The following is a 72089-nucleotide window of genomic DNA, read 5'->3' as shown; positions in this document are numbered from 1 at the left end:
ACATAGTAATAAAGTTAGTCTTAAGGGAAAAAAACCCTATATCCTAATTTCCAATGTAAGATGATGTTTTCCAAGCTAACCATTACCACTCAAGCAAAATTTTGAGATGATGATAAATAGTTACATAAATACAATTCAGTGCTCAGTAGAAGTCAAAAGAGCAAACTGAATAATAAGAATTCTTGGAAAAGGAACAGAGACCGAAAACAAGACCATTATGTCCCTGTATAAATCTAGGCTTTATCCATAAATTGAATACTGTGTGCAATTCCATTATTCTCATCTTCAGCAGCCCATTATAAAATTGGGGAGGGTTCAGAGAAGGGACGCAAAGATGCTCAAAGGTGTGGATTATTTCCAATAAGAAGCAAAAGTTTGGGGTTTTATTGTTTCAGAGTCCTGAGTCTGAAAAAGAAACAACTGAGGAAGAAAATGATAGAGGTCCACACAAAGATGACACCCCACAGGGACAGAGGCACTGCATCTGGCAGGCAACTCAGAGAAAGCATTTGGGGCTGGCTGCCCGGGAAGGGCATTGTGGCATTAATCTTAAAGGAAGCAATTTGGCTAACCAAAGTCTGCAGGGAGACATAATGCCTCATTAAATCAAACACTATACTTGGGGAAGAGATGACAAATTTCTGGCTATGCCCATCCTTCAGGTGATTTGGCATCTACCACACTATACATCTGGCAAGAAAATGTCTCTTTCAAGGCCAGTATTGAAATGTCTTACACCTGTCCCTTTTTCTAATGACTTGATTGCTGTTTTGTTCGCAGAGCACAGCACACATCAGTTGTTTTACTGTCCTTACAGTGTCCATGTACTGGCTGAAGCCCACATGATTTAGCTGAGGTGGGAATGCAAGCTCACAGAAAGGATCCCCCCCACACCCTTCTCCTGCTCATTGCATGGGGAGCTGGAGCCTGTGGCTCAACATTATATAGTTCTGCAGCACCTACATTAACATGAGCACTAGCCAGTGCAGGAAAACCTCAGTCACTTCTGAGTCTTGGTTCCTTACTTGGAGACTTTTTCTTTAAAGAAAAATAAAATAAACCAAACAGGGAGAGTGCTTCCCACTGTAACAGGAGTGTTTAACAGGGTGAAGATAGCAGGGCAGCTGTACATTCTCTTTTTTCCTTGCTGGCAAGACAAACATGTAAGTGATATTATTCAGCAGTGTCAATACATCTGCTCATGCCACTGTGTTACAGGCTGATAAGAAAGAAATGCAGGAATCTAGGAAACTGCTGTAGCTGAGCTCTCATCTGGGCTGCATGCTATGGTGGTATCTTCTCTGATTTACAGTCCAGAGTATTCAATTTTTATTATACACAATCAGGAAGCAGGCTGCATTTTCTCTCCTCTGTAGTAATCCAGGGGAACAAGAGCTTTTTATCTTACAATGTCTCCTCCGGCACTCACGGAAGAGAAATCTTTAACGTAACAGAATGATAGAATATCTGTTAAATGCAAGGCTACTGAGTACAAGTTATTTGTCCTCGTGGTTATTATTCCATTATTGGAAGTTAAATACGTTTGCCATGCACTGTTACCTCAGTGACCTAAAGAGCACGTCAGTAGAGCTCTGACCTATGCTGCTGCCACCTGTGATCTCCCTGGCAGTCTCTTTCAGAAGCAGCAGCAGCAAGACAAGGAAACAAGAACAACCCAATAGAATCAGTGGAACTGCCACAATGCACACTGGGGGCAGAGTCATTAAAATGCTGGAGAATTAGTTTCAGTCTGGAAATTATCCGTGACCTAAATGCCTTTTATAGATTACCAATCCTAATGACGTTTTGCCTAATGGCACATTAAAAGCAGTTTTCCATCATTTGTAATTAATTGTTGAAAGCAAACAAACACCCATATGTCTGATAGCCTCAATTCTGTAAACCAAGGTGTTTAATTTTATTCACACAAATAGCTCTTTAACTTCATACATACAAAATTCCAGGAAAACAACTACATTCAGCTGCACTTGCAAAATCAGAGCCAAGGATCATTGCCAACCTTCTCTCCTCAAAAAGCAAAACACATACTTTCTTTTTGTTCCAGAGCACTTGTGGTAGAGACTGGTTAATCTCTTTGTTGTGAGGTCACAGTGTGGGAGTGGGAGTTGGGAGGGAATGTGTGGAAAGAAGAAGAAAAACAATAAAGTAAACATTTCACAACAATCTCCAATAAAAGCCACCACAAGACATGCCAGCACTGCCAGATGGATTGGGTAAATATGAATTTCAACAGATTTTCCTCAGAGATGCTCTTCTAGCTTGAAAAGCTACACTGTGAGTTGATTGTTTATGGTTTGGATTCATTGCATCTCAACAGCTTCAGCCTAGATATGTTCCATTTAACAGAAAGAACACAAAGCTAACAAAATCCCTTTCTTAAGAAAAAATTACTTCCCAGAGGAATAGAATGACTGGACTATTTGATACAAATTTGTCATACTCTGCCTTAGAACTGTTCCTGAAGTTTTATTAGTTTTCTTCCTTTCACATGGTCATTTGAAATTTAGTATTGCTCTACAGGTTAATCAGCTGCTGTACACAAGGGTGAATACATATCAGCAAGGTGCAGCAGTTTCTGTGCATGCTATGCACAAGCAGCTATACAGCATTGGCCCAAGAGATATGAAACTGTAGGCGAGTAAAGAATGCATCACAGTTAAGCATCACATATATATTTGGAGATTCAGCAGCTGCATGCCTCGTCAGGGCTATCTGGAACCACAGCCCAGCAGATGAAAGCACACACACACTGAAGTATTACCTGAACCAAAACCAACCACAGTAAGTTTCTGAGAGCAGATATTTCGTAGCTGCTTGTGATGAGCTGAAGTATCCTTCAGACCTGCAAGCTTTTATTCTGGGTTCTTACCACTAATTAAATTAAAACTAGGTCCTTTCAGTAGAACAAATATAAACATAGGCTTATAAAAGAAGCCACAGGCCTATTGCTTTATATGTTATTAGTGAAGGGGCATAGTTTGGCAGCCTGGGAAAACATTTCATTAAAATACCCAGGGCAAGTTGAATGCTGGGCTGCGTAAAGTTATTGGCCTCTGCTCAGTTGAAACTGCTTTGCTACCAATTATTATGGCAAAGCAACTTTGGCAACAACCAAGTCTTCACACATCTCTGAAAGTAGTCTCCTGCCTGTTCAGCTCCAGCTGCAAGTGCACCATGGGATTCTCATGGGTCCTGCTACCCTTTTCAGAACAGGCCATTAGCCAAGCATCACGACCAAGTCTTTATCACCTGCCATCTGCCCTGGTCCAGAGGCTCCTACACAGTGTTTTCCACCTCCACTCTGTATTTCCATTCTGTTCCTGTCTTTCACAGACAAAAGAGATAAGCAGACCTTTACTGTGAAAAGCTGAAGGCAACCAAGACCCACAATTTCAGCATAACAGAATTTACATAACATAATTTCAGAATTACAGCCCCCGGACCTCCACCTGCACAGTGTCCTTCCAGATCACACTGAACTGCAGCAGAAGACTATTATGAAGAGTGAAAAGTCATCATGGCAAAGGTAAAGAACACCAGAATTAGAGCTGCATTAAAAATATTGTTGGGACACAAATGTTTTTACCTAGCCAAGACAAGTCTGTTGCTTTGGAGTTGGTTCTCAGCTTGATTTCAGGGTAAAAACTGGTGTTCTGAAAATTACTATTGCTTTATTATTCGTTTTGTTTTAATATTTTCAGAACATTTTGTTCTAACTTTGCCCTTTTCATTCATTAATCCTTTCATAAAAAGTAAATGTTTAGAGTAACATTGATTTGCACTTTAAAAAAAGAAAACAAATTTAAAAATCCGAATATAAGTTTTGTCTCTAAATGAAAAGAAAAAAGAAAAGGGAAAATTGTAGGCAATTTATGATTGGAAGAAGCTGTAAACCAGCCCTTTCCCTACAAATGTTTTTGCTCAATCAGTATTTCTGGTTCTCCCTGTGGATGATATTATTTACTGACAATGATTCAAACCATACTCAGACAATATAATTATGTTGTTACTCTGACACTGAACTTTGTTGTGGTGTTCTTCATCCCCACTGCCCCTTCCCAGGCTCCACAGGAGTATCCTGGACCTTTCTGCATGACCTTGTCCAGCTGTGACCTCCCCTTTTCCTACCACAGACAAAATATTCTTGTCCCAGTTATATATTTTCCTTTAACACCATTTCACAGCCACTGCTTCTCTTCTTCCTGCTCATCATAAAGGTATTTTTATTTCCCAAGCCAAGCTAACCACCACTCACTGGAAATCGGCAGAAACAGAGGCTGGGACGGAAAAACAGAAACCTGGAAAGGTAGAGCTGTCCCCAGCCACTCGTACCTCTTCCCATCCAACACTGCCTGCCTGTAAAATTCAGGTAGCCATGGGCAAAGCCTTCTACACACTCCATCAATACCCTGCAAAACACATCCACTAGTCAACCTGAGACAGACTCACAACACCCATTATTTCAGCCCATGCAGTCAAAGTCTACTGAAGTAATAACAAACTTAGTTAAAAAGAAATAAAAAGTTTTCTAACGGAAACCACTAAACAACCTTAATAAATAATCTTTTGCTGCTGAAGGAAGAGACAGCCTTTCTACAACACGAGCCTGACTCCCCTCTTGGAGGGTATTTTCCCATATTTTGACTCTCTCCCTAAGTGTGTTTATTGTGCTTCCTCCCACTCCTTTAATTTTTCATATTCCCTCCCTTGTTTTCAGCAAACCTCATCGAAACAGACCAAGGCCCAACTCACTCTCTTCTTCTGTGGATGAGAACTCATTGTGCCATCTCAAGAGCAAGCTTGGGTATCCAGGAAGTCACGGCAACTGATGTCAGCTCTTTTATTTATAATTAGTTCATGGCTTTTAGAAATATAAACTAACTTATATTTTACCTGAGCAAGACAAAAATTTCCTTCTCATTTAAAGTGAGGATTAGAAGGAAACTCTGCCGTTTCTGGAACACAGCAGCACACAGAGCACAGCAAGACTGGTGACCTGATGCTAGCTAGGAGACAAGGCGGCTCCCGCATCTTCAAATCTTGCTTTTATGTTCATTAAAAAGTGTCCTTAGGGGTGATAGATTAGAAAAATACCTACTCTGGGCAATTAGTTGTTATCTGATTTAATTAAAGGGCTGTGTGCTGATAACTACACAGACAGTGGTAAACATCCACAGAAGTTGCTCATTCATCCACCTTTTTTCCCACCTTGGAAAGGTGTGTTTAGAAAGCACATGTGACCCAAAGAACTCATCATCTCCAAAACAGAAAAGACACCCTTTGCTCCATGAACTCAATTAACAATTGCAAAATAAAAGTGGGCAAAGAAATTCTGAGACCCTGATATATCTACCAAGAATTTGAAACTCAGAAATTAGGCTTGAAAATAATTTCCAGTATACAGGTGTGAACTAAAGGACATCTAATAGTGAGAGAAGTTATCACGAATTTAAGGGCTCAGATACAGTACATTAAGATGAAAAAGCTAAATCAGCATAAATAGTGCATTACAAGAAAAAACCTTAAAGCATAGAGACCCAGGGGGTGCAAGCTTTAAAGAAAGATTTACACTCCACCTTGAGCCCAGTATGTACTAGAACGAGCGCAAAACAAGAGGAGAGTGCTAGTAGCATTTGCAAAACAAGTTAACCTCGGAAACAACATTTGCCATGCTTCAATTTCACCAAGAAGCCTGAGGGCTGGGGTTCAGTGTTCTGCTCTGTGGAGGGCCAGCCTCCAGGAGAGCAGGACTTCAATCCTGTGTTCAGAAAAGAGGATGTCACTAGCACTGACCCCTGCATGTCCTCCACCATCTGCTCCCTGTCCTGCTGAGTTCAGCACAAGGATCAGTCTCAGGCACTGAGAGGCTTGAGCAGGGTCACATCATCACCTGGAACCCCTTAACAATAGACTACATTAGGCAACTGACAGGGAAGTTATGGAAAACCAAAGGAAGAATATCAAGTAGTCCTGATCCTTTCCCCTGTCTGAGAGCAAGCTCTTACTGACCTCTTTACAAACAATTATTACATAAAAAAAAATACTATCTGCTGTCCTTTTGTCCTCTGCCTTCCTACCACACACTTTTCCTAATAACCCCGATTGCACAAATTGCAAAGAGCTTTGGAAAAGTGAAGCATATAAAAAAAATAGTTGAACTATCTTCGCTTTGTTTGATTTTAACTGCTTCATTGCATAATATTAAAAAGCCTGACCTTGAGTCCATTAGATTAAAACAGCAGAAAACAAACAAGTGATGAGCTTTGTCAGGATAAGATGCCCAAGAAAGACCATTTTATTTCCATCAACCATACCATTTCCAAACAGCACGCTATTTGTGTGCACTTATTATGCTTCCTTCTGGCTCAGTTGGTTTCAGATCCATTGGTGATTTATGAGATGCTACACTGACTGTTCATGCTAACGTGAAAGCATTTGGAACAGCTGCAGAGCCGTAGCAACAACCTCTTTTCTGAAAAAAAAAAAAAGTTCAGCAGGAACTGCATGCAAATAGATTGTCTGATTTTAAAAGATGGGTCAAGCAAACATCTCACACTCACCAGAAGACAACATTTCACTTTTCTCAGAAAGAATCACATAGACTTAGGGGTTTTTTTCTCCCAGTTCAATGTGCTGAATCAGCTTACCAAGGATACCTGAGCCAATTCATGGGGCACTGGGGTGTGGAGGACCATATAGCCAGCAGGCAAATACTCCAGAACCAAAACCCTTCCCTGATAACAGTGATCTGGTAGATGTGCTCTGCCAGTGCTGTGAAATTACACCCCTATTTGTATCATAACCTCAGAGTAGCAGAGATAATTTTGGCCAGTGAATGGATGAAAGATAAGGGGCTGTCTTCCAAACAGCAATGTCTAACTGATCCAGGAGGATGGTTAATCATGCAGCAGCAGAAGTTCCCAGGCAGAAGGATAATCACAAAGCCAGCATTTTCCTGGGCAGTGTTTTATATAGGTAACTTCAGAACCACCACAAAGCAGAGGCATACAGCAATAGGTAAAGTATTTGCTGCCTCTCAGCAAAATGACATTTTTGTGAAAAAATTATGAAAAGGCAAAACTAATTAGAAAATATATTTTTGAAGGTGTCTGTGATGTGCATGATTAGCAGCACTAGATTGCAAAACCTTATGGTCCTTTGAACCCACTACTTAAATCAGTGCTATTTTCCTGTTTTCTGGTATAGAAGACCCAGACCACAGACAACAGGAATCACAGAGCACACATAAGCATTGATATGCACAACAGGACCTATCTGGAAAAAATTACACTGTGAATTCTCAAATTAACACAACAGAAATAAGGTCCTTTCCAAACCTCAGTGGAATTGTCTTTGAAGTTGCAGAAGGTCTCATTTCCCTTCCCTAGGTCCATTTTTGCAGAAATTAGGGCTCACTGATCAGTCCTTGAGAAGCATCCCATAACAAATCATTAAACTTTTCAAATCCAAAATTATCCTTTGATAGGTGTATGAGACTTGACCCTAGCTCTTCATAGTCCAAGTCTTATTGCAACTGAACATTTTAAGTCACAAAAAGTCTTTCTGGAACATTATTTTCCTTCTCACAGATGGTAAGAGCTTCTTTTTCTAGCTGGAGTCTGTGGCATACACCTGTTCCCTTGATAACTAAACTTTGAAAAAAAAGGTAGAAAAAAATCTAATTTGAGTACAAACTCTTCAGATTCATTCCTGTAATCCTGCAGACAATCTTAGCATAGCTCATATTTTACAAAGAATTTATTGTGGTTTATAGAATTAACTTACATTAATAAGAAAACCCAAATATACAGAATTCTCCTGCTCCCACCATCCCAGGAAGGATGACTGAGTTAAAAAAAAAATAACCTGAAGTTTCCTGTGGAGATTTGATCATTTTTATAAATGCAGTGGAGAAAAGATCCATTTCTGTGCCTCTATTCCCAAGTTTTCCATTGACTAAGCAAGTGACAACTCTACAAGCAGGATTTTCAGCTGTTTACACCCACTCTGTGATATCTTTAGAGACCAGAGAGCTCTCAGTGTGCCTGCTGTGACAACCAAACTGAAGTCCATAACTAAACAAATAGACACACAGCCAGGCAGGACTAGGGGAGGACTCATCAGCACATGTCCTTATCTCACATGAGCTGGCCTAATGCTGTGCTTCAGACTTACTTACTTCAGACTAATCCTGTGTCCAATTCCTGCTATCCCTTTCAATTCTGTGCTTAATTTGGAAATTAGAGTAGCTGTCTTTTGTAGCTAAATTTACTTCAAGAAGGAATGTAGTAGGGCAAGAAACAAACTCAGCTGTGAACTCAGTTGTAGATACACTGACATATACTGGCACATCCTTGCACCCTTTTACTCTTTACCCCCTAAAGCATCTCCAAATAATTTTCTTCCATGGACTTTGCTGGTCTCTCTCCTCTTTACTTCCTTTCATACTGTGCTACCATTTTGCTATGCAGTCATGCTGGCTTTCATACCAAGCAAACTATTTTAAGAACCTCAGACCATGATATAGTTGCAGGATGTCCAGAGGATAAAAATCAGTGCCCCCTTCTAAATCCCAGTAATGCTAGACAAAACATGATCGATTTCAAAAATACCATAAAGTCAACTAAGTTCAAAAACTCTAGTCATTTTTATGAATTTAAAACTCACCAAATCTACCCATATGAAAAAATTTTTGTTTGGACTAGGTCCAGCAGGGCACCCTGCCTCCCCAGCAGCCAGGAACTGAAGCATGAGTGCAAGAAGAATGGCACCATTGTGATAATTTCTGTGGACATTGTACCTACAGGCTTCCCTGAATCAGAGTTTGTGTATTCAATCTACTTCCATTAATTTTACCAAGGACTTCTTAAACCATCTAAGCTCAGCAGTTACTTGTTTTGCTGCAATCTAGCATCAGGTTGCTTTCCTAGTGCTGTTACAGAAAACAGAGGGCAAATCTAGATTTCCATGGCTTCACCTACATAAAGCAGAAAAAAAAAAAAAAGCAGCATAGGGAACAAAATAGGAATACACAGCCAACCTCACTGTGAACCAAGCCAGCAGGATTATTGCAGCTACTCTGTTTCATGTTCTGATTTTGGCATCTTGCTGCTTCACTTTCATGTGGGCAAGAAACCTGGCAAGAGAAAAGAGAGTCAATGACTCTCACTTCACTCTGAGATTTGGTTGAGTTTTGTCGCTCCAGGTGGAACCTGCATGAAGGGAAGGGAGTCCCAAATCAAGCTCTCCATGCACTTCAGACATCACCAGTAACTTTTAACCTAACCAGTCTCAAAACAGGACTGTTCAGACCTGGTAGTAGGGGATGAGATCTGCACTGCTTCAGTCCATGCTTGCAGTTAGGGGGTCGGTAGGGGGGCTAATACCCACTCCCACAGCTCTGACCCTTGATTCTGTGTTGCTACAAACTGCTGTTATCACCTAATTTGATACCATTGCAGTTTGATGAGCACATGTTGGTAAACAAAGCGGCAATGGAAGGACAGCATCCTGTTTATATTTCACTGCAGGATGATTCATTTACAGTTCTTCAGCAGGGCCGAGTCTGTAATCATGCAAAAGGTCAGCAGTTTCTGCTAGGGCTTTTGCATTTAGTCAGATACTGTTTAGGTTAAAAAAAAATCTGGTGTTGATACAATCCTGCTGAACAATCTTCATCTTTCCTGGAAATCAAGAGTTTGACGTAGATGGAGCTTCTTTAATTTAAGGTATGGAAAACTACTCCCAATGTTTCAAAAGGAAGTTGATTGTCTCTGAGTACATTTAATGTAATCTGCCTGCAAACTGGAGGGCACTGGCAGTGTGCCACCTCCCACAGATCTCCAAAACCAGCACTGCCAGACTTGCAATGTGAAGGAACAAGAAATCACCCTAAGCATTAATGTCCTCTATTAAATGAGGCTGGGGAAACTCTTTAATTGGTTGGATAAATAATTACAATTGGCAAATAATCTAAAGCAGTTACACTTCTATTATAAAGCACATGGCCTTCAGCATCAGCCACTGAACTTCAGCATCAAGATATTGAACACAACATCCAGCACAGTAGCAGTTCATCCATTTCTCATGAGCTATGATTTCTTCACACTTAGCATTTGCCTGAAATCTTATCTTCCACCCCAGTCACTGAGCTGTAGCTTTCACATGCATTATGTAACATCTTTTTATGGTGAGGCCTCACTCTGAGAACAACATATGTAGGCAGTGCTTGTCCCCATCTCTGCAGGAGCACGCTTCATGAAATCCATGCACAAGCTCCCAGATAAGTTATTGATTTAGAACTTGACACCAACTCCTAAATATAGCATACCCTCCAAAGGTGTATCCTCTTCAAACACTAATCTCAGCTCCCCTTCACTAGAATACACACAAGGAACAGCCTTCCCCAGAGTCTGACCTTAAAATGCTGCATTATTTATATCACAATCAAATAAACATGGCCTCTGAGAAGATTAGAGGTACTTACTGCTTTCCAAATACACCCTCACAAAAGTACTTTCAAGCCAAAGATGTCCTTAAATCAGTAACTACTTCAACAAGCCCTCGAGGAACTAGGATGTAATTATTACAGCACTAGCTCCTGATTAAGGACTTGTTTGAAAAAGAGTTCATTAGCTTTTATGCACATCTGATTGACTGTGATGGAATGGAGTAGATAGAGAGCAAGGCACTGCTTCCCCTGCACAGTGCTTAGAGCATAAAATACATGTCTATTAGAAGAATTGTCACCTGCTCGTTTTCCACCTCTTCTGTACCTTAGCCCCTGAAACTTCAGACCTCTCCTTTTCTCGCTAACCAAATTACTATTAATAGTTCTGTGCATGTCTGTCCAGATTGTAAAGATATTCACAAAAAACAGTGTCTCAGAAAAGTCTGACCTGCTTCCAAAGAGTGCCCAACAGGAGGGAGGGACACCAGCATGGCTGTGGAAATAACCTGCTGCTTGTTTTCTCCTTCACTCCACTGCTATATAAAATGCAGCCATCTTACAGTGATATGAAAAGTAACTCTGTGCAACTGCTAATACCATATTAAGGATTGCTTAGGAAAATGTGAATATAGCTCCATTTTATGAGTACATTTTAAGAAACAGAAAGATTTAACTTCAATTTTACCTCCACCTTGAGAAAGTTTTTAACTCTTTAAAAAGAGCTGATGAGCTTTATAAGGCAGGTCTATGCAATTGAATCATTACAGACCAGTTGGCCAGATTGACTCTGGAAACCAGAAGGAAGGCAGCAAAATCTACCTCACTACTTAAGCAAGACAAAGGGCACTGAAACAGGAACTACAGGAACAATAAGTACATGGGAGTACACCGGTCAATTTACCTGGCAATGTTCCCCAGCATCAGCTGACAATACCACAAACCCACGAGAAGGAAGGAGCCCCACAGGTAGGGAGTCCAGGTGCCAGAAAAAGTCTCCCTCTCAGGTTTCCACCCCTGCACATTTGAGCAGTTACTTTGCCTCCACTTTCCCAATACCTGCCTACAACTCCACTTGGAATACCCTAGAGCTGGCTCTATTTTGATGGAGCATTCTTTGAAAAAATGGGAAGAAATGCTGTAGGAATGTCAGGCAGGATCATTTTCTTCATGCCCTGGGACAGCAGAAATGCAGAGCTAACATGTCCTTCCAGATATTTATACACTTCTTCAATTTGTATGGTATTCACTATTTAGGTCAGACACTAGTGCTGCTTTCAAGCAAGTGGCACAACTTAGAGACAAAATTCTTCATGTTTTTAATTTCAGGGAATTATGCCATGAATAAATAGTTGCAAGCTGTCTGGGAGCAAAACCTCTCCCCTGCCCTCACTGAACAGTGTTTGACATTATCAGGTATTTATCTTGTTTTAACACACAAGATTTTCACCTGCTGCTGATTCCAGCCACTCATAAGTTTTTTCCCCAAACTACACAATTTTTTTTTGTTTTGTTTTCCTAAATATCCATTTGCTTGTTTGTCTTGGCAAAAACATACCTGTGTTCACAGTTAAACTTTCAAGAATCTGTTGGAATCTATGAGATAACCACCTTTTTCTCCATGCCCTTGAAGTGATCACATTGGCAGCTGTTACCACTCTGCTGGGCATGGGATACATCTTCCCATGGCCTGCTTCTCCCTAAGGATCAATTCTCACACTCCTGACAACACAGAACTATTGGATATCTTGACTCTGGAGAGCAGCTTCATCTCTAAGAGGAGGTGGTCAAATGCCAGGTATTCAGGCCTGACAAAACTTTTCCTCCAAGTACAGTACAAAGACAAAGCCTGTACCTCTGCCTTCCTATCGACTGTGCTTCCAGTCTGCCTCTTGCTTTGTGTGTGCCTTTTTTGCCAGTGACAAACTCAGAGGATGGACTGATAACAGTGAACACAGGCAGTCTCCACTGCCAGTAGTTATTTAGCACTTAGCAATCACTAAAGTTTTGGCAGGGTGACCATGATCATACAACCCTGTACCAGAAATGAACTCTTCCCCAGCACTGCTGGGGCTCTGGGAGGGCAGCAGCCAGCACTGCAGTCCAGGGTGGCTTTGCAGGTTTCTGTGGGCAATCACATTTGAGCAACTCAAAAGCTTTCAGATTGTCCCTACAGCAGCAATAACAGGGAAAATCTCAGAGCAGCAGGGTGGGCTGGCAGCTCAGAACCTCCCCTGGGCAGCTCTGTAGAGCAGAACTCAGGGCACGCAGCATTTTGGCAGAGGTCACGCACGTTGTGCCCTAGTGTGGCACGGTGCTGCCCGTGGGGCCATGCACAGCCCCACTGCTGCCCCTGAGCCACAGTGACACACAGCCCCAGCAGCAGCACCACAGAGCCTGTAGCCCGGGGCACCACCCTGGGAGTGACCCCCAGCAGAAGGTGGGAACTGCAAGCCCAGGGTCATATTATCCCTTCTCCCAGGGCAAGAGCAATCTAGGTGAATTTTAACCCACTGACCATCTTTGGGGATATTCAAAAGCCATGTGGACATGATCCTGAGCAGCCAGCTCCAGAGGGCAAAGAGGTTAGGAAAGATGGCCTCCAGCAGTCCCTGAAAGCCTCCACTGTCCCATGATTCTGAAATCTGAAGTTCTGTTGGTTCCTACTGAAGAAAGCTGTGTAAATCCTGTTTAGCTGTATAAAATATTCATAAAAATTATGTGACCAACTCCACCCAGTAATTCTGTTGAGCATTGTAGAACCAGAATAAAATAAGATTTTAAGACTCATAAAACAAAAATCAGCATACTTACATGAACATTGCCAGCTGGCCTTAGATCCAAGAAAATCTTGATTTTCAGTAGAAAAGAATTATGGTTTAATCAAGCTGTCCCTGCACGGCTGCAAATTAAATATTATTCTGATGCATGGGAACTTCGCAGTTTATAAAACCCGTGTATAGAAATACTACAGAGATCCAGAAAGAAAAGTGAAACTTGTTTAAATCAATATGAAAGTGCTCAAAATCAATAAGACATGAAGTCAATTACTTGCATTTCTCAATAAACAGAAGAAAATGAAGATTTAAGAGATGCAGGTAACAAGTTATAGAAGTATTGGTTTTAAAAAAAATTGTTTTGACCCCTACCCTTTTATTTTATTCATGTGATGGTTTAGCAAGAATATAATAAATAATTTCAACACAAAGCTAATTGCGACAAAAGTGTACTTGCATTCCATTTAGGAAAAATCTGATACATGAAAGCCAAGAGCTGCTGATTGATGCTTTTGTTTCCCAAATGTAAACCCAAGCACGCAGTAAGCTCTATGAAATCAACAAACAAACATGATGAGTTCATTGGACTAAGTGTTCACTTTAACCCCAGAAGATATTAATCTGCGTGTACAAACACTGTGTGAGAAGAGTTCTCTGTTTCTCAATTATACACATGTTTTTTGACATACGGTAAATAACCTTTGGAAAGGTTGCCTCTGATTTCCCTGCAGAGAAAGTCAATTCACTGCTCAAACATAAATATTAATCACATACACCAGCAAAAAGAAAAATGGTTTTCTTGAAAAGTCCTGAAGAGGGGAACCATTTGCCCTGTCCTTGGTGGGTGCTCTGGCATCAGTGGGCCCCAGAAGTGACCCCAGCAACAACCTTGTGCCCTGCAGTGCTCCTCACACTGGTGTGGCAGAGGTGTGGCAGAAAGGTGTGGCAGAGGGACAGACCAGGTGTGGCAGAGGTGTGGCAGAGGGACAGACCAGCCTCTCTTCTCTGAGGGGAACTGCTTGCCTTATTTAAAAGCCAATGCGTGGTAAAGTAACACTGGAAAATGAGTGGCCAACACAAGAACTAGCCACTGAAGAGAGGCTTTCAGAGAGACGTGCAGGCATTATGCCTGCACAGGTGCCATCTGCAGGTGATGGAATAGCTAGGTCAGGAAGGAGACAGCATAGTAATACCCAATCTTCTCTTCCAGATCCTCATTTAGATTTATTTATTCCATACCTACCACACTTGAAAATAACCCATGAGTGCTCAGGCCTTAGAAGAGAATTTATAGTTTGATTCATCAAGGCAGGATTTTAATCAGTAACAAATATAGACAGTAACTTGTTATTACTCTCAAGAGGTAGTCCCAGCCTGGAGGGAGGATAAGGACATATTCTGCTTACACAAAGCAGCACAAGCTGCAGTCAGGCACTCCTCTGAACTTCCTCAGGTTGTGGAGCCAAGCACCTTCAGCAAAATGTGCAGGTCTTCCCACTACAACCACCTGTGTACCTTTGGGTACCTGGGGCTTAGAGCCTACAGCAACAGCATTAAACTTCTAAACAGTATGTCCTTTAGCAGAGAAGGCAGAAAAAAATGAAACATTCCACAAAAAATGAGATGGTTCAAAAAGGAACTAAGGATTGAAATACAATCTGTTCGCAGAGTTGTTATACAACTAAAGAATTCCACATATATGCATATACACACACACTCAGATATATTGGTTTTAAGAGTTTACTATGGGATAAGAAAAGAAATAATTTAAAAACTCACAATGTACTTTTTAATAGATTTCATATTTTTGCTACATCTCCAAGACAAGGTCATGAAAAGTTTAACAAGAAGAAAACTTCAATACTTCAGCTGAAGAAAATTTTATTTACTACTTAAAACTCTCACCTTCAGAGCCAGCTGCACATTACATCACATCATGCAGTGACATTGGTGAGATAATTAGTTACCTCTCCTGTATTTCACCTTGCTCTATTGTCCATCCAGTGTAAATCCAAGAGTCTTCCTTCCAGCACCTGCTGTCTCAGCACCCTGATCCCTCATATTTTAGTGTGCTTCATGTATTCTGCCTTTACCAGTAGAGCAAGATAGACTACAAAATATTCTATCCTATAAAAAATAATGATTTGGGCCTGTCTTAGAGGCAATGAAAATAATTTTATGGGTCTGGAACTGTTAGAATTCCCTCTGCTGTACAGCTCTGTCTCAAGCACTGCTGCACAGTGATGCCATCTGCTTAGAGCAGTGAGATGCACCCACCATGCACACCCCAGCCTCTGCACCATTGCTGCTAGCACCAACCTGTGAAAGATGTAATCTGCTCTGCCTCTGGCATGATGGGGAGGAATCCTCAGACTTGAGGATATTGGTATTGGGGTATTGCTGCTGAATGAAGGTAGAACTGAAATGTCCAATCTCTTCTTAGAGGGAAAAAAAAAAGCAATCAAAGAACTGGAAGAAGATGAGGCAGAGAATTTCTTTCAAATTACCCTTTGAAATTGTGGTTTGGGTTGGTCTATTTTCAAAGATGTGAAAATCTGGGCCCTGATTTAAATGGTGAACAAAGTGGAGACTTGCATGAGAGAGAAAGCAAAAACTCTTGTATGGTCAGATGGGGGATTAATTCCTCCAGTAGAGAAGTAACATGAGAAAGGTCTATGGATTTACTTTCCCATTGTTGGATGGACACCTGCTGTTTTCCAAGGAGATAGAGACAAGAGTGGGCACCTTTATTTCACTTGGACCTATATGAATTCCCAAAGCCCTATCAAAAAAGATATTTGTGCTATGTAATTGCTTGACCTCCATTACACATATAGCCTATGGCTTTTATTTATAAAAATGCTTAAGCAGCTCTCTAGCCCCACAGAGCAGGACAAGGTGTCCACAACTACCTATAAATGTGATTGAGGGACTGAAGGTCATTTAACTGAGGACACAAACACCTGCAGTATCTCCTTCTCCGATAGTTTGATTAAAGAAGAAACTAGAAAGAAGTGTTGACCACCTCCCTGAAGAAGTGAGGCAGTAGCGCCTCATATCCATAAGGACAGTCTGGTATATTAACACATCTTATTGCTTAACTCTCTTAGGTATGGATAGCTAAACAAAATTTTCTTCTAATTAAGAGCTGAAAATCAAGTCATGAAGTCGTGTTTTCAGTCATTGCATCTGTTACTCCCATGGGTGAACAGCAAGCGATTTGCTCTCCACCTCTGAATGAGGCAATTACATCTCCAATTAAAGGTGCCTCAAAATTGCTAGCCCCTCAAAATTGAAGATTTTTGTCCAAAAGCTACAAAAACCTGTTATAAGTGCTCATGGCTCATTTCCAACAAGTATCTGCAGGGCAAGACAGAGACTAAAACTCCTAAAAAAATCCACTGGAAAAGAATACTCCTACAAGTGAGCTGCATGTTGCAGACTATAGAAAGCCATATCATCCCAGCTCTGAAGAGAAGCAATGTAGCTGCAAATACAAAAATGAGAGCATGTTTCAACTACATCTTTTCCATCCTCTAGCGTCAGCTTTTAGTGATTAACAGAATCAGAATAAGCCTTTTTCTGCTGTCTATTTTAACTGTTTGGTTTTTTTTTTAAGCAAAATAGTACCTGTCCTATTGTGAATTGGCAAGCACATCTCGAAAGAGGACAAGTTTTAACGGGAAAACATCAGCTTTACCCAAACCTAACTGCAAACTTTTAAACAGCATCATTGCAGTACATAAGACAGCCTGCAAACCTCAAACAGGGGATTTACTTCAGGGGAGAATCACAGCAGAACAGAGAACGCAACTGATTTTATTTCCATAAACTTTTCTTTAAACTAATGTTCTTGTATGCAGAGAGTGTGTGTAGCTAAAAATATGTTAGAAAGGTCTTTCCCTCCTTGACTTACAACGGACTTATCCATGCAGACTGTTCTGCTTAAGAACATGATTAGCCAAATTCCAACTTTCAACAGACTGCCATTTCATGCATTTTATGAGTACAGGCATGTATTGCATCAAAGTGGAGTAGTTCCATGAATATGGTAATTTCTCTGCATTTAGGTGCTGCCACAGTGAAGTATTAAAAAATTCCTAGTCTACTTAGGTACACTAGTGGAGAAAAACAAAACCGTATTAATAGTAGTTCCACGAAAGCTGTAAGCAGAGTAGGAGCCGAACAAGCAGAAGATCTGCAGCACCCTCTTCTGGCTTCTGGAGCCGGCAGGCACCACTGCGAAAACCTCCCTTCTGCTCGAATTACATCGATAGGCCTAGGTAACTAACACACAAGCAGAGGGGAGTGACGTGGTGCTAGTGCCCTCTGCAGCACTGACTTATATATGTTATCCTACTGTTTGGAAAATTTCATTAAGAAATTTCAACAATAGTGGGATCTTTCTCACACCCACCATGCACTGACCCATGATGACAACAGCAGCCAGAATATTGGTTCTGCAGGGCACCCCTAACCTTAGAACTGCCATGAAATACCTTTCCCGGGTCCACAGTGCTCCCTGCATCATCTGTGGAGAAGGGGCTCGAACCATTCAGCACTCACCTCCCCTACCATCAGGTCTGTCAGCTCACCTCCCAGGAAAGCCAACCCCACCATGCTCCCCTGTCCCACCACAGCCCTGCCAAGATTGCCACCGTTTCAGAGGTTCAAAAGGTTTCAGCTTTGCTGAGGCTTGAAACATATTGGTTAATGAAATCTGTCCCTCCTGGTTTGGTAAATCCTCATAGCTACCTCATATAGCAGAGAGGGGTCCTATCATCTTTTTTTTTTTTTTAATTAACAGTGAAATTGTGGCAGTACCAGGCTCCTTTGCTCAGCTTCCCTGCCTCCCCCATCCACACACCACTGAGCAAAATTCACTGCTCAGCCAGTGAATTTCACAGACATATCCTCCACGTGCTTCCATGATTACTCATCCACAGAGCTTAAACACCCTGTAAAGTACTCAGACATCCACTCATCCCCTTGCAGGTATTTGATGCCTGCACCAGATATAGTCTGCCCTATGCAACAGTAAGCATTCACCTTCCATCAGTCACAGAACCACAGAAAAAAACTGAGTTTAAAAGGACCCACAAGGACAATTGAGTCCAACTCCTGGCCCTGCACAGCCCCATCCCCAAGAGTCACAGCATGTGCCTGACAGAATTGTACAAATACCTCCTGAAATCTGTCAGGTTTACTGCTGTGGCCACCTCCCTGAGAAGCTGTTTCAGTGCCCAAACACCCTCTGGCTGAAGAATCTTTTCCTAATATCTAACCTAAGCCCTCCCTGACACAACTTGAGACCATTCCCTCAGTCCAGTCACTGCTCACCACACATCAGAGATAAGTGTTTGCCCCTCCTCTTCCCCTCATGAGGAAGTTGTGTCTGCAGTGAGGTGTCCCCTCAGTCTCCTCCAGGCTGAACAGACCAAGTGACCTCAGCTGTTCCTCATATGGCTTCCCCTCAAGGTCCCTCTCCATCTTTGTTGCTGTCCTTCAGACTCTAATATTTTAGTATCTTTCTGTCGGAACCCAGGACTCTCCTCTGGGTGTCCTGGATGGCCAGAGCTGCTGGCAGGGGGCTCTGAGACCCTGTCATGCAGCCAAAGACACACGTGGGGTTTTGATCTTAGCCCGTGGAGCAAATTACTAACTCTGTATGAAGAATTACAAGCCACAAACACACAAGTTTAGATAGCATAGTAGAGATAATCATGAGGTGAAAGGAAGGATTTTTGAGTGCTGTACAGGGGGGTTTTAAGCCTTGTACGCAGGGGTCCAAGTTTTGTACATGGCGGTCAGGAGATCCAAGATGGAGGGACTTGGGTGTGTCCTGTCCTCTTTCTTTCTCCTTCCTAGCCTCCATGTCTTTGGTGATGTTGGCACTCACAGATTGGTCTAGAGTAGAAAGTCACCATTCAATATAGATAGTAGGTATTGGGGAAAAAGTATAAACATGTAGTCGTAATATATGATGTAAAAGATAGCACCAGCCCCCTGAGAGGGCAGAGTGCCTTTGTCTGAGCTGCTGAACGGGCCACAGCAGTTCAGGGAGAAGAATCTTTTAGATAACCAACAATAAACAACCTTGAGAACAGACAACAGAAGACTACTGAGTCTTTCTTTGAAGGCACGGGTTGGAGGAGGGACTTTTCCATCTTTCGGGGTCATCCCAATCCGGGGGTGAAACCCCACATCTTTCTTATACTCTGGCACCCAGAAGTTCCCCCAGCACTCGAGGTGAGGCTGCCCCAGTGCAGAGCAGAGCGGGACAATCCCCTCCCTTGCCCGGCTGGTGATGCTGTCCCTGATGCCCCCAGGACACGCTTGGCCCTCCTGGCTGCCAGGGCACTGCTGGCTCATGTTCAACTTGCCATGGACCAGAGCCCCAGGGCCCTTTCCATGGCACTGCTCTACAGCCTCTCATTCCCCAGTCTGTCTGTACATCCAGGGCTGCCCCATCCCAGGTGCAGAATCTGGCATCCACCTTTGTTGAATTTCATATGGTTGGTCCTTCTCCTAGCAGCTCCTTCTTCCCAAGCATGTTTCTGAGCTGGGGTGTCAGTGTCTCTCCTCACAGCTCTACCCCTGCGTGCCCCCACAGCCCCACCAGGCAGATCAGATCCAGCTCCTGATCCACAGCTGCAGCCAAGCTGCTGAATCCACTGCTGAAGCCCCTCTACTCAACAAAGCCAGGCTGACCATCCTTCATTTTGCCCAGCTGTTTCCACCACCCAGACATGAGAGCTATGCCTCTGCAGAGTCCTCTTCACCCTTGGCTATCACTATTCAGAAACTGCTTTCCACTCATCATTAGAGCAGATTCTGCTCCAGCCTTATCTCTCGACCCTCACTCTATGAAGCGAGCTCTACCTGTAGCCACTACCTGCCTTTGGGCATAGGGGAAGGAAGCCAGTGAGTCCTAATGCGTGAAGGTGTCTTGTCTATGTCCTGCTCCCTCAGTCTAAACAGAGCAGCTTCTGGGCAGGTTTTTTGCTACCAGTTGGCAGTTTTCTGCATGACAAAATCTACTAAAAATTCAAAGGTGAGGCCATCTGCCTTTCAGAAATTTTAATAGCAGCCAAAAATTCAAATACAAACCAAAAAATGACATCTCAGGAAAAACCAAAACAGAAATAAACAAACAAAAACCCACAAACAAAATGCAAAAAGAAAAACATAAACTAAAAACCCAAACACAAACAAAGCTCAAAAAATACGACCTAAACCAAAAGGCGAAGAAAAAAAAAGGTTTAACATATATTGTGGCTGCCCAGTGTTGACCTAGGCCAGACTGTGCATAATTTTTTTTTACTCCATTTCAGTCAAGTACCAGCTCCCCCTCCTCAGAGAGCTCTGTCTTCTCTCCCCACTCCTACCCCACTCTTGCAGCAATGCATCTTTTAGATAGGTGCACTCCTTCACCCTGGGTTACTTAGAGGATGCCCTCTGAATCTCAGACCCTACAGAATTGTGTCTGCTCCTAAAAACACCTTAACAATTTTACAGAAGCTCCAGCTTTTTTCTCATATTCTCTTCAGTCTTAATTTTCCCACTCATAAGACAGGGAACTAACATCAGGACCACCTTTGAGAGGGCTTTAAACTAGGTTTGAAGGGGGAAGGGGATGCAGCTGGGCTCTCTGGAAGCAGGCTCAAAGGTGGTCAGCCCGAGTTAGGAGTGAAATCAGCAGCCCAGCTGAGGTGCAATGTGCACAGCACGGGCAACAAACAGGAAGAGCTGGAGGCCAAGGTGCAACAGCAGAGCTAGGATGAAATTGCCATCACAGACACACGGTGGGATGACTCACACAGCTCTGCACTGGATGGCTACAAGCTCTTCGGAAGAGACAGGAAAGAGAGAAGAGGTGGAGGGGTGGTCCTTTATACTAGGGAGGCTTTTGATGCCGTAGGTATTGAAACAAATGACGATGAGGTTGAGTGCCATTGGGTAAGAATTAGGGGAAAGACCAGTAAGACTGACATCCTACTGGGAGTCTGTTATCACCAGCCACAAAGAAGAGGTGGGCAACTTATTCTGTAAGCAGCTGAAGAATGATTCAGGATCACCAGCCCTTGTTCTTGTAGGTGACTTCAACCTACCAGACATCTGCTGGGAACTTAATACAGAGAAAACAGGCAGTCCAGGAAGTTCTTGGAGTGTGTGGAGAACAACTTTTTGTTGCAGTTGGTGAATAAGCCTATCAGGGGAGGGACTATGTTAGACCTGTTGTTTGCAAATAGAGATGGGCTGGTGGGAGATGTGGTGGTTGGAGGCCACTTGGGGCATAGTGATCATGAAATTATAGAGTTCTTGATATTTGGTGAAATCAGAAGGAACATCAATAAGACTCTTACACTGGACTTCCAGAGGGCAGACTTTGGCCTGTTTAGGTGACTTATTCAGAGAGTTCCTTGGGAAGCAGCCCTTAAAAACAAAGGAATGCAGGAAAGGTGGGTGTGCATCAAAACAGAGATCTTGAGGGCACAGGAGCAGACTGTCCCTGTGTGCTGAAAGATGAGACAATGAGGCAAATGTCTAGCCTGGCTGGGCAATGAGGTTTTGAAGGAACTTAGGAATAAAAAGAGGATGTATCAGCTTTGGAAAGAGGGTTAGGTCTCTGAGGAAGTATTCAAGGGTGTTGCTAGGGCATGTCGGAAAAAAATTAAGGAGGCCAAAGCTCAGTTCAAACTTAATTTGGAAACTTTTGTAAAGGATAATAAAAAATCTTTTTACAAATATATTAATGGCAAAAGGAAGGGTAATGTTGGGTCTCCTGCCCACCCAGGGACGCCAGATGTCAGGGTTTCCAGTCCCGGATTGGGGTGACCCCAAAAGATGGAAAAGTCCCTCCTCCAACCCATGCCTTCAAAGAAAGACTCAGTAGTCTTCTGTTGTCTGGTCTCAAGGTTGTTTATTGTAGGTTATCTAAAAGATTCTTCTCCTGAACTGCTGTGGCCCGTTCAGCAGATCAGACAAAGGCACACTGCCCTCCCAGGGGGCTGGTGCCATCTTTTATATCATACATTACGTACTACATGTTTATACCTTTTCCCCAATGACTACTATCTATATTGAATGGTGACTTTCTACTCTAGACCAATCTGTGAGTGCCAACATCACCAAAGACATGGAGGCTAGGAAGGGGAAAGAAAGAGGACAGGACACACCCAAGTCCCTCCATCTTAGAACTCCTGACCCCCATGTACAAAACTTGGACCCCTGCATACAATGCTTAAAACCCCCCTGTACAGCACTCAAAAATCCTTCCTTTCACTTCGTGACTACTTCTACTATGCTATCTAAACTTGTGTGTTTGGCTTGTAATTCTTCATACAGAGTTAGTAATTTGCTCCACGGACTAAGATCAAAACCCCACGTGCGTCTTTGGCTGCATGCCAGGGTCTCAGAGCCCCCTGCCAGTGACTCTGGCCATCCAGGACACCCAGAGGGATGTTCTGGATTCTGACAGGGTAAGACCAACCTTTGTTCTCTACAGGATGTGGGAGAGAACTCAGTAACTGCAGATGAGGAGAAGGTGGAAGTGCTTAACAACTTCTTTGTCTCAGTCTTTAGTGGGAAGATGGCTTGTCCTCAGGACAATTGTCCTCCTGGGCTGGTTGATGGTGTCAGGGAGCAGAATGGTCCCCTCATTATCCAAGAGGAGGCAGCCAGAGAACTGCTGAGCCACTTGGATGTTCATAAATCCATGGGCCCAGATGGGATCCATCCCAGGGTGACGAGGCAGACGAGCTTGCAAAGACACTCTCCATCATTTACCAGCAGTCCTGGCTCACTGGTGGGGTTCCAGAGGACTGGAAGCTGGCCAGTGTGACTGTCTTTCATAAAAAGGGTGGGAAGGAGGATCCTGGCAATTATAGGCCAGTTAGCCTGACCTCAGTACCCAATAAGGTTATGGAACAGTTTATATTGAGTGTCATCACACAGTACATAGATGACGGGATGGCCAGGGTATCAGACCCAGCCAGCATGGATTTAGGAGGAGTAGGTTGCAGTTGACCAACCTGAACTCCTTTTATTGCCAGGTCATCTGCCTAGAGGATGCAAGAAAGACTATGAATGTTGTGTACCTGGACTACAGCAAGGCCTTTGACACTGTCTCCCACTGCACACTCCTAGATAAGCTGGCAGTCCGTGGCTTGGACAGGAGCACTTTGTGCTGGGTTAGGAACTGGCTGGATGGCCAGGCCCAGAGAGTGGTGGTGAATGGTGCTGCATCCAGCTGGCGGCCAGTCACCAGTGGTGTCCCTCAGGGGTCTGTGCTGGGACCAGTTCTGTTTAATATTTTTATTGATGACATGGATGAGGGTTTAGAGTCTTTCAGTAGTAAATTTGCAGATGACACTGAGCTGGGAGCGTGTGTCGATCTGTGGAAGGTAGGAGGGCTCTGCAGAGAGACCTGGAATGGTTGGATGGATGGATGGGCAGAGTCCAATAGGATGAAGTTTAACAAGTCCAATTGTTGAGTCCTGCCTTTTGGCTGCAATAACCCCCTGTAACGTTATAGGCTGGGGATGGTGTGGCTGGACAGTGCCCAGGCAGAAAGGGACCTGGGGTACTAGTGACAGCCAGCTGAACACGAGCCAGCAGTGTGCCCAGGTGGCCAAGAAGGCCAATGGCATCCTGGCCTGTGTCAGGAACAGTGTGGCCAGCAGGAGCAGGGAGGTCACCCTTCCCCTGTACTCGGCACTGGTGAGGCAGCACCTTGAGTGCTGTGTCCAGTTCTGGGTCCCTCAGTTTGGGAAGGACGTTGAGACGCTTGAGCACGTCCAGAGGAGAGCACAAGGCTGGTGAGGGGCTTGAGGAACACAAGCGCTGTGAGGAATGACTGAGGGAGCTGGGGTTGTTTAGCCTGGAGAAAAGGAGACTCAGAGGTGACCTTATCACTTTCTACAACTTCCTGAAAGGTGGTTGGAGTCAGCTGGGGGTCAGTCTCTTTCACCAGGCAACAACTGACAGAACCAGAGGACACAGTCTTAAACTCAGACAAGGGAAATATAGGTTGGATGTTAGGAAAACGTTTTTTATGGGAAGAGTGATAAAGTACTGGAATGGTCTGCCCAGGGTGGTGGTGGAGTCACCGTCCCTGGATGTGTTTAAAAAAAGACTGGATGTGGCACTTGGTGCCATGGCTCATTTGAGGAGTTAGGGCATGGGTTGGACTCAATAGTCTTAAAGGTCTCTTCCAACCTAGTGATTCTGTGATTTGTAAAGTGGCACAAGAAAGGTGTTCAAAGAAAATTAAGGGCAATATTAAACAACCTTGCTGAAAGCCAGGAAGCACAAGCACATGCAATCTTCAAGCCCTCCCAGGCATGTGTTCCTGTTACGTTTCTAATTGCACAAGCACATACCACTCATCTGGCAAGACACCAGGACACCTGCCTAACTCAGTATTTGGTTTTGACTTACTTAGCACATCATCCACGCCATGCGCAAAACACAGAACTACTCCCTCCTCTGGTACTCCTGTGCCCAGTCCTTCAACATTAACTGACCTTTGTATCCTTGTGGTTAGCCAGCAGTATGGTCCATTTTCTTCAAGTAGGTAAATTACCAAGGTTAAGGTTAAGAATTTGCACAAACATCCACTAAAATCAGGATCTTGCTTGCTCATTGCTAAACCTGGCATATCGCAATGAGCTTGTTCTCTCAACATTAATTAAAAAAAAGGAACAATAAATAAGAGAACCACATCAAACCTCTACATGAACCAGTGAAGACATTAACCTTCTTACAATGAAACAGCATAATTTGGGTTCATCACATGCAACAAATGTTGGCTGCAAACTGACACAAAACCAGCCACTAACAGGCAGGGAGAATGCTTCACTGTCATCAGAAGACTCACTTTCCAACTACATGATCAGGACAAACTTATTGCATGTTGTAGTGTGCTCCCAATTTCATTTGTACTGTTCAGCCCCATTTTGTTATTTAGTACTCAATGGTTCAGTTCTGGTTTCCCCCTTCCTAGTTGGTTCCTTCCCTGACCGGGAGTGTTGCCAGGTACTTGTGTCCACCCCTGTTACCTTGGAGATTTTCTAAGTTGATACATTTTTCCCCTCCTCCTAGGCCCTGTCCTTCACCCAAAACCCCTCCCTTTCTTCCAGAAGATTCTCCCTTCCCCGAAGGGTGATTGGACAGGGAATCAGAGCCCCTCCCCATCATGCCTACCATTGGTTGTTTGTCATGTCTGTTAACAACAATTCCCCTCCTTGGTTTTCCCTCATTGGTTAATGTAATGTATCCATGTGTGTGTGCCACCCCCTTTATATATGCTTGTATTTCGTTTCTCTTGGTCTTCCCCTGTGGACTCCCCTGGAGACAAATAAAGCTCTGGACTGCGCCACTTGGAGAAGACCCTCTTTTCCTTATTACTTCGTCTCTTTTGCCGCTCCCAACCACTGCTCCTCCTGACGAAGGCGGTGCCTGGACGTCCCAGACGCATCTGGGTCGTGTCCCCCGCTGCAAGCTGCTGAGTGCCTACGGCTAGCCGGTGCCGCCTCCTCTCCCGCGCCTAAGGGAAGTAGAGGGATTTTGGGACAGCAGCGCGGCAATTGCAGACCTTTATTTTTCAAAATTATGAGACTGTTTGCTCCCATTTGCCCTTATCACTGAAAATTTTCCCCTCTTTTGCCATGGAGTTCTCCACAACTGTATCTGCCTTCGGCACATCTGCTGGGCTATGCCAGCCGGCAGCTGCATGCTGAGGGGCTTGGACAGCCAGGGAAAACTGGTCCCACAGTATATTCAGCAGTAAATGACTAGGAACAGATTCTTCCAGTGGAAACATAAGGTAACCATAACCACAGCCAGTATTACCAGTTTCATCTACAACAATGTGCTTGTTTTTCAGCATTTTATAAAAGGTAAGACTAAAAATCAAATAATACTAAGTTATAATTTATCTGGAACATTAAGATACTTACAAATTGCATTTTCAGAATAACTAATTCCTTTATCTCAATTACGAAAATGTATTTATTCTGTACAAAGATTATTTGTGCATGCCCACTTTGGAAGTGGACAATAAAAAAAAACTGAACAAAGAAAAATAAACATTCATGTGAGGATTTAGAAAAATATCTGTGTAATTTACATTCAGACTTCAGCTTCTTTCCGAAAGAGCTTTCCAATGCATGAAGTAGTGTTTCTCAGATTCTGGTAATGAAGCTTTGTATAAACAGTGTCTTGACTCAGCAGGCTGCTTACAGTGTATGTCAATTTCTTGTAGATCAGCTCATTTCAGACAGCTTTCATTTTCATTATTCTTACAAACAGCATGAATTGTTAAATAAAGCAATGTTGTAGGAAAATAAAAAATTAACCTAGTTGTTGACGAAGAGGCCCTTTAGCCTGACTATAATTTAAGGCAGGAAAAAAATGTGATGTTCATGACAAGAGCCACCAGTAAAACCAACCAAGCACAAACAGCAAGCATAGAAAATAAGTTACTGCTAACAATTCTACGATATCCCCTTGTATTATATTCAAATTCTAATGGAACACATCTATGCCACACAGTGTGTGTACATGTATGCTACACAACTCAAAGTTCTGTTTTTCACCTATCCATGATGCAGTCACTTAAGCCCAGACAGGAGGCTCCCTGACTTGCTAAAGATGGTTCCACTTCAGCAGTCTTCAGCAGAAAGCAATGGGAGATGGAATACACAAGAATTACAATAGCACAGAGCCCCCAGACTTGAAGCTATTCACACAAAAGGAATAAGGAAGCCACAATCCTAAAGCCACCATGCTGGAGTAAGCTGGATCAGAGCTGCACACCATCTCCTGTACTGGCTACACCGAGTAGCTGACAGGAGGAAAAGCTGCACCACCTTCCCTGACACAACTGTGGTAACACTAAGGCAACACTGGGTACCCTCGGGGTTCAGAGCCAGCCAGGAGCCCTGTGTTGGTACCTAATGCACAGCTCTGTTTCAGAACCTATAGGCTAGGAAGATCACAACTCAGGACAGCACACCACCAGCCTGTTAAACTAGTAAAACGAAAAAGCTCAGGTCACCAGGCCAGTCCAAGTTCTCAAGCATGTGGAATTTCCTGCAACTGTTCTCAAATCTGACACTTCCTGGCAGAATGAGAGGTGTTTGTTTCCCTTTGCTTCCTAAGCTGAAACTTAGTAGTGCCTTGCTTACCACTCACAGAAAGAGTTCTCTCCCCACATCTCCTAAGGGAAACTCAAGCCCTCCCATATTGACCCAAGCTCCATCAGTCTGTTATGTAGATGCCTGACTGGACATCAGCAATCATCACTTACCAAAAATACTCTTTCACGTCTAAGCTGTATCTTTCATCTGCATAGAAGACAAAACTAAATAACCACTTGTTCTTCAGGTATGGAGTAGCATTTCTTTATTAAAAACATGCAAGTGCCAGGGAAATAAATAGCTGCATACTGAGAATATCCAAGAAGAATGAAGTCTACAAAGCAAGCTTACTGTCAGGTATCTTTTCAGGAATTTAATGAATGCATGCTGCTACAGGCACTGTGAGACCTCCCACATCCATCAGATGATCTGATCTGCACAAGGGACTACGATGTAAGCAGATTGTAGTGAACACATTGAACTCAGCAGTAAATGCCACTGACCCACTGGTTGAAGGAATGCGTTTTTATTCAGTCTGAAGATCTCTCCAAGATGGCAATCCAGTAAGAGAGACTGACCCCAGAATTTGCTTACAAATATCTTGAGGAAGTGCAAATCTCCTGAGAGAAGAGTTTTTGACACTATCCTGTGCCCCATCCAGAGCCAGAATGCTTTGCAGATCACCGCCAGTGCTGGTTTAGCAAATGCATTTCCAAGTACCTCTAAGGAAGGCTGCAGAGTGATCCAAGCTACAAAACAAACCTCATTCAGTTTGCAATAAAACTCACTGATGACCAAGAACAACAGCATGAGGAAAGATGACCAGCTAGTCAGCACATTTATTACCCTAATAAGCCAGTAACCCTTGGTGCTCAAATGCAATAATCCTTAGATCAAAAGTCAGCTGCAGCTGAGTAAATTACCTCAGCTGCTGCCTAGCAGCAAACTGAAAATGGATAAACAAAGGCATCCTTGACTAAACTCTACTTCCAGTTTCTAGCAGCCACTAGTTCAAAAGCATTTACTGAAAAATAGATAGTCTTTTAAAAAGAAACACTAAAGTTGAAGTTCCCATCTCAAATCAAGCGGGTGTTTTCCCTCACAGGCAACTGCACAGAAGAATAAAAATTAATTTCCTTCACTCACACTTGGTAACATTTCTCAAAGACTGAGATGACCATTAAAATCTTGTTCAGACACTTGACAGGGTCCAACATGAATCAGTGCACAACTTTACTGTAGTTTTAACACTCTTTTCCACAAAGACAACTAGCTTCTCTTACACCTTAAGAGAGAAAGGCCCCGTACAAGCCAGTGAGGGAGGCCTCTGGTCTTTCTGGATGACGTGAAGGATCCCCAGCTCCCCACCATAAACTCAGGCACCCTCCATGCCAGCAGCAGGCAGAGTGCACATTCTCCATCAACACAGATCAGAAAAACCAGTGAGTGACTGATCACTACTGTTTGCTTTTGAAGATGGTTGGAACAGGGAACCAGGAATAATACATGGTTCTCCAACAATAAAACCAGGAAGAGAAATGTGACTTCAAATCATGTCTGCATGCAGCCACCTGTGGTTACCACCACTGAAGTCAAGCTCTGTCAACCCAGCACTGACAAACTATCTCCAAAGCTTACTGGCACCCACTAAGGAAATGGGCAAGCTTTGTCGCCAATTCCTCAATCCTTTAATGCAGACACCTGCTCAAGCAGAAAAACAAGAGAGGACTTATTCTGGGATTGGATCATGGTTTACATATGAGAGAACAAAAAGGCCAATGCACTATTAAATTGCCCTGGAAAAGGAACAAAGTCAAAGATGGATAAAGTTGCATTGTTAAATACTAGAGAATCCAATTTTGTTCTTCTCTACATCATCAAGCACTGAAAAAAAGGAAGAGGAACCATACAATAAAATGCTCTCATACATTTTATGGAAGGATACTACAAAAACCAAACATTGTTTTGAGTGACATTTTACCGGAAAATAAAAAAGTAAAAGTTCCCACAGTAAGTGACTAAGAATTTCTTAAGGTGACACAGAAGATGACAGATACTCTACTCAGCTTTGTCATAAGCAAATATAACATAAGGGAATACAGTTCCTCAGTGGAAATATAAAATCTCACCCATTCCCACACTGCTGTGAAGGGCGAAGAGAAGTAACACAGCAGACAGATAACCACTTAAGCCAGGGGCCACACAGACTTCTGAGGGTCCCTTCTGAGGGGGACTCTGAACTGGTAGAACCTACCAGAAATTAATCCACAAGTATCAGCAGACACAAGAGGAGAAAGAAACCACACACAGAAGTTATGAAGGCTATAAAAGTGTTTCACTCTACAAAGCAAAACCACTGCCCTATTCCTGCTACCAGCTCATTACAATCAGTGCTTCCCTTACCAGTTTCAAGATACAAACTAGCAAAGAAGAAGTACCAAATATGACTAGTACTCCTACTTCCTCTAAAGAGAATTTTCTCAATTGCAACTTGTAAATTTCCAAAGTCTATACAATTTTAACGCAGCTCTTCTGTAATTACATTAACTTCTCAGAGAGTTAATTACTGAGGTGACTGAAATAACATAAAACTGAATAAAGAAGGGGGGAAAGCCTACATCTCACTTTGAGAAATGCCAAGGAAAAAAACATTTTCACATACTACTAAAACAGTGCATCCACATATCACTATATAATTAAGATAGGTAGAAGATCCTGTTTACAGTATGTGAAAACCAAAAAGTGAACAAACTACACCCATGTCTCAAAGTCAGTAAAAAAAATTCAGGAAAGGGAAAAGAATAAGGTGTGTAAGGCATGCAGGTAGCAAACATCGTTACAGATATGGCACTTTTCTTTTTAAAAAAGAAACATTTTTATCCTCTTAAATGGAGATTTGAAATGGAGTATTTCAATACACCATGCCAAAATTAACTACATCAACATTTGCAAGCCTCTTCTAATACAAAAACTGACCTCTTGAAAACAAATACCGATTTAAATTAACAATAAATAAAAAAGAGAAACATACCAACTTTGGCCCAAAATTGAATCCACCTTATAAAAGAAGTATTTTCTTAAATATGGACAGAATCTCAACTTAGTAAGTATTTCTGCTTTCAAGTTCTAAACTGCAAATAATTTACTATAAGAAGTAGCAGAATTCAAAAACATCTTGACAGGGAAGTGTCTATATATATATATATATATACACACATATATATATGTGCTATATTGTAAACGTATGTGACATCCCCAAGAGCAGTTGTGCTTATGAATTAATGTTACACAGCTTGTACAACTGTGCAGAACATTTAAAGAACTAAAATAAACCAAATAAAACTATAAATAATACAATATTGGTTTTTAAATGTGAGATCATAAAGAAAAAGTCTTACACTGAGTAAGGTGGTTATTGCACACATATACTTCTGCTGCTATAAAAGCAAAATCTGGTGATGAAAATATTTTTACCTTGCACTGAAATGCACAACTGCATTGCTAACAGAGTCCATGTAATAAAAATGCAAACAAACTTAGCCGTTTTAAAAACAATACTGTGATGCTATGCACTGAGACAATACTCTGTAATTATTTCCCATGTACTGGACAAACCCAGTCAGTGTAATGATTTTTCCACATGTTGAATAGTAAAACCAAACTGCTTATTTTCCCACAAGTCACTGTGAGAATAAGAGTCTTGCTATACCCGTTAAAGCTTTCAATTTAAAGTTAATTCTAGAAATTTGGAACTGTAACATCAGGGTGTTTTGCCATTAATAACAACGACAACAAAACAAATGGCTAAAGAGCAGTTATTTGTAGAACAGTTCAACAACTCAGTTAAGGAAGAGTTTTAGTGCACTTCGCTCATTTTAGCCAACACGCTACATTGCCCTTTTTGCATACAAAGTGGACTCATTGATTTCCACTGTAAGAAAAAAAAATTACTTGGCAAACAAAACACTGTGTCAAGCTGCCCTTTTTTTCCTTAGACATTTTAAGACAGAAGCTTTGCAAGACATTACACAATTCTTTGCTTTTATTATTAAGTGAGAAAGTCTGATTTGTAACATTGTCACATTGCTAGTCAGAAATGCTTCACTGATGGAAGTCAACGCTGGGTCAACACAAGGCCTCATTCTACAACATTCGTTTACAGAGAACTTATAATGATTTTCAACACACCCAACAAAATATTCCTTGCTTCTTTCAAAGTCCCATTATTCTTCCTGTAGTGGGCATGTTACTACATAAATGAAAATTTTTGTTTTTGGACAAAACATCCCCAAATCTTCACAAGAACAAATGGACTTCTACAGGTGTTACAGAAGTCTTCACACATCATCATCATCTGATGTATCACTGCTGCTTGTCTCAGAATCCTCATTCTCCAGAGCAGGTTTGAAAGTGCTGTTTTTCCAGGAGCTAAATTTAAAATTACAGATGAGGGCATTTTTCAAAATGCCGTTTTTCCGAAGGCCATTTTTTTGTAACTGAAATGTGAAAACATGACACATTTAGAGAAAGAAAATGCCAAACATAACAATCTGTTGCAATTCAGTACTCTTTGCATCTTCACCTCTGGGCTACGCTGGATCCACAGCTTTTCAAATGTACACAGAAAGGGTAACTCCCCTGCGAGCCTTCACCTCTGGCCAGCCACCTGTGTCTCCAGTTGTGCTGAACTCCTGCAGTCAATGAGAGCTCACCCTGCTCTCACCCATGTCCCCACACATCTTGCCCCAGAGATCCTTTCTCCCAAATGGTCTCTCCCTGCAATCCAGTCCCCTTTCCCACAGTGCTGCAAACATCAGTGCTAAGAAGGGCAAGGGGCAATAGGGAAGGGGCCCGGAAGAGATGCTGCAGAGAGGAATGGGTATCTCAGCAATTGGAAAGTCAAAGACACTGAAGCAAGGAAACAGCTGATTCTGCAAAAAAGAAAGGAATTATTGCATTTTCAGTATCATGCAGAATGTGTGCGCTAAGACAAGCACTTGAAAGTTTAATATTCCAATATTAAATTATTAATATTTCAAATAATATTGGAATTACCAAATGTTCAGATTTAGTACCACACACTATTCTCATTTCTGACTCTTTCTCACTGACCCCACCAGTTATACTCAACACTCCTAATTTAAAAAAAAAAATTTAAAAAAAAAAAGGAGGAAATATCAAGTCTAGATTACCTTTTCATACTTTGTTACTAGTAAATTAAATGTCTCTCGATTCCCAAAAAAGAAAGTGCAGCTCTCAGAGCAGCATGGAAACTGCACAAAAACCTTGAAAGAAGACTCTTTCCCTAGGCTCAGCTTAAACTACCCAGAAGTATGCCCTACCCTTCCCTTAATACTTTGTGAATAGGCCTGAACAACAGTCAACATTGGTACCTGATTTTTTTGAAACAACTATACTTCCAAAAGCACAGTACTGAATAGGTATTGAAACAGCAACATTCTTAATGATCAAAATTACTGCAGATCCTCCTCAAAGAAGGCATCTAGGGTAACCAACTACAGGTTTATAATGGAAAATTAACTTCGTCTTACCTGTTCACTAATGACTTGAAACTCCCTCATCTCATCCTCAGTTAGTGGAGCATATGTTTCATCATTTTCACTGTCTTCCTGCCAGCCCATCTCCTTTAACAACCTTTAAATTAAGAAGGACAACATTAGGAATTTGCTACACACACTCAAATATTTCAAGTTCTGCCTACATAAATGTCTGAAGACCTGTAACAAATGCATTGATTCATCAGCCGGTATTTTTTTTAAACAAACTCTTATGTAAGTTCAAAGTCTTGTAAAGTCTTGTAAAGCACAGAAGCTGAGTTCTCAGATCCCTCAAAGATGACCCTATTCTACCATCACATGTACTAAAAACTATACCTTCATTCTAAGGCAAGAGATCTGTGTCAGAACAGTAAGAATGTGTTTTCTTAACATAATTTAAAACTGTCAGTGAAGCAGCAATGTATTTACTCCCCTGAAAACAGTATGAAGGGACAAAGACACACTGAGGGACTCTGCAGGTTTTCCTGAATAACAAATCAGAGCACAGCATAAGGAATATTGGTGGTGTCCCTCGATGGAAACCAATTCAGGATGCAATGGCCTCATGTAATTTCTTTTTTATACCACATGGTAATGTCAAGAGCCATGTCAGGCTTCTTTACAATTGAGTCTCTGCCAACAGCAAATGCTGGTTTTTCAGCTTTAACAGCTAGGAGTGGATTTTGGGATAAGGGGAAGAAATGAGGAGAAGAAAGACTCCTCTCGTAACTAAGCTTGAGATATACAAAGATGCAATAATCAGCATGTTATGACTAGTTCCTAAAGAAGAATGGCAGTATCAGAGCAGGAAGAAAGTGGTTTAACATTTGAAGATGGTATGAAAACAGGGGTTATCTGAGGGTGAAGATATCGTGACATTTAACAATGAACTTATTAAGTTTGCTTGCTGCAAAGTTTTTTCCAAAAGGATTAGCACCTTCTTCAGTTAAACCAGGTATCTTTTGACTTTAAACACTAAAGCAGACTAAAGCTATTTTACAAAAAACAAAGAGGTTTTTTAAATGTATGCCAGAGCTGACACTTAAGAGCTAAAAAACAGTGAATATATTAAAATAGTAAGACAAACTCAGAGCTGACATCATATACCAGGCACTTCACTCAGGCAGATACAAGCAAAAAATGTCTGTCAACACAATCCTCCCCACAGAGAACTCTATATTCCAATACAGTAGATGTGCACGGGGCAAATGTGCAGGGAACCAAAGCCACCAATGACCATTTTTAGAACCGTAACAAAAGCCTGGAATTGTAGAAGGAGAAAAGCACTACTCTGCTTAAAAAAAAAGAAGTCAGTAGGACAGTAACAGAAATGGAAAGTGTTTCCCCTGTTGCATTTGGACCAAATCAGAAAGCATAACAGGCAGGAACAATCAAATCATCAGGATGCAGTAAAAATACACGCAAATCATCCAAAACTCTGAGAGAATACATTGTACAGAAAAACACAATGCTAAATGCAGTTCAGTGATAGCTGAGCTTAAGTTTTACTGCAAGCAACCTCAGACATAAGCATTGCATTCAGTGAAATAAATAGTTACAGAGCTTCTGTTAATATTTTAGGGAAATAGCTAACTAAAGCAACATTCTGTAATGTTAGCAGCACCACTGTCCCTTTATACTGACACCATTCTAGAATGGTTAGAAGTATGAACTACATAAAAAATTACTTTGGATTAGCCAACTTGATACCAACAGGATTGCTGCACTTTGGAAACCTCCCCAGCAGGAAGGAAGCCCTTTTCTATCAAATGTGCCAATACTTTGACTAGGTATGCCAAAGTAACCTGGAAGCTAAGGTGATGACCCATAGTGCAATTTACCTCAAAAAGGTTAACCATAACGTTGTCCACATGTGTACTGAGCTCACAGCCAAAGCACTGTGGCAGTATGGACACACAGCCTCCCTGGGATACCACAAAAGAAAGACATTTCCCCAGAAACCCTAACAAAGCTACCTAAAAGTAATTTGAATTGAAAAACTAAGAGTTAGATTTGACTCCCATCTGCCAGTCAAAAAATCATGAGCCTCTAGTGGTGGCCACAGATTTAACAGACTCCCACAATATCCTGAAAGGGACCCACAAGGAACGTGGCATCCAACTCCTGGTCCTGAACAGAACGACCCCAAGAATCACACCCTGTGACTGAGAATACTGCCCAAACACTTCTTGAACTCTGTCAGGCTTGGTATTGTGATCACACTCCTGGGAATCCTGTTCCAGTGCCCAACTATCCCCTGGATGAAGAACATTCTTTCTTAAAGTCACAGATTTTCTCCCTACAATGGCAAGCACCATTTTCCACTTTTGGTATTCCAAATTAATACCTGGCAAGTTGAAGTCCCCCATTAGGACAGCAGCAATTGATTTAGAGGTGTTCCTTAGCTCCGTAAAGGACAGTCAGTGTCATCATCCTGGGTGAGTGGCCTACAGTGGACTCCAACAATGACATCTGCTTTTTCTGTTTGCTCCTTAATCCTTACCCAGAGGCCCTTAACCATACCATCACCAGCCACAAGCTCCATATATTCCACCCCATCCATTAGATACAACACCACTCCCCCACCTCTCCTGCTGTCTGTGCCTCCTGAGGAGCCTGCCACCATCCACAACACTCCAGTGACACAACTCATCTCACCTGGTGTCACTTATGGCACTGATGTTACCAATGGTGGGGAAAAAGGAACAGAGCAGAGTGCTTTGTACTCTTCATACTCAGGAGGAGTAAGAGGAAATGAAAGTTTCTTCTACAGGCACTACAAAATGAAGAGTTGTCTAGTCCAGTGCATAGATTCTATCACCAAAAAAAAAAAAAAAAAAAATCTGTCCAAACCATAAGAATCTGACAGAAGACTGGGTTGTGATTATCCAGCAGCATCATTCTCATATCTACCAAATGCTACTGCAGTTGGATTACTGGTATAATAGAATTGTTTTAATCCCTTTCATGAAATTATTTTCTCACCTTTCAGTGGACTGTCTTATGATATCACTAATAGTGTCAACAAGTCAGCTACAAAAATAATTACCTACTTTAATAACGATGAAAAGCTCACTGAAGTGTTATATAAAATGCAGCATTTAAAATATTTTTAATAGAAACAGCAATTACATGCATTGTTCCTACCAGACACCTAGACCAAAATCAGAGAGATAAAGTCACTATGTAGTTTGCTATATTCTTTATTAAGAAATAAACTTTTTTTACTTAAAAATTGGATGTAAGTCAGTACACAGGTCTAGGAAACAAAGTGTATCTCATGTTAAATTAGTGCATGTCTAAAAGATAAATTTTACTCAAGAAACATTTTATGTTTTCTCGGTTTTCAGATTCTGATTTCTGAACTAGTAAGAATTTATGAACATGCTCAGTTACCATGAAGGAACACTCTATGTTTTGTACAGTACATACCTATGCTCTGCCTCAAGCGAGCTTGAAAGAACATTTGCCTGAGGGAAAGCTGAAGTCTGAATGATCTGCTGAGGTGTAACTGAAGCATTGCCGTTCTCCTGCGGAATCTCATTTTCAAAGTTTCGGTTTACATCTCTCTCACGATGAGGACTGTTGCTGTTATGCAAGCTGAAGGACTCATCATCCTAAACACAAAAATAATTTTACATTACAAAACGTAAAAGTTAATTCCATCCACAAGTAAATATCCAGAAGTGCTGCAATTCAGTAGTTCTGTTTAGTTTAAATTAAGTTTAAATGGAGAGACGCTGTACTTCACAGGTAATTCTGTCCACCCTTCTGGCATTTGCAGTACCTCCATGCTACAGAATTCCTAAGATATGCTATTGATTAAGTAATGCAGAAAGCATCTCACATGCTCTTCCCCAATTTTTTTTTCTGCAAAGTTTTACACATTCAAATGTACTTCAGCTGATAACAGACTGTTGAATTTTTATTGTTCCTAATTAAATATCACAGCTGTACGTGGCAGAAGTCTGAAAGTATATGACTTTTCAAGTTTACTTAGTCTAAGGGACAGGTCATAACACCCATATCTCAAAGAGCAAATTCTCTGTCATGAATTCAGAAACATTGCATACTGCTCTTTAAATTCAGACAAGCTCACTTACACACATGCATTCAACCCCAGCTTCTCAGGCTGTTGTGAACAGCAACTGTAAATTACTAGACATTAAATTCAAATCAGGAAGAAAATGTATTTACAAAGCTGACTGTTCAGGTTCACTCAAAGATTAAAAGGTCTTTAGTCTATAAACATGAGGTATTTCTTTCTACTCTACTCATTCAGCAACCTGTAATTCATATTTATGAATGAGCCAAACAGCCTCAGAAATCTTACCAACTGTAAAAACAAAGAAGAGTACAATCATTATCTAGTTAAAACCTTCTCAATAACAAAATCCCTAAACTGGGCATACAACAGCGTTACCCATAGCAGGAGGAAAAAATGCAATCTTTTGCACCTGTAAGAAATCATACTTCAGAGCACAGGATCCACACCACCATCATTTCCCTCCCACTCACATGTTGTCTGCTTTCAGAAATATTAGAACAGTCAGCAAGATATTATTAAGAACACATATCCCAATAAACATACATTCAGCTACTATTACATTATATGCCTGAAGTATATATCACATAATACCAAGAAAAAATTATAAATTTACTAAGCAGTTCTAATATACAGGGCAAAACAGCTTCTTCCAAGTGTGATTCAGCTGCTGAGTACAATTTGCCTCATTATCTCACAACTCTGAATCTCTAGATGGTTCCTAAGATCTTTCTAATTTTAAAACAAAATCTTTGTCTATTTCCTGAACACATGAACAAAGCTATCCCCAATATCCATCTCCGGGTACTCAGTCACAGAATACCTAAGGAAAAGAAAATATGTACGCTTTTCTTAGCTCACACATACAGCTAAGTTACACAGTCCCATTACAGCAAACTGCATTTTGCCTGAAATAGGATCAGGGTCAGTAATGTCAGTCTCACTTTTATGAGCAATGTACACTGGCACTGTTTCCTTTTTACTGTCTCAGAAGCCTAATATCACTTCCTCAAAATCACTTGTTTATTTGGCTGATTTCTAATTTATGGGATTTTATGTTTTAACAAGACATCTTAAACCGCTCATTTACAGCAAACAGGCTTATAATAACCTCATTCTGATTAATAAAATACTTCACTTGGACTATGATAACTTGTATGATAACTTGGCGGCTGGTAGCATTTGACACAAATATTCTCTAGTATCAATAAAACACTGCATAAATCAATTCAGACTGAAAGAAACCTGATGCATGTTACATACAGCCATTACAGGCCTTCAAGTTCTCAATTAGTTAGAACCAGCAGTTTATGTATATATTGAGCTATTGCACCTATGATTAGACTAGAGAACTTCTGGCTACCTAAACACTAATTAGAAAAGAAATGGTTTGAGAAGCAGAACAAACTTTTTTGTTTTCTAGGATATGAAACATGTTTCAGGGTATGAAACATTGCCCTCCACAAGTCTGCTGGGATGAGGTGGGATTCACGCAGGAGTTTAGAGGGAGCTGGCAGTTCACTGAGATACTTTCCATCATTTACCAGCAGCCCTGGATTACCAGAGGTCCCAGGCAACTGGAGGCTGGCAAATCACAGAATCACAGAATTTCTAGGTTGAAGAGACCTTTAAGGTCATCGAGTCCAACCCATGTTCCAACATCTCAACTAGATCATGGCACCAAGTGCCACATCCAGTCTTTTTTTAAACACATCCAGGGACGGTGACTCCACCACCACCCTGGGCAGACCATTCCAGTATTTGACACTCTTTCTGTGAAAAACTTCCTCCTTAATTCTAGCCTGTATCTCCCTTGGCGCAGCTTGAGACTGTGTCCTCTTGTTCTGTCTGCTGTTGCCCGGAGAAGGAGACCGACCCCCAGCTCACCAGAGCCACCCTTCAGGAAGTTGAAGAGAGTGATAAGGTCACCTCTGAGTCTCCTTTTCTCCAGGCTAAACAACCCCAGCTCCCTCAGTCGTTCTTCATATGGCTTGTGTTCCAAGCCCCTCACCAGCCTCGCTCTCCTCTGGACGCACTCAAGTGTCTCAACGTCCTTCCCAAACTGAGGGGCCCAGAACTGGACACAATACTCAAGGTGTGGCCTCACCAGTGCCGAGCACAGGGGAAGGGTGACCTCCCTGCTCCTGCTGGCCACACTATTCCTCATACTGGCCAGGATGCCACTGGCCTTCTTGGCCACCTGGGCTCACTGCTGGCTCGTGTTCAGCCGACTGTCAACCAGCACTCCCAGGTCCCTTTCCACCTGAGCACTGTCCAGCCACACCGTCCCCAGCCTGTAACGCTACAGGGGGTTATTGTGGCCAAAGTGCAGGACTCGGCCCTTGGACTTATTGAACTTCATCCCATTAGATTCCGCCCATCCATCCAACCGTTCCAAGTCCCTCTGCAAAGCCCTCCGTCCCTCTAACAGATCAACACACGCTCCCAGCTCAGTGTCAGCTGCAAATTTACTACTGAAAGACTCTAAACCCTCATCCATGTCATCAATAAAAATATTAAACAGAACTGGTCCCAGCACAGACCCCTGAGGGACACCACTGGTGACTGGCCTCCAGCTGGATGCAGCACCATTCACCACCACTCTCTGGGCTCGGCCATCCAGCCAGTTCCTAACCCAGCACAGAGTGCTCCTGTCCAAGCCACAGGCTGCCAGCTTATCTAGGAGTGTGCAGTGGGAGACAGTGTCAAAGGCCTTGCTGAAATCCAAATAAACAACATCTACAGCCTTCCCTGCATCCACTAGGCGGGTTACCTGGTCATAAAAGGTGACCAGGTTGGTTAAACATCACCTACCCCTCCTAAATCCATGCTGACTGGGTCTGATACCCTGGCCATCCTGTAAATTCTGTGTGATGACACTCAATATAAACTGTTCCATTATTTTGCCTGCCACTGAGGTCAGGCTGACTGGTCTGTAATTACCAGGATCCTCCTTTGCACCCCTTTTGTGAATGGGTGTCACATTGGCCAGCTTCCAGTCATCCGGAACCTCTCCAGTGAGCCAGGACTGTTGGTAAATGCTGGAGAGTGGCTTTGCAAGCTCATCTGCCAGCTCTCTCATTAGCCTGGGGTGGATCCCGTCTGGTCCTATAGATTTATGAACATCCAAGCATTTCAGTAGTTGACTGCCTCCTCTTGGATAATGGGGGGACCATTCTGCTCCCTGACACCATCAACCAGCCCTGGCAGGTGGGTGTCTTGAAGGCAAGTCATCTTCCCACTAGAAACTGAGGCAAAGTAGGCATTAAGCACTTCGGCCTTCTCCTCATCTGTAGATACTAAGTTCCCTCCTTGTCCAATAAAGAACAAGCTCCACCCCTTGCTCCTCACTGTTTCACAATGGCAATCCACTCACATGCTCAACAATCTTACCATCAGCCTCACACACAGGTAGCTCCACCCCTTGCTCCTCACTGATTCACAATGTGACAATCACTTGCAAAAAGTATTGGAAGGAGATTCCAGGGAACTACAGGCATGTCAGACTCGCCATAGTACCAAGGAAGGTCATGGGGCAGATCAGTATGAGTGCCATCACCCGGCACATACAGGACAACCAGGGGATCAGGCCCAGCCAGCACAGGTTTGGGAAAGAGAGGCCCTGCTTGGCCAACCTGATCTCCTTCTATGACCAGGCAACTGCTCAGAGGATGAAGAAATGGTTGTGGGTGTTTTCTGCTTGAACATCAATAAAGACTTTCTTTGACACAGTATCCCAGAGAATTTGCAGAAGCTGGCAGCCCATGCTTTGGACAGGGGCACTCCTCACTGGTTAAAAACTGCCTAGATGACTGAGCTCAGAGGGTGGTGTTGAGTGGAGCTTTCTTCAGCTGGTGGCCAGTCACGGCGGGCTCCCTAGGGCTCACTAATGACCACTTTATCAATGATTTGACAAGTGCACCGCAGTCAGTTTACAGGTGACACCAAAATGGGTGGGAATTCTGCTGGAAGGACAGGAAGGCTCTGCAGAGGGATCTGGACAGGCTGGATCATGGGTACAAGGCGAGTGGTGTGAGGTTCAACAAGGCAAGTGCCGGGTCCTGCCCTTGGGTCACAACAACCCCAGGCAGTGCCACAGGCTGGGACAGAGTGGCTGGAAAGGGACCTGGGGGTGCTGGTGACAGCAGCTGAACATGAGCCAGGGTGTGCCCAGGTGGCCAAGAAGGCCAATGGCATCCTGGCCTGGATCAGCAGTGGTGGGGCCAGCAGGAGCAGGGCAGGGATTGTCCCCCTGTGCTGGGCACTGGTGAGGCCACACCTCGAGTGCTGTGTCCAGCTCTGGGCCCTCACTGCAGGAAAGACACTGAGGAGCTGGAGAGAGTGCAGAGAAGGGCAATGGAGCTGGGGCAGGGTCTGGAGCACAGTTCCTGTGAGGAGCAGCTGAGGGAGCTGGGGGTGTTTATCCTGGAGAAAAGGAGGCTCAGGGGAGACCTTATCACTCTCTATCACTGCCTGAAAGGAGGTTGTGGCCAGGTGGGGGTTGGCCAACACCGTGACAGGACACAAGAAATGGCCTCAAGTTGTGTTGGGAAGATTCAGATTTGACACCAGGAAGACCTTCACAGGAAGACTTTCTACCACAGGAAGCGTAGTCAAGCACTGGAATGAGCTGTCCAGGGAAGTGGCTAAGTCACCGTCTCTGGACATATTTAAAAACCATTTAGATGTGACACTTGAATACATGGTTTACTTGCAGACTTGACAGTACTGTTAATGGTTGGACTCAATCTCAAAGGTCATTTCCAACAAAGTCATGTATGATTAAGTTAGTAAACTAAGCCTAATTTATCCTTTTTATTGTTGCTAAAGACACACAAGTACTTAAGTCATGAACATGCACTAACAGATATTGCAGAAAAGAAACTACAAAGCAGCACTGGAGGAAGAGTAGTACTTGGAACAGTGTTTTCAAATTCATCAAAAGGTAATTCCTTTCCTTCATTTAGGGATCCAAGACCATTACTTAACAGCTATTTACAGCAAAATAAGAAGTAGTTTATAGTTTGTCTGAAACCTACTGGATCTACAGTAAGTATTAACAAAACTACCTTCTCTTGTCTATCATGATTCTCATCTTCATGTTCCTCTTTCACTCTGTCTTTTTTCAATGCTTTCAAAAATTCACTCTTCTTATCAGTCCGCATTCTTGTCAATTTTGTTAAACGAAGCTGACCAGATTTGTCAACAGGGGATGAAGAATTTGACCGATTACACTAGAGAAGGAAGTCAGAAAAAGAAAGAATGTTAGAAGTGTGTTCTTTTAATTAAAGACACAGCTATCTGTTCTTTGAGGTTTCGCATATATTCACAGTCAAAAGTAGAGGGACAGTCTGCATTTTGGTATAAACAGTTTGTAGATGTAAACCCAGAGAAGCAGGTTTATGTAGCACTGCTAGTGAACAGCGGGCCTTCTGAAACATGTCATACCTTTAGCAGTTTTGAAGTCTAAATGTATCAGGTTGTATTTTCTAATGTGGATTTTTATTCTAAATCAAACCTACAAAGGAAACTGCAGCCAGTGATGTGCATTCTACCTTTCCCGCATGTTGAGTTCCAAAAAAAACATATTTCATACAATTCTTTATAAAATTTACTGCCCATCCTCACTTAAGCAAATTAAATGTTTTGTAAATTTAACTACAGCTACTACTTTACCTCTTTCATTGAATTTTCTGTTACAGAAAATGCCTTGACAGCTGATTTGAAAGGACTGAAACTGCCAACACCATATGCAGATTCATGAGGAAATGCATTCCCAAGTTTATTTTCTTTTGCCTGGCTTTTCCACTGTGTGGGCTAGACAGAAGAATAAAGAGATGTAAAGAGTCATTAACTACAAAAGGATTCTTTCAAGAATCTTCAAAAAAATTATTAAGCAAAAGCAAATCGTAACTGCAACCTTAATGTAGTGCAAACATCTGTTTTCTTGTGGAAAAGAGGCTGTTTATGAGCAATTCATCTGCTCATAAATACTGTTCATGCTGTTTATATAAAAAATAAATTTCAAAACAATTAAGATCCTCATATTTGAGGTATTGAAAATGAAATATTGGACTTCAACACCATTATTTTAGATTCAAATTGTTACAGAGTTAAGAACTAAATTCCTGAAACAAAAAAACAGAAATGAAACCAGTGAGAATAGCTCCGTTGGTTATAGCCTGGTGATGATAATGCCAGGGTCGTGGGTTTTAAGTCCATATGGACCATTCACTTAAGAGCTAGACTTGGTGATTCTTGTGGATCCCTTCCAACTCAGAATAGTCTGTAATTATGCATATAGAAAGTTGCATTTGGAAAGGGACCAGAATAACACTACTAGGTTATAATGTCATCTCTGTCTATAACTGGGATAAATTCTGAAGATATTATTATGCTGACTATGCCTCTCCACAACGTAGCTAATTTTGTTCTGTTGAAATCATATATACAAAAGGAACTGCTATTGCATAAGTTTAAGACACTGTTTTTACTCTCATCTGTACAGCTGCTCCACTTCTCAAAAGCAGTAGATGAGAAGCAAAGACAGACTAAATTATAATTATAAAATAAAAATGCAAAAAAAGTTGTTTCTATTAATTTTTGGGGTGTGTTGCATTTTGCGAGTGTTGAATATATGATAAAATAGGAACAGTATTCTCAGGGACGAAACAAACACATTGAGAATTACAGCATGATTTTTCTAGGCATGTTTTTTGTAACACTGGTATCCAATACTCACCTTTGCAGGTGGAGTGACAGGTTTGGGGACTAATCCTTTATAGACACTTGTGCCAGTTCCATTCCTTACTGGCTGTGAGTGAAGACTTCCCGCTACTGAGAATCCAGATATCCGCAGTTCTTTTGTACTGCCTTTTTTAATGACCAGCATTCTCTGAGATCTAGATTTAGGATTTAAAGGGTACCCTGGAAGAAAAAAAGAAGTGTGTATGTATATAGATAAGTGTGTGTGTGTGTGTGTGTGTGTGCCTGCGTACACAACTCACTAGTTTTTAGTTCATAAGGTACTGGACAGCCATATGATCCAGACCAAACAGGCATAAATCAGGAACTCAAATCAGTATTAGTTCCACAAATAACATACTGCAAACCTGGAAAAACACAGGTTCTGTTCCATTTTCTACAGTCATCATTTTAAAAATATTTCACTTGGCAATGCAGGAATTGCACTTTTTGAAAGAAAATACATTCTTCAAAGAAACCTGATAGACACTTCTAGAGACTCCTGCATAGCAATTCTACAATCAAGATACTGTTAGTTGTTGATAGTTACTCAAACTTCAAAAGAGTTTATGGCTTTCATATTCCACTTAAGATTTCCTAAAGAATAATTAGTTATATATTTATTAACAGCTCAGTTTAGAGCTCTGCACTGAGTTTCTATAAACATGAGACAAGATGTGCACTGTACATTAGACCATGGCAATGACCAGTTTCTCTAGCTCCATGCTTCAGATGGACGTAACAGGACAAAATTTCCATGTTCACTCAAGAACAAATTAGGAGGCATACAGTCAGCCATCAAAAGTAGAGAAACTGCCATTAAGCAGTATTAAGGATCATCCATTAAAAACAGTTCTAAAATTTTCAAAAAGTAAAAAAATATATTTTTTGTACATGCATTCCAACATTAAGAGCCTTTTCAAGCATTATCTCCTCTCCCTGCAAGCAGTTCTACTTCACATAGTCACTATATCCTCTGTTTAAAAAAAAAGCAACAAACTCTATCTTAAAAGAATACATGACTTTTGCTTTGTTTAGCAGGTAGATGCTACAAAATAGTTATCATAACTGTAAACTGCATTCTTATTAAACCTCATGACAAGATTTTTCATAATATTTACAGGCTCCCATCACATATACACAAGGTAAAATGGAATCTAAGAGATGCCTACATTTTTAACAGATATTAGAAGGGATTGTAACACTCCTCTATCCTTAATATTTTTTCGTTCTAAAGGAAATAATAACAGCCCTCAGTTTTTCAATTACAAAACAAGACTCTTTTATTGAAAGATAGATTATCACATGAAAGCTGCTAACAACATAAAACCAGAAAGCTGTCCAATTATTTATGATGCTGTAAAGGTTTACAGCAATTAGATATCTATATTGAGAGGTTGGCTTATATCTAATATTACTTTAGTATGCAAAAAATACTGGTTAAGTATAAGAAGAAGAATCAGCAAATTAAAATACCTTTAAAATCTCAGTATTAGCAGTAGTTTAAGTAGACATGTAGAAGTTTTCATGTTTAATTAATTTTTTTTAAATAAAAAGGAATGTTCTTATTTTGAGTATATTTACTTTAAAACCCCTGCCATCTAACGCTATCACCTTCTTAGGGGTAAACAATTGACTACATAAAGCCCATTAGAATTGTAAAGTGATAGCCAAACAACTAGGTGAGGATGAGAAAACAATCCTAACTACAGGTGTGCTCAATGCCCATGCTCAGGACTGTATTTGTCACACAAACAACAGCATAAGACATTTGCTTCCAGAAAGAGACTTTAAATCTCTGCAAGCTAACCTACTCTTCCAGCTCTTCCAGGTTTCTCTCCAAATTCTTCCAACACATTTTACAAAGCCTTCAGCTAGCAATCAATACCACCAATTTAGGTGACCAATTTTCATTGCACTTCCTCTTGAAAATAAAAGTGAACATTTCCTGACATCTTTACAAAAAAATGATGTCAAGATGTCATACTTGTTCTGGGAAAGAATATTAGTTGTGGTGGTATCTACAAACTAGCTGACTGATACTCATAAGGAAGTGTTATCCTTTAACAAAAATATACCTACAGTGTAATAATATTGAGGTCTTCTCAATCTATACCTTTATAATTAAAAAAAAACCAAACAAACAAAAAAAAACCCCAAAACTTGTGTTTCAAATAAAACAACTTCAGATCTCTGCTATGTTTTTGCATTTAAAAACATCAAAAATACTCACCCCACACACTTGCAGCTAGAGATTTATTCTGGTTTGGTTCCCTCTCATATTCAGGGTTTAAAGATGGCTGAAAGAAGGTTTTGTCATTATTAAAAAAATAACCCTTGAATTGTGGGATGAATGAACTAGACAATAACAATAACACCAGCAGCATGACCTCTGCTGACAGACTAAACGCCTCCCCCATGAACCAAACAGGACAATGCTCACTTGTTTCTCTTCTCCAACAAAATATCTCAGGCAGCAGCCAATGCCACTACATGACAGCAGCAGAGAAATAAAAAAAACAGCAATGCATGTTTCTTCAAAGAGTAAGATCACCCTTCCCCTCACATCCAAACTGTAGGTTCAAGGTTCAAGTATGAGAGCTCACAAGACCACAGGCATGAAAATTACTTTGTTACTACTTCAGATTCCAATAAGGTAACTGCGTAGAATTTATTACATACACATACCACAGCAGATGGGAATACAACTGTAGTTTCACTTAAATACACAAGTAACAATAATAAACACACAGTGAAAAATCTGGATATAAAATGAGAAACAAGTTATTGGACAAACTACTAACACTCCCTCACTGACAGAAAATTCCTTACATGATGATCTGAAACTGGTGAAATCTCATGAAGTGACTTGTAATGGACAAAATGGTACTTGCAGACAAAGTGAAACCTTTTTAATTGTAATTACAATTTACTTACAAAATCCTCAGCCTCAAACTGGTTGGGTACTTCTTTGTCTTCCTTTTTGCGGGTTTCATTATCAAGTACACTGTTTTCATGCAGTCCCTGGCCTTTTCCACAATGGAAGGTGCTGCTACGAATACGGGAACCTCCACCATGGTACCCTCCACGCTGGTTTGTATTTTCTGGACCATTTCTGCCTTGTGAACGCCAACCATTTCTCTCTTTTCGCCCAAAGTGTCCTTGGATTTTTAAATTTTAAATAAATGTAATTACAAAGCATTTTAAAATAATATTTTACTCTGCAGAATTGTTTAAAAAGTTAAATCACAATCTCTATACACTGGGATATGGTAGCATATGAAACAAGTTTTCATTCGCATAAGCAGCAGGGAAGGATCTCACAAAACAGTGCCAGAGAGAAAATAGCCAGCCAATGCTACAACAAGTCAACCTCTTTTTCTGGCTACTCACTTATATGCTGCTGGCTAGGGTATTAACTCAACACTCTTATTCTACTCAAGAGAGAAATTCACCTGGAATCATGTTACTTTAACCAACCCTTAGCGCTCACAACCTCTCCCAGATGTGTCTTTCTATTACCTCTCTTTGCAGAAAAAGAATTTAGTACACATGAACTGTCATCATCAGAATTCCTTCCTAGCTAGTGCTACAAAGAAATGGCACAAACATATTCACAGTGTTCCATAAATTATACCTCCATTGGGCCTTCCACTGTTAGGATCAAACCCTTCCGAAGAATTGTGTCTTCTGCGATTTGCTTCATAACGATTCTCTGTCCATGAAAAATTTTCAGAATGTTTCTCAAAATTCAGTGATGACTGCAAAGGAGCATAAGTGGTAGACCTGAGATCTGATTAATAACAACTTAATCATCAGAACTGTAACATACACATTGTTCATGGTATATATAGTTCATTCTTACAAGAACTTTGAATGACAGACAATGCAGCAGTCCTCACATGCAAAGCTGTGTCACCATCTCTCAAGCTAACAAAGTGGAAGCTGCATCTTCTGCTCCAGGACACTGAAACAGCACTTAAGTCACATGCCTGTGACACAAGGTAGGAAGTGTCTACTTTGTTTTGGCAGCAAAACAGAGCACAAGTGACTTGTGTTGCAGCAGAAGAAAAAATTTTTAAAAAGGTAAGAAGGGACAGAAGATCACAATTTGGAAGGCCAAGAAGAAGTCTGGGATCTTAATCTGGATTTTCAGAGACTACATACAGGCATTCCATAGAAAGCAAGGAATCCCTTCCACCCGAGGCAGCTATACCCCAACAAAGCCTAATTCATTAATCTTGTCATTACAACTTAAAAAGGCAAATACAAGTAGTCATGAAATTGTAATAAAATCTAGAATCAGAAGTGTCCAGATTCACAAAGATACTTCAAATTTTCAGTTTATAAGCACACATTAGAGAAATTTTAAATAAATAAAATTTTAATATATCAGTAGGAAGTAGTAAACTAAAATCTTGAGAATAGCACCAAGAAATCAAACCACATCCTGACTAGAATTCATACCTAAAGGGATTAAACCAAATAACATCTTTCCTTACACAACCTATAACTTCTTGTAATTCCTCTCTGGGGGTACCTTTAAAATTACTTCCTTCTTCCCACCTAACCCACATAGGAAATCACACACACAAAAAAAGATACCCAAAGCTCTATGGAAAATGCCCCTGTAGAGCTCAAGGTGCTGTTCAATATTCACTACTTAAAATTAAAACTCAAATAAGTGTATATTTAAAAACCAAAGCAGGTATTTTTAGATTGTCAATTTTTAGAAGCCAAATGTAGAGAGTACAAATGAACAGAGCCAAATATACAAAACCTGAACACTGCAAAAAATTGTTAAAATAAAAGTACTTCAAAAAATACCAAATTAATCTAAATATTTTAATGAAAGAAAATCCATAAACAGATTTTGACTGAGCTGCCAAAAATTTCAGAAAGCACTAGATCTGCCAATCTTAGGTGAAATTTTAAAAGATCCTTCATGTGTTCATTTACGTACAACAACCTCTTAAGATTGCTTTTGGAATTCAACTTTCTTTTTTTTTGCATTAACTTCAAAACAATCAACATTTTTACAAAGTATAACTGACAGCATTTTATTTATTGTGTTTGAGTTGTGCATGCTATAAGGAATCTGATGCTTCTGAACAGTGTGCAAAGATCATGCAGTTTGCATTTTCCCCACATGATGGAGATACCCTCCTATGAAGCCTCCTGAGGCAGAGATTACAGTAAGCTTTGTAATCAAAAGGAAATTTATTGGCAACTTCTGTAAGTTGAGAAATTATCTGACTCACTTCAGCCAATCAAGAAAAAGGGATAGGAATAGCATACATTTTAAGAAATACAGGAAGTCTAACTGCTTAACAAGAAGAGAACTTGTAAAATTTACTTTATCCACCTGCAATGTTCCCATACCCTCTCCACAGCAATACTTAAAAGTTCTGTCGATGTCCAAAAATGGCTTCACCATTCACAACACCTTCCCATTCCACCTGCCCATCTGTAACACTGCACTGACACAAACACATTAGCTCCAGACCTGAACAAAACCCCCTGAGTGACAGATACACACCTATTTAGGTGGATTTTGCTGTGTAGTTGACAGAGAGATGAGAAAAGCTTGCTGTTAAATGGAAATCAGAAGCAATAGATGAGACGGATTTCAATCAAGCCACAATCTGCATGTCACATTAAAAAGCTCATTCACAATCAGTTTTCTGGCAGCAGATTTCTATGATGCCAGCCTTGAGCTATGCAGAGAAAAACATATCAGCTATCAAGGGCTCAAGGGGAAAACCAGGTCCTGTAGGTGTAAGCCCTGAAAGTGACTACACTTCAGGAGTATAAAAATTGACCAAGCAGAGCTCAGTTTCTACTTCTCAAATGTTTAAAGTGTCTAAATGTTGTTGATACCATAGCCTCACCCCAGCTCCATTCTGCCTGAAACATGAGATACCTTTGCTGTCCTCACCTCTTCCTCTTCATCTATATCCCTCTTACCTGCTGTTCTCATCTGCTTTTTTGACATACAGCAGAAAATAAGTATAGAGGGGACAGGGAGCCACAACGCTTGCGACCTGTCTTGTGGAGGAATCACAAGTCTTGAATATTCTGTAAACTATGAACTACAAACAGACTTTTCAAGCACTTAAAATCCAAATGCGCTGTGTATCACAGAACACTCGTCATTGAGGGAGCAGTTAATACAGGGAAATAAGGTGTATTCCAACAACAACACACAAATATTACAACAGAGTAAAACATACAACACGGAGTTTCTGACAGAGAAGAAAATCTAACTAAACTCCATGAGGCAAATAATCATGGAAGAGAACAGGAAAAATACAGTTGCAACAAAATTTCACACAATTCAGAAATGAGGTGACAAATACAACCCATACCTCAGATATTCTAGTGGTGCTAGAGTACTTCTGAACCTTGTTTTATCCTGCTACATTGGCACATAAAGCATGCAGGTGAAGCTCTTGCAGCAGACTCTCTAAATATGTAGTGAAGATTGTTTTGCAATTGTGACAACATATCAATTAAGCTCCAAATACTTTTCCAATTTAAAACATATTACATTGAAAAAAAAATCAGATCAAAAGAGTTGAATGCATCAGAAATCATAGAGAATGAAAACAACGAGACTGCTTCTTAATTTGGATTTTCAGATACTATATATCCTGGAACAGATAGGCTTTATGTCCCCAGAAACAGACTATACTAAACAAAGAATCTAGCTAGGACAGGGTAGAAGAGACATAAACAGAGCGATTTCAATAAAGACATTCAATGACCTGACTAAAAAAAACGTATTTATGTTTGTGTAGACATATAGAAACAAAGCATTAGGAACACAATTAACACTGCCATCTATCTGTGCATTTAACAATACCACAAGCCTATTGCCATTTCTCAAGGCTAAGCATTTTCCATGGAGGTGAAAGACTGCACAAAATTTATATATTAAACAAAAGCAAAGCAATTCTCATAGCAGCAGATATAAATATTGAATTCAAGCTATTATTATGAAATAGGGAATATTTCTATTATTATGAATAGGGAATATTTCTACAAATAGGGAAGCAGATAACAGGAATTTTAATATCCACTGCTGACTCTGCTTCTGCATTTGCCCAAATTAAGAAAGAGTAGAAAAAACATTTCTGAGATAAACATACTCAAGACTTCCAGGAGTATTTACTAATTCTAACAAATAAAAGAGATTATTACCCCCCATTTCCAAGCTGTCCCATTACATAAAGTTACAGTAGTCTAAATGAAACAATCAGAGCAAAGATGCCTAACAGTATGAAAGTACCACACTCCACCAGTAGCAACAAGCATTCCACCATCAACTGCAGAGCCATTTCAGAAAGTCTAAAAAAGCACAGTTTTAATCACTTGGATGACAGAATAATACTCCCTTAAAATTTACAGGACAATTAAAAATCAGAAGCAAGAACATCGAGTACATGCTCTGTTCTTGGTACTTCTAGCCTGGAACACAATAATTAATTTTAAACACTTGAAGAAGGCAATCTTAAATGAACCCCAGCCAAGGTCAGATATGTGCTTCTCTCCATGAACTAAGCTGCTCAAGCAAAAAACTCTAGTAGAGTCATCTGTCATCACAGTATTCATGAAGAGACTGGCATTCTTACTGTGATTGAAGCTATGAGATTTACATTTCCCTAATAATGAGAGTGCCTTTTTAAAACAACAATACAAAACATACCTTTGTTGATGATGGTGGAGTAGGAAAATTAAGCCAAGCCGGAGCAAAGTCATGCTGCGCCATTTAGGTCCAGTCTCTCCAAATCAATGAAAAAAGGCTTAGCACCTCATGGCAAGTCCCTGTAATCAGAAGAAAAAAGTCCTTTCAGATGCTTATGTTACAAGGGGTTACACTTCTTGTCTTTTGTTCAGTATTTCCCTTCTGTTTTCCCATACTATTTTCCTCGCAGATCTGATTTAGAATCTAACTATCATCATACCATTTACAGCATCAAATCTGTGTTTTTATTACTAAAGTGTCACATAAATCAAATATATCACACGAATTATGAAAATATACATGTAACATTTCTTTATTTCTTCCTATAAATGGGATGAAGCATCTTGTGTAAGGTCTGATCAAGAACACTATGGCAAAGCTAGCTTGCTGAAATACATGCTGGTACTATCTAGAAGAGACTTGGTAAGCTATTTTATTATCTTCCTAGAAGCTGATTTTTTTAATTAACCCCTAACAGTTAGTCTCAGTGGCCATATGAAAGTTCCTTATGAAAAACCTACATACTTGGGTTCATCACAAACCTCACAACGTCTCTAGCTTCAATGGAACAGAGTGTATGTGTCCAGAGTGTCCAGTAAAATCCAGTAAAATTCTCTAGTTTGAAAATGGGCCAAAGAATGTTATGGTTTATGATTAAGACTCACAAATACTTTTTCTACCCTACACTCTTCCCACAGGTAAGAAAATATTTCTCAATAAGCACAAGAACGCAACGTAATGTGAACTATATTACCTGAAGCTGATCTGTAGCAGAGACAGGAAAGAAATGGATTAAACACTTCCTGAATTATATGACGGCAACCAAATCATGCTCTGCAGCTAGTCACAGAAAAAATTTTTTAAGTATGATATACAAGCTATTCAAAATCCAGCTAGTGAAAACATAACAAACACCCACACACATTCTATAGGGAGGACCAAATAAAAGTCCATATCTCTGCACAGCAGAGTGCAAATCTGTTATTGAGCACAGATATAATTCACTTTCATCTATGGCTGCTGTAATGTATTAGTAAGAGATGTGGAATCTGAACTTGGTAACTCATAATTATGGTCTTTCTCTGGCCTGAATCAGAATATTGCAGGCTACTGCAGATTTCCATCGACAGACAAGACTGTTCCAGCTTCCAAAAGGAAGTCTAAGAGATCTGTTAGATTTAACTCAGTGTAAAACTGTACTTAGTTGAGCTGCTGTTTGTTTTTAATGACGTGAGCTCACATCTAAGTTTTTGGGTACATCCAATACCATAAACTGTAAGGTAGGATGTACAATTACTACAGTTAAATAGAGACAAGGTTAAAGCTATGCTCACCCAAATAACTAACTTTAAATTACTCTGCTGAAGTCATTCAACTCACTCCAACACCAACTTCAACAAAAAATCCACAGAAATTTTCTAAGTATTTCCAGTTATATCAAACTAGTAAAATTGAACAAATAAATATATAAATATAAATGAACAAAATTCTGAGAGTCAGTGAACCATCACAGAAATGGTTTCTCTTTCTAAAACGAACCTTGTTCATTTTAACTGATATATCCCATTCAGCAACAGTATACAAAAGGGCATGTGTTTACAAATGAACCAAGAGATGTTAAATTTAGAAACAATAAATTTGAGCAGATTCCAGCAAGAAAAAAGTTTATTCCCCTTCACTTAGACACAGTTCTCATCTTCAAGCAGAAGAATCATGATATCTTCAGAAATTATCAAGACAGATTTTTGGTACTGAAAGATTGACACAACAACAACAGTCTTCAGACTAAGGCACTTACAGTCTGAAAAAAATGAGTAAGATTAGGTTTATACCAAGTAAGAATATAAAGATTCCACAAAGTATCACCAAATTATTGGTGTATCAGCTATTAATTACAGGACAGAAAATCTACTAACAATGCAGCTTAATAGATTTATCTTACTGTTTTTAGAAAACTAGGCAAGCTTCCTAACATTATTTATGCAACTGCCACAAGAAGAGTTTGTTATTAACCCAGTAACATACTTACCTTTTATCCTTTGCACAAAAGACTGGGTGATCACCAAGTATCCAAGGACTGGAAAAAGTGTTTTGCAAAAAGACCTTTTCCCACAGCTCACTGACACTGGCTGCCTATTTCTTCATGCAAAAATTTTTCTAGAAGCAGATTCAAGTCTTCCTCATGTTCTCACCTAAAAAAGCTCTGAAAAAATTTTGATAGTGCTGCTCTTTCAGATGAGTCAGTCTTTTTCTTAGAAAGAAATAAACTTAAATGGTAAGGACAGAGATCTGGGCCAAAACTACACAATACTCAGAGCCAAGTCAGCAACAGAATATATACGTAAGTTTCAATAAACCCATAAAAAACTTTTAGGGCTAATTCTTCCAAATAGTTTTAACAAAAAACAGCAAGAAAAAAAGCACAGAAGTATTTCTAGAACACTACCTGACCAAACTAGGGAGGTTTGCAGTTAAGCATTAACATGAAAAACAACTCCTGTGGATACTCCACACCAAAGTCAAGAAAACATTTTCTTTCACCTAATTGTACGTATGCCTGGTCTAGCAATTAGACATGGGAACAGAGAGTTCTTTCATTATTAAACCCTTCTAACTTTGAATGGGCACAAATATCCCAGCCATAATTAAACTGGGAAACAAAGGGCAGGTCAGGAAAAGATATTTTAACACTTTATTAGAGGACATAGCCTACCCAGTTTAAAGTTACTAGTTCCATATTTTAACAGGTTTGATAAACATTCTTACAGCTGTTAGCTTTCTGATGTTGCCAACAAGTTTGCCCCATATATAAAAAAAAAAATTATTATAAGCATGATCTCTGTTCAAATGATCTGACACATATGTCATAGCTCTAAGATACTCTTCATTCTCAGGAAGGTATTTTTGATAAACTGAAAACAGATCACAAAACATAAGAATGGGATGTCAGCAAGGCACCTCTACTGCCACAGGCAGGATTTACTAAGCCTAAGCCCTTTGTGATCAGCTTGGCTGCAAACACTAGTGTGTTTCTTGCTTGTTTTCCACCTTTAGTTGGACCGACAACTAGCAAATTCTCCTGCAACACATTCTAACACTAAAAAGGTTCTTTCTACCTTCTTTCCCTGTTATTCAGGTCCCGTACCTGAGCTATCCAAAGAGTCAGAGATGTATCTGCATTCTGTGTCCACGAAAGCATTTGCAACCATTATTCATGTTGCATACATACTATCTACTACTTTTAAATTAAACAGAAACAATATTTAAAGTATTTGAATAGAATGAACGTCAGTAGCATAAAATTGCTTTTATTACACTGACATGAAACTATAAATCTACTAGGAAGTTTTCTCTTGCATACACACCACACAAACACTGTTCAGTAACACTAATAAAGCAGCTGATGCACTCCCAGCATTAACACAGCTATCAGAAGTAAACTTAGTGAGGCAAACACCACAGATTCAAACACAATTCCAGGGCTTTCAGAAACTCTCCTGGTAACAAAAGAGCAGACCCAAAATTCATCATGAATGTTTAAGCCACCATTCCCTATTAGCACAGATCTGCCATTCTTCAATCCAACTGTGGCAAAAGCTAACTTGGCTAAGACTCTGAGCTACTGAAGTAGAGCTGCACAATTCTAGAAATATAAGAAAAAGATACTGAAATACTGCTATCCTCATACTATTAATACTCAAATACATTTAAAAGTCTTTAGTCAGACTGGTCAAATTATTGTCTTATCTCAGCAATAGCCTCTTGTGAGCAATTCAAGTAAAGTGTAGTGACCTCCGTGACCTCAGAAACAAAAGTCTTCTATAGCCCATAATGTGTTGCAGTGTTGTGGGTAACAGAATAGTTTAATGCAAAGTAAGAAATCCTGTTCTTAAGTTTTACATCTTGAGGGGAGCATCTGAAAGAAGTCTGTAAAGAATTTTGCTTTAAGTAACATGCAGTAATTAATCCAATACTCAATTAAATAAAATTTAATTCTGAAGTTTTGTGAAGTATGATCTTCAACATACTTCACCAATAATAAGGTAGTGACTGCCAAGGAATAATGAACAGCTGGTTCCAGATGATGTACAGTGAAGAGATTTGTCATAAATATTACTCAGTCATCTACTTTGAGCCACATTTGCAGCTGAAATAAGAACACTGGACCAAATACACTAAACCGACACACAGAAAAGGTTGGGCTGTGCTTTTTTTATTATTGAGGCAATAAGGTGCTTTTGTGACAGAAACTGCTTCTCACCAGTTGCCAACCAGTAGGAAACCCTATGTTCTAAATGAATTTGTGGTATCTGCATAGCATCTGGGAAAAACTGATGTATAGTCTCCATCTTATAAAAATAAGTAACATGCTATGAAAAGGGAATCAGAAAGCTACTGCATGAATCAGGAGTCAGGACTTCCGGGAAAAGGCTAAGAAACAACACCTAGGGTCAACACCCAAACTTGCAAAAAGAACAAAAATTAAGCTAAACAAGTACCATTGCTTTACCTAGTGCTTACCAAATTAGATTAAGAAATCAAACATTAAAGACTATAGTCAATTTTCCTCACACTACTATATCTTTCTTTTTAAATTCACATAGAACAAGTGAAATCACACTTAAGAACAATAACACAGGGATTCAAGATTTTACTTGGTTCAATAAGAAACTATTTCAGTGATCAGGGACATGAAAAGTCTAAGGAAACTATGTGGCTTACTTTGCCTCACAAAATGAAAACATAAGACGTATTTAAAAAGTGGTAATTAACACAGAAAGGAGAAAATTTCAGCAAGAAAGGAGAGGTGTTAATCCAAAACACCACCAGAATAACAGGGTATCAATCACAGTAGATTGAAGGTGGACAAACACACGGTCCTGAAGATCAAAAGAACAATATTCTGAAATAGCTTTAAGACTCAGACAAATATTTGAACCTGTCGATTTGTAATACACTTCTAAATCAGACCCCAATAATTGTAACTAAAGTGTTTAATATGCAGGATGATGCACTACACAAAAGAAACACTGTAAAAGTTAATCCATTTTTTCCCTATTTTCAGTGCTAAACATGCAAGTGTGATGTCTCTCCAGCAACTTTTTTTCTCTCTCCCCTGCTATTTGAAATAAATATATTGTTTAAAAAACTAACAAAGAACGCCCATTACAACTAAAATGTAATTAAAATTCTGGGGTTTTCCTGCAATAATACAAATAGAATTCAACACAATATAAAAGCAGAGAATGCCCTTCTATTCATGAACTTTCATATTAGCCTGCTTTCAGATTACTTTAGCGAAGTGCTTCCTCAAACTTCATCTTAATATTAAAATTTTCACCTTATCTACAACCATTCACAATTACTGGGACAAGCAAACTTACTAACATTTAAGTTTCATTTGCAAAGCTTTTCATAATACACAAATCAAGGAGATCCAGATAAACAAACTAGCTGAAACAGTGTAATTGGCTTTAACAAACACAATTTGTTGCATTTTAATAAAGTTCTGTAGCTTCTTGCAGTAAAAATTAATTAACTTTAACACTTGCTTTTTTTTTCCTCTAGTTATTTACAGGGGGGAGGTAGAGGACACAGGCAGAACAAAATGCTTGCTCATTCTCAAACCATTTGCGCTACATTTGAGACAGCTGCCACCACAGCCATGTTAGTCGTGGATTTCATGCCCTTGACTCTGGGGCAACTCCACCAAGAGGGCAGACTGGCAGTACGTGGCACTACTTTCCAGCCACTAGTGAAGCCAAACAGCACCACAGGCACAGTGCAGAACCCCAGTAGGCATCTGTTACTCCAGACTTCATCTCTGTATAACACTAAAAAATGGGAATACACTGCAGTGACATACCAGACTCAGTACAGGGTAACTGCAGAGCCACTACAGACAGATTTGTGTGTATGTACTACCTTACTTAAATGCAGCACTACACTAGGAAGCAGTTGTGCTGCCTAACGTTAAGAAAAAGGATAAGACATGAAGAGAGACCTAGACGATTTTTCTCCCATGCCAGGCATCCGTAAAACACTGAAAACAGTTAGCACAAAGTTTTAAAATAAATAAAATTAAAAATAAAAATAAACTAAAAAATAAACTAAACTAAAAATAAATTACAAGTAAAAATAAAATTAAAAATAAAAATAAATAAATTTCTCTTAAAATAAAATTAAAAAGTCTCCAGCTCAAACTGTAGAAAATTTACTGTGTAAGCACTACTTTCACACAGTAGAAACTCATATCACATCTTCTGCACTCCTTCTGACAACACAGTAGAATAACAAATACCTTGACAAAAGTATTTAATCTGGCTTTAAATGTATCATAAAAACAAAGGCTGCTGAGGTCTAGAATAAACTGGTTACATAAATACGTAATTCACCTGATCACTTGTGGTCCCTTTTAAAGACAATCTTTTACCCAGAATTTCTTCTAGATTTAATTGTATTCATCAAACCTTTACAATATTTAAAAAAAAAAATCTCCCTCTAAGATTTACACAACACTAAAAATAGTCAGAGAGCATCTCTGGAAGAGGAGAATACAGGAAACGGAAAGGTGACTGTTGTGAGAATTGAGCTGGAGGCAATCTCTGCACTGTCTGTATAACCGGACAAGAGAGCTTATAGATAGCAGGACAAAAGAAATCACTTTCTGAAATACTTCAAGATGGCAGGGCAGAGAAAGCAGATGTAATCAAAGCATTTGGGATTTCAGTTCTCTTCTACCTAGAGTCTCTAGTCCCACCAAAAGTATTATGAGGCTTTAGCCTCTCTCATAATTTGCATCTTCACACAGTTCTACATGAGACGTGAGTTTAATGGCTTACTAATTTTAAATTTGGAAAGGACCTTCTGAAAAATTAAAATACAACATCCAAAGATAACTCTGAAAGACTAACGGCCAACTTGTACTTCCATAGAACTTCAAACAAAGTATCAGCCTCTGCCCATTGGAAAGATACTGTGGTATCTTTATCATCTCTGTAGTCATTTACTGAACTCTCTCCTCCAAGTCTCACCCTTTCTTATATCAGGGAGCCTGTAACAGTGTCACACATCCTGGAAAGGTGACACAGTTCTCCACATGTGGCCTCACCAAGGCTGCATACAGGACAAAGCTGAACTCCCTCGGACCCACCCGCAACACTCTTCCTAATGTTGCCCAGAGAGATTTTCACTTTACTCCTTACAAGGACACACTGCTGGCTCGTGGTTGGCTTGCTGTTCAACAGGACCCCCAGGTCCTTCTCTGTAGCTGGCATATGAAGCTGCCATTCCAAAAATTCACACTTTCCCTTTGCTTCATGAGGCTCCTCTATACAGATTCTTCCACACTGACCAAACATCAAGTGTTTGTATCAGCCAGTTCTCCTTGTATTGTATTGTATTGTATTATATTATATTATCTGCAAACTTGTTGAGGGTAAACTCTACCCCACTGTCCAGGACTTCAATGAAGACGTTCAGTAGCAGGGGCTCCAGCAGTGAACCCTGGGGTACACGGCAACAGCTTCTTCCAAACGGCCATTGTGCCACTGATTGCATCCCTGAGGACCTGTGCCTGACCATTCATATAGTTCTGGATACACCTCATTGCTCACTTCTCCACACATACTTGTCACCTTTCCCATGACAATGTCACAGAAGACAATGTCAAAAGCCTTACTGAGGTCAAGCTAAATACCATCCATTGCTCTCTGTTCATCTACCAAGGTAGTCGCCTCACTGGTTATTAGCTTGCTGAAATGTGACATGCCCTCTGTAAAGCCATGCTGACTGCTGTCACTCACCTTCCTCCCCATCACATGTATGGAAACACGTTTCCAGGATCACCTGGTGTACAGCCTTCCCATGGACTGAAGTGAGGCTGACTGGCCTATAGCTCCCTGGATTCTCCTTCTCATCCTTCCTGATGACAACATTAATATTTGCTCTCTTCTCTTACTCAAGAACCCCTCCCAATGACCATTAGACCTCTCAAAGATGGCTTTGCAGTAACATCAGCACACATGGAAGAATGGAACACCCATCATGGAACCATCCTGTCAAGGCCCATGGATTTACAATGTTATTTAAGTGTTCCCTAACCTGATTCTTTCTTCACTGAGGGTGGAGAAAAAAGGCACAGCAGAACTTGAAGATGACAAGGACATGAGACCAGAGATGGTCCCCACCCAATTTTAAGGGCGTTGTTTAACTTGTCTAACCAGTACTCAGGTGGAAGAGACAGTTCCACAGGTATTGAACAGCTCTCCAACCTCAGGGAAGTCTCTTCCAGCAAACAAAATTAAATTATTTCTCTAGCTCAGAAACTCACCTTCAGTAGTTAAAATAGGTTTCATTACTATAGATAAGATACATTTGGTAACACTATCTGTCTAAACTGTGAGAATAAATAAAAACAGCTTTTTCATAATGTTCTAACATGAAGAAACAGATAAGAGTGACATTACTATAGTAACAAAAAAACTAGCCAATATTATAGTAAAATAGCCAAAACTTCTGCATTTTAATCTGCTAAAAGTTGTGTGCTTTTGGAATGGACCTACCATACTACAACTACACCCTATTTAAATGGAGCTGACCAGAGTTTTGAAGGAAAAACTAATTTTAAACTAAAGCCAAAATTGGGAAAAAAAAACCAAAACAACCCTGTCAGCTGAACACATCACTAGAAGACAAGGAAACCCACAGGAAAACAGTTCTGTATCTTCAGGTTCTATACTTCAGCTTTCTCTCCATGTAGTCTGTATAATTTCTCAGGAAACAGTTTCTGTGACACTTGGAAACTTGAGAAATTGTCAGGAGACCATTAAAATAAAAGGCAATATAAACTCAAACGGCTAGGAATACTTGAAGCTTCTGAATGGAATTTCAAATTTAGCAACAATGGGGGAAAGGGAGGGGAGGAAAGGTTCAAGCCATGAATTCACAAAAATTAGAAAAGAGATACAAATTTCTTGATGCTCCCTGAAGACCAGTTTAGAAGTTCTGTCCATTGATTTGCACAGAGAAAACCTCGAACAGAATAAATGTTAAAAGCACTGACATGATATACACATTTATATTTTCCAAGAGAATCTAAAATTAGTATGTATGCATATCTGACACATTCCTATGAGCTTTAATCTAAGGCCTCACAGATTATTATCACAGTAAATACAGCACACCACAACTTACATAGGGGACCCTTCACTTCTCACCTACACACATCTGACAAACCACCCTCTGATGCGGTGGTCTTCAGGGATGCCAGGATTTGGTGAAGGGAAGGAGAAATCTTGACTCCATGTTTCAGAAGGCTGGTTTATTATATTATGATATATATTATATTAAAAAGACCACACTAGAACTATACTACAAAGAACAGAGAGAAAGATGCATTAGAAGGTGAGACAGGAATAGAAAGGAATGAATAATAAAGTTCTGTGACTCCCAGAGAGTCTGAGAGCTGCTGCCTCCTTGATTGGTCAGCAAGTAGAAACATCTCACATTGACCAACCAAGAAAGCACCTGCTGCATTCCACACTAGCAGATAACAATTTGTTTACACTTGAAGCTGAGGCCCTTCAGCTTCTCAGAAGAAGAAAATCCTAGCAAAGGGATTTTCATAAAATATCGTAACTACAACCCTCACTTTGTCAATGTACTTTTGTCGTGGTTTGAAAGGAAGTGAGTTTTTGGGAGGTGGTAGTGGTCAAACCAATAGGTGCTCAGATGTGAATATTGGCACCTGGTTTGGCCATTGAGGATATAGATACGCCTCTGAGAACACAGGGGTTAAAAGCAAGGAACTCCCAGTGTCGGAACTCAGAATGTCCCACAGACATTCTCGGACGTTCCAGACCCAGGTCAAAAGCATCTGAGACCCTGGCATGCAGCCAGAAACCCCTGTGGCTTTGAATCTGACCCATGGAACAGTTTACCAACTTTGCAGGAAGAACAAGAAGTCACAAAAGTTTAGATATTGTAGTAGAAGTAGTCACAAAGTAAAGAGTATGATTTCTGAGTGCTGTACAGGGGGGTTTTAAGCCTTGTACGCAGGGGTCCAAGTTTTGTACATGGCGGTCAGGAGATCTAAGATGGAGGGACTTGGGTGTGTCCTGTCCTCTTTCTTTCTCCTTCCTAGCCTCCATGTCTTTGATAGTAGGTATTGGAGAAAAAGCATAAACATGTAGTACGTAATGTGTGATATAAAAGATGGCACCAGCCCCCTGGAAGAGCAGAGTGCCTTTGTCTGAGCTGCTGAACGGGCCACAGCAGTTCAGGGAGAAGACTCTTGTAGTAACCAACAATAAACAACCTTGAGACCAGACAACAGAAGACTACTGAGTCTTTCTTCAAAGGCACGGGTTGGAGGAGGGACTTTTCCATCTTTCGGGGTCATCCCAATCCGGGGGTGAAACCCCACATCCCAGGAGAACTCTTTCTTGGTTCCGGTGGATGGAGAGGTCAGACCTCCCCTGCCCAGCTGCGGGCTGGGCGGGGGAGGAGAAGCCACGAGGCCGGAGGGAGGTAGGCCGGAGCCTTGGGCAGAGAAGGGAGGTGAAGGCCCCTGGCCCCTGCAGGACAAGAGTGAGTTCCCCACAGATTATGGAAGGGTGGAAGAACTCGGAGAGGCATTGGGCAGCCCCCCTTTCTCAGGAGGGAGAGAGAGGTGCCAGTGCTACCTTGAAATTTGATAGCACTGGCCTGGCCGAGAAGGAGAAGCTGGGGCGGCGAGAAGAGTGCCCGGCAGGGCCAGCATGGGAGTTCTGGATGAGTAGAGACTGTGATTTTAACCCTTCTGTGGGATGATGGAAACCTTGCAAATGCTGATCCTCCGGGAGCTGAAGGAGAAAAGAGACGGGGATAAAGTAAGAGGAAATACGCAAGTGTGATGAAAGCTGTGAAGGTTGAAGAAGGACCGAGAGAAGTTGAGAAGAATTCTAGATGGGAGGAGATGATGGAGTGGCTTTTGGCTGAACTTTTCTTGTATGGCCATGGACAGAACCTTTCCTGTAATACAGAGACTGCATTTTAGGGGGAGGCAATGGCTTGGTGCCAAAGGAGTGATGTAAGCGGAGACAACAGGTGGTGAGGTGATGGTGCTCTCTAGACCCCTCGGCCCCAGGGGGTGAAATTTGGGGGGGGACTAGTGTCCCGAAAAGGTGAGAGACTGTCGTTTTCTCCTGGAACTGGGTGAAGCATCCTTGAAAAGGGAAACCCTAAAAGCAGCTCTGGTCCATGTGCAGTGGTGAGAGCACTGAACATGGAAGGAAGAAGTCACGACGGTGGTTGCTGAGTGATGGGGAAACACAACTGAATTCGGCTGTGTTTCCAGGGGGAGCCTGTGGCGCAAGAGGGACTCTTCTCTCTTTGATGAAATGAGAGGTGATTGTTGGAAGGGTGGAGATGGATTGAGTTGATTATTTGAAGGGTGATGGACTGGTAAAGATCTAAGGTTTTGTTTGATGTGGGAAATTGAGTGGGGGAAAGAGAAATGTTTGAAAGGTTTCCATTTTGCTCTGTGTGTTCATTTTATTGTAGTCCTATAATAATAAAGTTTTTTCCTCTTTGTTTACAAGTGGAGGCCTGCTTTGCTCTGTCTCTGATCGCATCTCACAGTCGACACCAGGGAGAATAGGTTTTCATGGGGGCACTGGCATTGGGCCAGCGCCAAACCCTGACAACTTTTTAGCATAATATTTATAAATGGGATACAAGAAGGTTGTAAGCCATGATAATTAAAGCACACAATAACGTTATTATGAGAGCATGGAAAGAAAAGGTTATATGCAGTGTCTCAATTTGCTGATATTGCTTTGTTTCCTTGATAATGAGCTCCAGCATACATATCAAATTCTTATTCCATCAGAAGACAAACAAGAGCATATGTATGAACTTCAGAGGGTCCAACAAGGTAGTTAGAATACTGGCCCTTCAGTCCTCCCATCATGGGCCAGCTTCAAGTTTTGCTTCAACTCTTAATAATTAGCCAAAGGAAAACTACCAATATTGGTCTAAATTAGGCAAATAAACTACGTGCACAAGACTCGGCCACCAGGCTACATACTCCTTCCTCACACAGAGGATCATTCAGGACTTTTTTCACAGTAAGCAGATCTTCGAAATAACCCACGCCACCAAAAGTTTTTTTCTTCTGCCATAAAACACATCTTCTGTGAAAAGAAAAATTCCCAGTGATAGCGGATCCCTCTCTGTTATCCCTCCCTGCTATCTCTAGTTAAGAATAGCACTAATTTGAAATCAAGTTGCTAAGGTCTAAACAATACTTTTATTTAAAACCTATAAATCTCAATTTTCATTCCCCTTTTGAAGATACAATTTATTCAATATCTTCCTTACTATTCTGTGATTCATGTAGTTCCAACAAATCAAAATAAGCTAATTTCAAGTTATTTTGCTATTCAAAAATTGTATGTCACTAAAACAGAAAATAATATTCAACCCTTACACAAGCCTTCTGAGTTTTTGAAACTGGAAGCATTTCTACTGATCACAAATTGCTGCAAAAGCATGACAAACACTTCAACTGAAGATTCTTTCTTTTTTCCCCCTCGGTGTAAATGAACAGCCATAACAACAGAATAAGTTTACATCCTTACTTTTAATACTCTGAAGGGAAAGAGTATCATGTCACCCCTTGTGGCATTTCAATAGAAAACTATTTTTTAAAAAGATTAGGCTTGGGTATGGTAATTCCCTCAAGTTTTTTGGTTCTCTAAAATTTATTGCCTAAGACTCATACCTTCAACAGAAAGGAAAGGGAGCTGAACTTCTGAAGGTCTCTCTCACCAATTAAACAAGAAACTCTGAAACAGTTCAACTGCAGCCTCTTATTTCTCAATCACGCTACTGCAGAGCAAGCAAAACCTCTAGTTTTAGTTCTGATATCCCCACCAACCGACACAGAACTGTCCTCATGTATATTCTACCACTGGACAATACAGAAGAACAAAAGAAGATATCCATACAATTTATAATTTACCTTCTTGCCTTGTGTTTTAAAAAGAAGTAGAAAAAACAAAGGTTTCCTGCAGAGCACTAAGTACGGAGCAAGGTTTTCTGCTAGATCTGAGCACTGACATTTACGTATGAGGAGTATGCAGAGTCAAAATAAAGTGGTCAGTTTTTTAACCAATTAAAGCCAACTCATTCTTTAGTACAGCCACAGATTTAATACTTACCCTTACAGAGATTAGCAAAAATACAGAAAACTCAACAAAATTAATTTCTTAATTTCTACTTTGTGCTCAAGTTCCTTATGGATGAATAAACCAACTAAAGCATGCTGTGCTCTGCATAAGAATCTAGAATATGAGCACTGCTTTCTATCATACAGTCCCCTTTTCTATATACAGTTATGGTTCACAAGCAACAGGTTTTAACATTATCTCTGTGAATCAAATATAAATGTCACAACAATCAAAACATCTTTTAAGAAGTGTTTTAGATATAGATGAAGCTGCTATGTCCTTTGGTAACATAATGATGACTTTTTAACAAAAAAAAAGTTTCTGTTTTTGTACCAAAACACGTATTTTTTTTAAAAATGCAAGCTATTTCATAACATGAAATACTTCACATTTTGAGCCAGGTTCAACTGAGTAACCTCAATTCACTACAGCCAGGCTTCTTCTCCTTGAGAGTCTAACACACTTCGGTGTGTAATGATTGCACTAAATGGTAATGACCATTTAGCAAAAGCCTCATAGATGCTTATTTCTTGCCCTGTAACAAGGTTCTAATTCAAAAGCTAAAGCGTGAGTTGAATTACATCACTGCCCTAGTCAGCATATGTTATATAGGAAATCACCAGGAATTCTTTAGCACTTGGGAATTGTCACAAGAAGGAAGTAGCAGTTGATAAAGGTAGAAGTTTTGCCCCATACATATAAAGCAGATAACTTCTAATTCCAGCTGTTTCCCTGGCTATGTCTACCCAAGACATGAATGGAGGAGACTGTGGAAGAGTTGATAGCACCACAAAAGGCATTATCATCAGGTACCACGTTCAGTTACTTCAACACATAGAGTGAGAAAAAACAAAACAAAAAGCGTGACAAGTTTTGTTCACGTCTGTTTATAATAAGGTCTGCAAATAGTTCTCTTTGCAGGACAAAATTTATTCCTACTAAAAAAAAAGAAAAAAAGAAAAGAAAAGCAACTTCCTCAAACATTACTGATGAACTGTCACTGTAACAGTTCTATACACACAAGTTAAACAGAATAACCTCATCAGAATAAAAATAAAAGGAGCACAAAGTACATTAACTTGTACAACACTAAATATCTGCACAATTTGCCTCTATCATTTTACTGATGTAATTCTGTTTCAGCTTTGCTGCAGGATTAAGGGGCACTTATTCTCAAAAGTTTCCACCAACAGTTTTTTCACACGGTAGAGAAACCTGCAGCATTCTGAAGAATTATCCAGTCATTTATGAACCTACCAGAATAAATACATCAGTAAAAGACACAACCTGCTGACAGTTATCCCACTACAAAAGCTATGTTTACATCAAGGTTTAAAGTATAAGCTCTTGGGAGCAAGGACATTATCTTCATAGTTGTCTGCAAAGCATTTAACAGACTGTAAGCACTTGAAAAACAAAAATCTATGGAAGAAATTAAAGTGGACCAGCACACTTGGCATCCTCTCCTCAGTAGAGAATTTTGTTTAGGGTACAAGGGCACAGCTGTAAAACATTCCTGAATCCTTGTCAAACACATCTGTACACATATAGGAAAAAAACACACTCCATAGAATCCCTGAAGATAAGGGGCTATATCTCAAACACCAATAGCTGAATAACTGCAGAGCCAACCAACAGTTTGTGGTAAATGGGATGTGGTTGGAGAAGGGGCCATGCAGAGGTAGGACAGCACTCTTCTGGGACAAACATCCTCATTCTAGTCCACGGAGACACAAAAAACAAAAGACAGCACCAGCACAGAAGTGAGCATGAACTGTTGACCAAAGCCCAATGCAATAGGGGGACAATGAGATCACCAGACATCCCCCAAAACCCTCCAAGACATTTCCAGAAAGGCCTCAAAGAATAGACCACACAAGATAACTGATCTACACAAAAAATGAAAACCTTAGTTTCAGGGCAAGGAAACTGTCTAAAAAGAACCCCACCAAGCCCTGCCTGTACACCCCAGGACATCCCATAGCCAGACCAACACTAGGAATCAGGGCTGGTGATCTCTTTTTCCCCCTTTTTCCTTTTTCTCTCTCTCCCTCTCCTTAATTCATCTCTTCCCTTCTACCCCATTTCTACTACGTAAGCTGTGTGCTTATATAGTAGGCCAGGGACTGACATACCCATTTCAATGCCAAGTGTGCAATTTACATATAAAACCTGGTGATCTTCTGTGGACCCTCCACCTTTTGTTGTCCCTTTCATACACAAGCATTTATGAATCTTGGGTTCTCCTTTCCCCTTAACTGAGGCACACTACAACTTCCCAAGTCTAACTACTGTGAAAGGAATAGCAGAATTATCCTGCCAGCAAACAGAGAGGTGTAAAAACAGAATTAATTTAATGAAGCTAAAAAGCAAACTCCTCAAAACTTCCAGAAAGAGAAGAGTCTAGAAAAACATGTCACCCAAAATAGTAAGTGAGGGATTAGCTCCTTGATTTCAGGGAGAGCATCTTGAAAAGAAATACAAGTATCTCAGCACTGAAAATTAATAGCTTAGAAAAACAAGCAACACGTCACTTTTTCTGTGAGTTAAGACGTGAATATTTCTATTACTCTCATGCACATGCAATAGACAACAATTAAATGAAATGGCCACTCACACCAGAACTCTCCATCTACCAAATGCTTTCAAAAAACCGTATTCATATAAGTAAAGGAATATACAAGATCGTTCTTTTCTATTGATTTGGTTCTTTAACAAGTGGCTCAGCTCACCAGTGAATCCCAGCCTCACCTAGACTCAATACAGAAGAGCCACAAGCCATAGCCAGAGATTACAGCGACAGACCCGTACCCATGTTCCATAGTTTCCATATCTTCAAAACAGCAAAACTGAAACAGAAGTTAAAATAACAAAGCAGCAAGACCATCCAAAGGAGAAAATTGAAGCTAGCTGAACTTTTAGATACTAACAACATACAGATAAGAACTTTAGTGAGACTGCGAATTTACAAAATTTATGTAGATGCAAGTCCTTCATTTGTGGTCAAAATAACAAGCTACAGGAGTTAAAATACACCGCAGTAATTTTTAAATGCAGTTTCACATGCTCAACCCCTCTTTTTCTACAATGTTTTAACACATGTAATCTTCCCAAATATCTCTGCACTGCCCTTAGAGAAAACCTTTTTTTCATTAGTTCACAGCTGCTAATACTCCTTCAGTATTGTAGAAGCTCTCAATAAAGTATTTTAGAAGGTGACAACTGAGGTAAATGTGTAACCTCTACCAGAGGCTCTGTTTAAAGTCTACCCAATAATGCTTTAATTTATTCAAAGCCTTATGAATCATCTGAGTGGGGTAGGGGATAGCGAACTTCAATAAAATTACCACTAACTTTTGAATTAAGTTGCTCTGTCCATCTTAATTTTCTTTCAGGCAGTAGCAGTTCTGTTGAATGCAAACCTACAAAAATTATCATAGATACATTAATGCCAATATTAAAAATATTTAATATCTGTGGGATGAAGAAAAATAAAATATATCTAAAAACAGCAAGGAAGATAAACCAGTTCACCACCAGATTTAATTTTGAATCATTCCAAGGAGAAGGAGCTTTTTGAAGTGCTACATTTGCAGACCAGTCAGCCTAATTCATTCCCATTACAGAACAGAAAAATACACTGAGATCAATCTTATAATATCAACAAAGAAAAAAGCTAGTATGCACAGATAGTAAAATGATTTCTGGTTAAGAAAACCCTCTGGCTTTCGTATGTGACAAAGAATAGTGGAAAGGAAAAAAAAAAAGAGTAAAAACCCCTCTATATTATTACTACCCTGATGCTACAAACACATCTAACACAAATGGAAGGAATGACATATGCAAGCTGTTCAGAAGACTTGGTCAAAAGGATATAACATTCACTGTTGAGATTACATTAACATGAAGGCTAAATTCCTTGTAGATTTAGTCTAGATATAGCTACTTTTTAATCTCACATAAAAATCACACTCTTATCTACATGTTTCTCCTTGTACCTGTATTCTTAAAATTCTTGAGTAATTATTCCATTAATTATAAAAGCCAGCAAGTAAAAATTAACAAGCTTCAACATTAAACATTCTCAAAAAAAAAAAAAACAAGAACAAAAAACCCACCAAAGAACCTCTAACCAGTAAAAATTACAGGTTTAACTGTTCTGCCAATAAAATGTTTTTTCAAGTGTAAATTGTTTTATGAACACTACAACACTTACCTAATCCAAGAGGACCGCACAAGGTGCTAGCACTGCGTGATTTGTATTTTTCCAGTTTGTTTTCCTTGAGATAATATCCCGAGTTCCCGTTGATACTACATTCGTGGCAGTTTGACATAGATTTGACCCCACAGAAATCAGCTACCCATCCTTCTCACTTACAGATTCTGCAGGGCTATTTACAAAGTCTGCCAATGTCTGTCTTAAAAACCTTGTCTTTTCTCTGACAGTTTCTTCTCTTGTCTATTCCATGTAGGTATCACTATATGCAGCATCAGCTCCAAGTGAAATAAATACAGGTTTTACTCCACAAACTGCGATGTCAAAACCCCAAATTTCACATATGAACTGAAGAACATTTCCTACCTTCCGGTAGCAGAGGCATTTGTAAACAGTTATCTGGGTGCCTCCATACTGCTTATGGGCAACATTTTTCAATGAAAATATTAATTAAAATACAAAAAAAAAAGTATAAACAAACATCTATTAAATTCTTCATTTATAAAATCGGTCTCGCTGCAAAATGAGAGCAGACTATGCCAGCAAATCTAAAAAATGAAATAAGGGGGGGAAAAAAAAATCTGCCATTAAACTTTTCAGCAAGGACCCCACAGTGACTCAGGTCACATTTAACCTGGAGCCAGTTAACAAGTTAAGCCTGGTTAAGCCTCTGACTCAGAAAGAATGTTGCCGAGAAGAAAAAGAGTATGTAAAAAGAGAAAAGCACTTTATTTTGGCAGCTGAAGTACTCAGAACTTCATAAATTTAGCTATGTATCCATGCCATGCGGACAAAAGAATCCAAGGGTGATGTGCTCGACACTGTTAGAAGAAGAAACCTCACGATTTCCTCAGTTCTCTTCCCAGACATCTACTGCTTGTTTGAGAGGCCTTTTCAGGACAAAGCACGCAGAAATTATCCCAGAACAGTGTCCGATATTCCTTCCCTTTCACAGGAAGCAACTGCTGCAGGTCAGTGTCCACCTTTTTTCTTCTGTGCCAGCTGAAGCAAAAGGCTGCAAACATCCAGGACTGACTCTATCGTTCAAGCAACCTAAGGTAAAAAGAACCAGAAAAATCGGTTTTCCCTTATGAAATCCGGACTGGCGTTCGACAAACACAAAACAAACAAAACCCAAACGCCTGAATCTTAAAAACAGAAACAAACAGAAACCTGGATCCTAAAGCGCACACACGGATGCAGTCGGGGAGCCGAGCCCGAGAGCGGAAGCCTGGGTTACACCTCCACTCCAGGCGCCGAGAGGGCGGCAGGAGTGTTTGACGGAGGGCGCAGCCTATCAGCGGAAACCTCCTCCTGCCGCTCAGCCCCGGGAGAAAAACAGAGTGGGGGAAGCCACGGGCAGTGGGGGCTGGGAGGAAGGAGCAGGGGAAAAACGGGGAACGAAAGGGTCATGTCTTGTTTTATTGGCAAAGCTGAACAGATGTACAGAAGGCACCTGGGCGGGAAGCGCTGACCTGCGCCAGGGACATTTCCCGGACGGGCGCCAGGAGCCGCCGGGGGAGCCCCAGCGTGGCCCGGGGCATGCTTCCTTTCCAGGGGTGGGGGGACACACACCAGCCGCACCGGGGTGTGCGCACGTACAGAACCCCGGCTCTCGGGGTCCACGACCTCCCGCTGAGGCTCCTCCTGGGGGCCGCCCCGCCTCCGCCGCCAGGGGCGGCTCTCCCTGCCGTGGCCGAAGGCGGTGCGGGCAGCACGGCGGGGGAAGGAGGGTGGCGGCCCGGCTGCTGTGAGTCCGTTCCGTGCCCTTTCCCGGGGCTGTCCCGGGCTGTTCCGAGCGCCCCTTCCCCTCCGCCCCGCGCGCGCGCACACCACGCGCTCTCTTCGCTCTCTCAAAATGGCGCCGTTCCGCGCCGCAGTGCTCCCCAAACGCTCGCGCACGCGCAAGTTCCACGAGAGCCCCCCCCCCCCCCCCCCCCCCACGCGCGGGAGCCCGGGGAGGAGCGGGCGTGGCTCCCCGGTACCGCCCCCGTGACGTCACGGGAACCATCCCGAACGTTCCGCGCGGACGGGGAATCCCCAGAGCGCGCTCCGCCCTCGCGGCGGGAGACCCCGGCGCCGCCGTCATTAACCGAGCAGCGGCGCAGCCCCGCCCGCGCACGCGCGGGGCGCTCGGACCGAGAGTCGGGCCCTGGCGGGAACGCCCGTACGGCGCGTGTGCGAGCCAGAGCGCCCGCCCAGCGCGGCCCTCGGTCAGGCTGGTGTGTGCCGCTGAGATCCCCGCCGTGAGGAAGCTGGGCGCCGCGGGCACCGGGAAGCGCAGGTCCCGCGGTGCCCGCTGCCGCGGACAGAATCACAGAATCACAGAATTTCTAGGTTGGAAGAGACCTTTAAGGTCATCGAGTCCAACCCATGTTCCAACACCTCAACTAGATCATGGCACCAAGTGCCACATCCAGTCTTTTTTTAAACACATCCAGGGACGGTGACTCCACCACCACCCTGGGCAGACCATTCCAGTATTTGACACTCTTTCTGTGAAAAACTTCCTCCTTAATTCTAGCCTGTATCTCCCTTGGCGCAGCTTGAGACTGTGTCCTCTTGTTCTGTCTGCTGTTGCCCGGAGAAGGAGACCGACCCCCAGCTCACCAGAGCCACCCTTCAGGAAGTTGAAGAGAGTGATAAGGTCACCTCTGAGTCTCCTTTTCTCCAGGCTAAACAACCCCAGCTCCCTCAGTTGTTCTTCATACGGCTTGTGTTCCAAGCCCCTCACCAGCCTCGCTCTCCTCTGGACGCACTCAAGCGTCTCAACGTCCTTCCCAAACTGAGGGGCCCAGAACTGGACACAGCACTCAAGGTGTGGCCTCACCAGTGCTGAGTACAGGGGAAGGGTGACCTCCCTGCTCCTGCTGGCCACACTATTCCTCATACTGGCCAGGATGCCATTGGCCTTCTTGGCCACCTGGGCTCACTGCTGGCTCGTGTTCAGCCGACTGTCAACCAGCACTCCCAGGTCCCTTTCCACCTGAGCACTGTCCAGCCACACCGTCCCCAGCCTATAAAGTTGAAGGGGGTTATTGTGGCCAAAGTGCAGGACTCGGCCCTTGGACTTATTGAACTTCATCCCATTAGATCCCGCCCATCCATCCAACCGTTCCAAGTCCCTCTGCAAAGCCCTCCGTCCCTCTAACAGATCGACACACGCTCCCAGCTCA

General features: G+C 41.1%; 1 protein-coding gene across 11 annotated transcripts; it reads right to left on the bottom strand.

Moving 5' to 3' along the window:
- Positions 1 to 27625: 27625 nt before the first annotated feature.
- On the bottom strand, positions 27626 to 70347 carry GPBP1 (GC-rich promoter binding protein 1). Of its 11 annotated transcripts, XR_005255258.1 has the most exons (16): positions 70087 to 70347; positions 68914 to 69966; positions 68052 to 68119; positions 53513 to 53686; positions 52238 to 52323; positions 51445 to 51563; positions 47374 to 47497; positions 46674 to 46897; positions 45970 to 46036; positions 43735 to 43919; positions 42669 to 42809; positions 42062 to 42226; positions 36380 to 36564; positions 32942 to 33044; positions 31972 to 32320; positions 31750 to 31885 (listed from the first exon to the last, which is right to left on the bottom strand). XR_005255258.1 is itself a non-coding variant. In XM_038124462.1 (12 exons), exons 3-12 carry the CDS (start codon positions 51505 to 51507, stop codon positions 31727 to 31729), a joined length of 1416 nt encoding a protein of 471 aa, XP_037980390.1. In that variant the 5' UTR covers positions 51508 to 51563; positions 52238 to 52323; positions 53513 to 53686; the 3' UTR covers positions 27626 to 31726. The 11 variants fall into 11 exon arrangements, 3 of the variants coding, with proteins under 3 accessions (XP_037980390.1, XP_037980393.1, XP_037980391.1); XR_005255259.1 differs by lacking the exon at positions 53513 to 53686; XR_005255264.1 differs by lacking the exon at positions 53513 to 53686 and having other exon boundaries at positions 52238 to 52248.
- Between the last annotated feature and the right edge of the window lie 1742 nt (positions 70348 to 72089).

This window comes from Motacilla alba, chromosome Z (assembly GCF_015832195.1).
Source record: "Motacilla alba alba isolate MOTALB_02 chromosome Z, Motacilla_alba_V1.0_pri, whole genome shotgun sequence".
NCBI classification, from domain to species: Eukaryota; Metazoa; Chordata; class Aves; order Passeriformes; family Motacillidae; genus Motacilla; species Motacilla alba.
This window is presented reverse-complemented; position numbering and strand designations above follow the sequence as displayed.

Coding starts and splice junctions, on each gene's coding strand:
- GPBP1 (XM_038124465.1), bottom strand. CDS start 51,497: ATGACTTTGCTCCGGCTTGGCTTAATTTTCCTACTCCACCATCATCAA. Junction 47,523..51,444: donor CTCCACCATCATCAACAAAG/GTATGTTTTGTA, acceptor ATCAGATCTCAG/GTCTACCACTTATGCTCCTT. Junction 36,565..42,061: donor ATCATGATAGACAAGAGAAG/GTAGTTTTGTTA, acceptor TTTTGTGTTTAG/GATGATGAGTCCTTCAGCTT.